General features: G+C 38.0%; 2 protein-coding genes and 2 pseudogenes across 2 annotated transcripts in view; 1 reads left to right on the top strand and 3 right to left on the bottom strand.

Moving 5' to 3' along the window:
- Positions 1-30,403: 30,403 nt before the first annotated feature.
- On the bottom strand, positions 30,404-37,742 carry LOC140843882 (olfactory receptor 6C74-like; annotated as a pseudogene).
- Positions 37,743-43,792: 6,050 nt separating this feature from the next.
- Positions 43,793-44,740, bottom strand: LOC140843785 (olfactory receptor 6C74-like; annotated as a pseudogene).
- Positions 44,741-48,866: 4,126 nt separating this feature from the next.
- Positions 48,867-49,733, bottom strand: LOC140843784 (olfactory receptor 6C1-like). The gene has a single exon (XM_073214209.1). The coding sequence runs from the start codon at positions 49,731-49,733 to the stop codon at positions 48,867-48,869; it is 867 nt and encodes a 288-aa protein (XP_073070310.1).
- Positions 49,734-71,273: 21,540 nt separating this feature from the next.
- Positions 71,274-72,089, top strand: part of LOC140843783 (olfactory receptor 6C2-like) — a 939-nt gene continuing 123 nt past the window's right edge. Inside the window, exon 1 of the mRNA XM_073214208.1 lies at positions 71,274-72,089. This exon is cut by the window's right edge and continues 123 nt beyond it. Coding sequence (XP_073070309.1) covers positions 71,274-72,089 — 816 coding nt within the window.

Genomic DNA, 72,089 nt, shown 5'->3' with positions numbered 1-72,089 from the left:
CGTAGTCTATGCTATAATTCATCATCAATCTAGGTGATATATATACTACAGTTAACATTTAACCTTTGCTCTTTCCGCCTTAGCTTACCTATACCACTGCATATTGGTGTAGAGTTCACCTTCTGAATACTAAGTACTCAGTGAGACCAATGGATATAACTGTTGCCACACTGCTGATTTCTGGTTTCTTTAACCAAAGCTGAAAAATAATTTTCTATTCAAGCCTGATTTGTCCTCTGGGCTCACAGCTTGGTCACATATGTATACGGTATCCATGATATTAGTTTTCTAAACCATAACCTTGCTGCTCATTGCTAGTATGCAGTCACACATTACCTCAGTGTGAGATCTGAACAAATGAGAAATAGGCACAGGATTCAGATGATTACAATAGTTGCTTCATTCATGTAAATGTAGATTGAAGAATATGGCTAAGATGAGGGAGGTTGCTTAAACTGGTTTGACTTTCCTGCCGTGTTAGAAGCCAAGCAATTCTGCTATCATTAGGCAATAACACTGTCCCCGAGAGCTGACTCAGTGGTGGGTAGAGGTAAGAGGGCCGTGTGCTTGCCTTACACATAGCCAGTTACGAGTAGTGATTTATTCTAATCTCATCAAACAGGTAAATTTTGTAGAAAATTATTCAGAAACCTAGGTTTTGCAAATGTTCTTGGGTGGGGATTTTTAAACATTCATAAAAGGAGACAAGATACAATAATTACCAGACATGTACTCACTGTCTGGTTTCCATAGTTATCGATATATTAAAATTACTTTTCTCTATCACTCTCTGATATTTTATTTTTTGGCTGGCATTTCAACTTTTACCATTCACCCATACATTCATTACATTTCACCCACAAGTTTATCTGTAGATATGGCTAACTGATAAGGAAAATGTCTTAATAAGAATAATACCATTATGTCATTATCCCACATGTCAATTATCAATCAATCACAATAATTTCTTATATTCTGTGTATATTCAAATTTTCCTGGCTCACATAAAGATGGTTTTTTTGTTGTTTTGTATTTCTCTCAAGTAAGGTGTTTGGATCAAAATCTAACATATCACATTTGGTAGTTATGTTGCAGCATTAAAAAATTTCCTTATGGTTCTTACAATATTTTATTGCTTTAGTTGAAGGAGAAATGAGGCCATTGTAGTGTATGATATCATTGGTTATTTAACTGATTGCTTCTTTATGGTATACTTTCTATGTACGTATTAGTTAGATTTAACTGTTGATTAAAACCCAATTTCTACATACATGTTAGTTAGATTTAACTGTCAATTAAATTTAAATTCATATTTTTAGCAAGATGTTCAATAGGTGAGGCTATATGTTTTCTATTGCACCACATCCTGAGCCTTGTAGTATCCATTTGACATGCTTTTACCAATGGTTAGTTCGGTGTGTTCTGGTCTTGGCAGCATGGTATCTCTACTATGAGTACCCCATCAGTAGATCATAAATGGTGTTTAGTACATACTAATGCATTGTCAAGGTTCATTCTTCTGTTAATAGGTTTAAAGCATTGTTTTCTTTTTTATTTCTGTGAATTCATGGCTTTTTTGATATACAATTTGATTCCAAGGAAAAGTGTAAAGGAACATTCCCTCCTTTATCAATATTCTGTGGTGATAATTTGATGCCCTAGTGACTTCCACTGGTTATCAATTTCCTTTGAAAGGCTATATGATGATGGGTTTTTTAATATATTTGGCATGTTTTAATCTATTAATGTCATTATTTTAGTTGCATGCTCAGATTGTCCCCTTTTAAGCCAGCAAGTAGGATCTAAATTGGTTCTTGTGTCCTCATAAGACTCTTTGCTACTTTTTTTTTCTCATGCAATAAGATATTCGAGGCTTAATTTTTATGTTTCCTTTTTTATGTATATTTTTTTGCTTTACCGATATTGGTTTTTTATTGTAATATAGTTGATATACAATGTTTTATTGGTTTCATATAAGTAACATAGTGGTTCAACAGTTACAGATATTATTAAATCCTCACCTCCTTCTAGTGAAGTTATTATCTGTCAACATAGAAAGATGTTTCAGAATCACACCTGTGACCAGTTTATATAATATTAGAACTTTTGTACCCCTTTAGCCCCTCCATCTCCCTCCTCCAAACTCTTCTCCATGGTAACCACTTCTCAGTATCTATGAGTCTATGGCTGTTTTTATTCATTCTGTTTTAGTTTATTTTTATATTCCAAAGTAAGTGAAATTATACGGTATTTGTCTTTCTCCAGCTGCCTTATTTCACTGAGTCCTATGCCCTCTAGATCCATCCCTGTTGTTGCAATTGGAAGTATATCATTTTTTATGGTTAAATGATGTTCTATTGTGCATGTGTACCACATCTTCTTTATCCATTCATCTATTGAGGGACACTTAGGTGCTTCCATGTCAGGGCTATTTTAAGTAATGTGGCAATAAACATATGGGAGCATATATCTTTTTGAATCAGGGATTTTGTTTTCTTTGGGTAAATTCCTAGAAGTGGAATTACTAATATACAATAAGGGAGTCATGAATATATAATTGGGAAAGACAGCCCCTTAAATAAGTGCTTTTTGTCCAGGGAAAACTGGACAGCTACATACAAGACAATGAAGCTGGATTATTGTTTAACTCCATACACCAAAGTAAACTCCAAATGGTTCAAAGACTTGAATATAAGACATGAAATCATAACAGTTAGAAGAAAACATAGGAAAAAAATCTATTGAACACAGATATGAGCATTTTTTTCCTGGACAGATGTCCTCAGGCAAGGGAAACAAAATAAAAAAAGAACAAGAGACTACATCAAACAAAGCTTCTTTTTAGTTTGTACACTTAAGGACAACATCATCAGAACAAAAAGGCAGCTTAGAGTATGGGAGAACATATTCATAAATGATACCCAATAAGGGGTTAACATCCAAAATATATAATGAACTCATACTCCTCAACATAAAAAAAATAGCTAAAAAAAACCCAGGTAGAGTAGCTGAGCAACATTTCTGCAAAGAATTATTACAGATGGAAGACAGGCACATGAAAAGATGCTCCACGTTGCTAATCATCAGGAAAATGCAAATCCAAGCCACAAGATGTCACCTCACACTAGTGAGAATGGCCACTATCCAAAAGACAAGAAATAAAAAGTGTTAGTGAGAATGTGGAAAAAAGGGAACCCTCCTACACTGCTGGTGGAAATGTCAGTTGGTACAACTGCTGTGGAAATCAGCATGGAATTTGAATGTTTCTTAGCCTTAATGTGGAAAGAACTCTTTCTCCATGAAACAGGTTCCTCTCAGTAGGAAATAGTATTTGGAGACTACACCATGTTTCCTGAATTGTTCATACAGGAACATGGGTAATGGGCAGAGCAGCTAGGTATAAATAAACTAAACTTCCGAGTATTGAGTTTGACAAGCATTCTACAACATTTGTAGATTGTATCAACAGAAATATTTTGTATCTTTTCTTTGTTACTGACCAAGATTAATGGTAATACTATAGAACATATTTTCAAACTGATGTTACTGTAGGTACTTTCTTCTTTGTTCTATTAACAGACTCAAATTTGTCAATTTCATACACTAGGTTTCCAGGAGCTTGAACAGAATCAATCTCAGAAATACTGTTTCCTACTCTCAGATACTTCTATATACCTGTCTACCAGGCTTAGCTCATATCATAATTTCAGTGAAATGTATAGAAGTTTATGCTTTGAAAGCAAATAATAGATGTTCAAAAGCGAGTATATTTTATATAAGCTAATTTTCTACTGGATTTTAGAGGAAATTCAATACCTTATATCTTGCAAAGACTCTTGATCTGACCTCTGGCATTCATCTCATTTTTTCCTTCAATAAATTGTAAACATCACTATTTATCTTAGGGAATTTCCATTAATGTATTCACAATTCTTTACATATTTCCTTTATTCAAAGTGTAGCCATAATTTACCTTAAAGGCAACTTGGTTAACAAAAAAGATGATATCCTGCTGACTCCTCTGATCATCCTGAGGTTATCCTGAATTTCTGTCATTATCAGTAACAACATCAAAGGCTCAATTAACTAGAATAAAATATTGCTGGGGAAGAAAAATTTTTCTCTACCCTTCAAGCTTCTTGTGGATGGCCTAAGAATCAAATTGGCATGATACAGATTTACAAGAGATAAGTAAATTTAATTATGCATATATAAAGAATCCACACAGACAAGAGATTTCAAAGACAGTGAGGAAAATGTATATATGTCATCATGAACAAAGGAGAAGGTTGGTAAGGGTCTGGGATTTCAAAGGGGAGAAAAGTAATTCAGTGGAAAATGAGAGCAAGTGTATGGTAAACAAATGTTTTCTGGGTCACAGAGAAACAGTGTGACTTGGAGAGGAATTTTAACAGACTTTGCTGAATTCCTTCCTGTCTACCAGGCTTAGCTCATATCATAATGTGGTTACTATGGTAATAGATCTCTTACTGGAGCAGTTTCTCTATCTAAGTTCTTTTAGGCTTTTAGGAGGAAGGGCAAAGTTTCTTCTTGAGTCTTTTGGGCCTTGCTAATTTTCAACTCAAAATAATCTGCATGTCACAATGGCACATTTTGGGCCAGGCTGCCCTTGGTCTCCACTTTCAAATAGTCATTTTTGTTCTAAACATATGATTCCATTTGCAGTCATTCCATTTATATGTGGGGTAAATGGGAATTTTCACTCAGAAATTCCAGAATCTCCTGCATGGCCTTATTTCATTTACATATCAGTGGATGTTTCAAATCCACCAGTTTATTGGGACAAGGTGTGGAAAGAAAATGGTCTTTTTCTCCACCCCTCTGTTCCTTGTATGTAAATGGTCCTGCACTTGCCAATCACCAAGGATCCGTCCATGGAGTTGCTCTGGAAGGGGTGGGCAGGGGCTGAGAGGACCAGATGGGAACAGCCATGAGAAATCCTTCCCCTTGTCTTTCTTCAGTTTCCTCAGATTCATAGGGAATTTGGGCAACCACTTGCTCTTGGAATTACATTTTGGCTGTCATAGACAGGGTTTGGTAAACTCAGTCTGTCCATGTGGGTGCAATGCTTTGGCAGGGTGCCCCAATAGATGGTGGGGATATATCCTAGGACCCTCATCATAGTGGTGGTTTGGAGATCTCCAGGGACCCCACCAATGGGTGGTGGAGATTCACCCAGAGATTCCCTAGGAGGGATTTATTGTGCGGTAAGGTGCCTCCAAGAGGAGTGGGCTTCTCCCCAGTATTTGGGACATATGGGGACACCAGAAGTAGTGAAGTTGGACTCCTTAGGGAATCTGAGTGCACATGGTGTGGCAGGAAATATGGGGTGGTTGTTTCTTACATCATTGGAGAGGAGAGAGATACAATTTGGCGGCAAATGGCAGAACAGGGAGACACATTGTGGGATTCCCTGAAAAAGGAACGAAAGCTACTGAGAACTGAGATCACTCAGCTGAGAGACATAATACTGGTGTGGGAGGGGACGGCAGAAAAACGGGAGCTGCAAGAGGCTGTGTGTTCGGTGAAGGAAGGGGTGGGTCCAGCAGCCCAGGGTGTGGTCGAGGAGACGTCAGGGAGAAGCTGGGGAGGAGCGGGTGGGGCTGAGGGAGGAGATGCTGCTGGAGCCTGACGCATTGACACTCCTGTACTGAAAGACCACCCATTTGTAGTTAAGGAAAAAAGGACACAGCCAATGTCAGGTCCTCAGGGAGAGGAGCAGCCCCCTCCCCAGGTTGTGGAGCTCACCATGGCCCACCCCTGTATCCAGGCTGAACTGGTAGATTTGAGTGCCCAGTTTCAGCAGAAATCCTTGAAACCTCTGCCTTTTATGGCTTTTGCATCTTTGGGATTTAGGAGCAGAGGGCATTTTTGTGTCTGAGTCAGAAATGGGTGACCTGGTTTACCTGATGACTCATACCTCTCTACACCAGAGGTTACAAAATACCCATTACATGACAAGGAATCATGCACTTTTGGACTGGCTGACAGCAGCCCTAAGGGCAATTGGGCCTATTCATGGTGATTTAACTTACTTACCCACTAGCTGGCAAACATATGCAGAGATCCAGCAGGTCTTTTGGAAGTTAGACATGAAAAATATTATTTATAATATGGACCCTCAGGACACCAAGGAGGAGTTGATCACCATGGGGATGAGAAATCTAATGCTCCGTACAGTTACGCCATCCTTCTTTGGGTTGCTAGTGACTGTTTTTGTCCCCAGCCCCGTGCAGGAAAAACATAAGTGATGTTACTTGTGTGATAGCAGATCTGGAGGAGTTTGAATCAATAAGAGCACAGAAGGAAATACAGTCTACTACTGAAAGAAGAGGCTCAAAGGGCCCCATGAGGGTATTGAGGACCCAGATGTAGATTGATTTGGTAAAGGTGGGGGAAGTGAAAGAAAAATGTGATGGACTGCCCAATAGATTCTTGCTAAAGTTGTGGCATCAATTAAAGCTGGAGCAGCAGTTCCAGCCACTGAAGTCCAAGATGCAGAAGCTGGAGGCAAAGTCCTATGTCAAGCCTGTGTGTCTGCAGGACTTTCTGTGGAGAGTACTCAGACCCCATCTGGGTTCCTACTCCAATAGGAAGGTATTTGGCATTGCACTTTGATTGAGTGGGGTTCAAGGCCCCCACCTTGGGGGATATGGTGGGGACTGGAGGCAATATGTAGAATTAAGACATTCATTGGTTCCCAATGAATGCACATGTTCTGGCACTGGTGGACACAGGAGATGAATGCTGTCTGACTATGGCAACCCTGGGTGGTTTCCTAGGACCACATCTGTGAGAGATGGCTGTGGGGTTAAGGAAATTAGAGTGAAGAACAACAAAATCCCATTGAGAATAGGGTATTTACCCCAAAAAGGGTATGCTGTGTATGTTTTTGCATCCCTGATTATATTTCGGGGGTGGGTATCCTAGACTGCTGCAACATCTACAGAAGAAAGGATGGGCTGTGAACAGCACCAAGGTTCAGGGACCTGGTTTGTCAGTAAAGTTCTTAGGGGTTGTCTGGTCAGGTAAAACTAAAGTTATCCTGGAAACAGTCATAGATAAACTCCAAGATTTCCCTCTGCATACAACTGTGGCTGATTTGTAATAGTTTTTGGGTTTGGGGCTACTGGAGAGTGTTTATCCCACACTTGGCACAAATTCTGAGGTGCTAATACCAGTTGGTATGAAAGGGCATCAGGTGGGACTTAGATGAAACATGTGCATCTGCCTTTACCACTGATAAGAAATCAGTCAAGGCTGTACAGGCCTTGAGTGTAATGGACCCATCAAGGCTAGATGTTCATGTAACCAAAGGTGATTATGGATGGGGCCTGTGGCAGCAGCTTGAATGGACCTGACAATATATTAGATTCTGGCTGCAACTCTGGAAAGGCACTGAGGTCTGGTGCTCACTGATATAGAAGCAACTGGCTTCTGTGTATCACGCCTTGCTGGCTATGGAGCCCATCACTGGAACAGCTTCACCCAAAGTAATAACCATCTATCTCACTGCACTTTGGGTGTGAACCTGAACCCAAAATCTATGGAGTGGCGTGGCACAGACACCCATATTGGCTAAATAGGGCACATATTTACATCAATGTAACACCCCCTCTACTAGCCCCTTATGTGGAAAACTCCAGCACTTATTGGTGCCAGTGACATACACCAGTGAAAAGCAGTAAGAACTTGCTTTGGATCCATTGGTAACAAAGAGCCCCTGTCAGTATGAAAGGGACCCTATAATTGAAGATGCTTGGTATACTTCTGCTCCAAGCATAGGCAGCCCCCAAAGTGGAGGTCTGTGTCTTTCCATCCTAAGACTGAGACAATAACAATATGGATGGAGGATGGGGAAAAGGGCAGCCAATGGGCTGAATTGTGCTCAGTATGGCTCATGATCACCCAGGAGCCCTCCCCAATAGTTGTCTGCACTGACAGCTGGGCAGTCTGTTGGGGCTTGACTCTGTGACTACCAACATGGTATGATGTCAACTGGATGGTTGGTCCCCGGCCCCCTTGGGGCCAAGAGTGATGGCAAGATTTAAACAGTTACCATAAATCATGTGACTGGATATTTGCCTTTGGCACCCCCAGGGAATGAGGAAGCAGACACATTGGCCCAGGTGTGTTGGCCAGAAGGAAAGCCTGCCTCTGATGCAGCCCAGTGGTTACGTCAGCATATGTTCCACACAGGACAAAAGACAGTGTGGGCTGGAGCCCATCGGTGGGGCTTGCCGTTGACCTTTGAAGAAGTCAGCAGAGCCCAGAGGAGTGCCTTGTGTCTCTAAGAGGGACTTACATTGACTCCCAAAGCAACATGGGACAATAGTAAAGTGGCCAATGCCCCTTGTCAGGTGGCAGATAGACTATCTTGGGCCTCTGCACATATCAGAAGGATAGCAGTATGCAATGACTTGTGTGGACACAGCTACTCAACTATTGGTTGCTCTCCTGGAGATCAGCAAACCACCAACAGGAGCCTAGACAATCTCTTTGCAGTCTATGGCCAGCCACAGGTGATTGAGAGCAATCAAGGCACCCACTTTACTGGACATGTGTTACAAGAATGGGTGCAGTAATTAGGAATAAAGTGGAAGTTTCATGTACCATATAACCCTACCTGGGCAGGCATGATAGAGAGGTACAATGGTTTGTTGAAATCTGTTCTGAAGTTGAACACCAAAAGCCTGTGGGGCTGGTGAGATCATTTATGGACAGTGCTATGGTGTTTGAATGAGAAGGCCTGCAAAGGAGCCTTGAGCCCCGTGGACATGCTAACACACATTGCTGCCTCTCCTATACAAGTGTATGTGGAAACCAAAGAGGAGTTATTGAACCCAGGATATGGCTAACAGAGCAATATTCTGCTACCAACCCCAACTGCATTAAACACTGGAGACTTTGTTACATGGATGTGGCCCTGGATATTTTGACACATGTATCAGCGATTGCTGGCCCTCTGGCACCTTGAGGAAAAGGCCTGGAAGCTGGCCTCCTGTGTATTCCTGGAATGAAGCAGAGTGGCCGCCAACGATCACAGGAGTATATCTAAAATATCCAGGAGGTAAGAGCATCTTACAGGGATGTTTTGTTTGTATTTATGGTCAGTGCATGTACGTCCTGTAGCTCTATATATTGCCCCATCTGTAAATCGCATGGAGGGGGTGAAAGTCTGGTATACTAGACCAGTTGCATTGCTTATTAAAGACACAAGCTCAAAAACAAAAAATAGAAATAGTAAACTATCCATTTATTCACGATTCAGAGGCCAACAGTAGCAGTACTAACAGGCATCCCTAAGACTAACATCAGAAAATCTATGGAGTCAAAAATAATTTTTATTAATTATCATTGCCTGTATTGATACTTCAGATTAGTTCACAAAGGTTTCTACAATTTGTCCCTGGTTTATCACCATGTACAAACTATTTCCAAAATAACACTACATTTTGTGTCACTTTCAACATTCTAAAGATATCCTTCCCACTCTGGCTTTAAAAATGTCCTCAATTTTGGAATTATTAGCCATAGCAACTCTGTTAATGCATTTCTCAAAATTGTGTAAACATACAATCATCTCTATCAAGTTTCTGTAGATATCATCAATTAAGAGACACTTTTCTTCCTCATTTGTTATTGAGGGTTTTTTTGTGTCTTTCAAATATTGATACCTATCTGTCACTTACTTTTTCTATTTATGAGTATGTCATCAGTTATAACAAACTCGAAACTTGAACAACTGGGAATATTCTCTTTTAATTTAAATTCTGAAACATATTCACAACTATACTAATACACATTTAAATGATAATAATAATTACTATTTATTGATAGCTCATTATGTTATGTTCTGAAATGACTTTGTTCCCACTTTCTAGAAATTTAAGATGTCTTGTAGGTTTTATAAATGAGGAATTATTCACTCAGAGGACACAGAAACCTCAGATTTTCAACCATTTTTCTTCTTTAGCACCCAAATTTTAAATCTGTAAGGAGGAAATGAAGTTTCCTGTCTTCCATCTAACATTTTGAATTCATTTCAATTTTCTGATACTTCTTTCTCAATAAATGTTGTGCCAAGTCTCCCAGTTGGAGATATTGCAGGAGGATCAGTAAGAATTTGGCCCTACTAATCAAATTAATTTATTTCCTATTACTGCAAATTATAGTTGATGAAATTTAGGATATTTTTTAGTATCATAAATCCTTGCTTCAACTTTTGACTTCATGAGACAATACACAAACACATATACTGCCAAAACATTTAGATATTTCATGTGCTAGATGGACTGGATAAAACAGAAATTTTCACCAAAAAATTCATAGTTCCATATATTTTGGAAAATTTTTGCTTTGTAGTGAACTACTTATTTTCTATGAAGCTTAACCTGAAATGATTTTGTTCAGGTATAAAATAATTGCTATTTTCAAAGTAGTCTAAACCTTCAGAATTTGATAGACAGAAAATAGTTTATTTTCTGCCCAATTACAGAAAAAGAATTTATCTGAAATGTCTAACATACACCTACCTCTTCACTATTCTATGATAACATTTATGTATGTATACATACAGGTATATATTCATTCATGTACGCATATATGCTATCTATTTGTCTACATATATGTCGTCTATCAGCTATCTTGATGAGTTGATTACACTCAAGGCCTGTACAGCCTTGACTGCTCACTTAGCACCAGTAAAAGCAGCGGCACATGCATCATCCCAGTCCCACCTGATGCCCTTTCATACATAGTGATACAAGGGCTTCAGAATTTGTGCCAAGTGTGGGATAAACACTCTCCAGTAGCCCAAAAGGCCCCAAATCTCTTGTAAAACTGCCACAGTGGTAGGAGTAGGGAAAGCCAGGATCTGGTCTATGACTGCTTTTGGGAAAACTTTACTTTGCCAGGTTGGGCAGAAACCCACCAAGAATTTACTGACAAACCAGGTGCTTGAACCTTGGTGATGCTCGCAGTCCATCCTTTCTCATCTAGATGATGCAGCAGTCTAGGTACCGGCAATTCGAAATCTGCAAAAAAATCAGACATGAGCATGATATCATCACTGTACTGATATAGCTGCACCATTTGCAGTTTCTTCCATGTGGCCAAGTCCTGGGCTACAAGTCAGTGACAACTGATGAGACTGTGGAGTTATCCCTGTGGAAGGACAGTGAATGTGCACTGCCAGCCTTCCCCCATGAAGGCAACCTGTTCCTGACTTTCCTGTGCTATGTCAATAGAGAAGAAAGCATTAGCAAGGTCCACAACATAATGGTATGTCCCTAGATCATGACTGAGGGTGTCCATAAGGGCTGCTACAGAGGGACAGCACTGTGCAAGGGGGATGTGACTTTTTCAGTTCCCTGTATTCCATGGTCATATGCCAAGAATCATCAGGCTTTTGCACTGGCCACACTGGGGAATTAAAAAGACTATGAGTGGGCTTTTTGATGCCCACCTTTTCCAACCTATAGAGTTTCTCCAATTTCCTTGTTTCACCAGGCAATTTATAATGCTCAGTATTTGTCACCTGGTAAGGTACAGTCAGAGCTACAGGTGGGTGTTGAGCATGTCCCCTCAGAACTGCCTTTACCACATGTTTTTCAGTCTGAACTCACCTGTAATGGTTTGTAACCGCAGGCCCTGCAGGATATCTACCCTCAAAATATATTCAGGGATGGGAGAAATGTACACAGTGTATTCCTTGTGGATTTTACACTATTCCCAATGGGATTTGGGCTTTCTTCACTCTAACTGCCTTACCCCTATAGCCATCTATCACAGCAAGGGTCTCAGGAAAATGCTCAGGGTTGTCATAAATCAGAGAATATTCAGCTCCTGTGTCCACCAGTGCCAGGACACATTATACATTCACAGTGGACCAATGAATTGCTAATTCTCCAGGTGGCCTCCAGTCCCCACCATGTCCCCAAAGTGGGGGCCTTGACCCACCCTCAGTAAAACTGTGATGCCCGATCATCCTCCTGTGGATGTTAGATCCCAGGCAGAGCCTGAGTACTATCCCCCAGGAAGTCTTGCAGGGACACAGGTCGGACATGGGGTTTTGCTCTCTGGTTCTGTGTCCTGGACCTCAGTGGCTCGAACTGCTGCTCTGGCTTTAATTGATGCCACAGTTCAAACAAGATCCTATTGGGCTGCTCATCAAGTGTTTCTTTTACTACCACAGTCTTTATCAAATCAACCCACATCTGGGTCCTCAAGACCTTCATGGGGCCCTTTGCACCTCTCTTTTCAGTTGTAGCCTGTACTTCCTTCCAAGCTCTTATTGTTTCAAACTCCCCAGATCTGCTAAACTACAAGTAGCCTCACCTATGGGTTGCCCTATGTGAGGGACAAGAATAGTCACTAGGGGCCCAAAGATAGATGAGGGAGATGTATGGAGCACCAGAAATCTCATTTCTTCAGTGAACAACTCCTCACTGGGGCATTCTGGTCCATATTATAGATGATATTCTTTATGCCCAACTCTCAAAACACCTGCTGGAGCTCGGCATACATTTTTCAACTAGCGGATACGTATAGTAAATCACCCTGATTAGGCCAAACAGCCCTGATGGGCTGTCAGCCAATGCAGAAGAGCTTGATTCCCTGAAGTGTGATGGGCACTTTGCAACCACTGCCACAGGGAAGAGTGAGTCATAAGGGAAACCAGTCTACCCATTTCAGAACACAACATAACAATCTTTTCCATCCCCATATCCCAAAGATACAAAAGCCACGTAGGCAGACGTTCTAAAGACTTCTGCAAACCTGGATGCCTATGGACACCAGCTTCCCCTGGTTATAGGGGTGGAGCATGGAGTGCTCTTCCGCCGAAGGAGCCCATGGTCTTTGCATTTTTATTTTCTTAATTACAACAGGGCAGGCCTTTAACATGGGAGAGGCTGGTTCCTTGGGTGGTGGCCTTAGCAACATATTCACCCTCAGCCCTATATCCTCATCCTCTCCCGACATCTCCTCCACCATCTCCAGGATTGAAGGCACCGCTCTTTCCTCGCCCTCCCCTAGGCCTCTTGCTGGCTCCTCCCTTGCTGCTAATGTATCTCCCAAGATCATGACCTCTCTTCTCTATAACTGTCTGTCTTTCTTAAGGCCATCCCATAGGTCATCTCCCAGCTCCTCCAAGTGACACTAAGTGTGTCTCTTCTTGATAACTCCTTCCACTATCTCGATTAACAGACATCCCACAATCCTGGTTGCTATGCAGTCACTCAGTACCTCTAAGCAACCTTCTATCTCCCAAGGGGCTAATTCCACAGCTTCTGCTCTACCCCTCTAGGAGGTGCTTTACACTAGACCAATTCCCCTCTAGGGGCTCCCAAGTTGGAAGCCCCACAGAAAGGGAGCTCCCTGGTGACCCTGCACCCTCCACCACTGCAGCCACCAGGGCCACCCCACCATCCACAGTGGGTTTTCCAGGTATCTCCCCACCCTTTCTAGGGTCAGCCCACCCAAGGGTTGCTTGCACCCATGAAGACAGATTTGAGGTTCAGAGGTCCCACCGACTATCACCAGATGTAACTCCAGGGAAAAATATTTTCCCAGCCAGGAGCAGAATACCTTTGAAACCAAAATCAGTTAAAGGGAGAAATAAAGTGGGAGACATCTGTTTATTGTATACAAGCACTTGTCCACTTCAGCTCAACTGTGTCTCTAAACCCAGCTGCAAAAAGGGGACCCACCCAATCTCTCTGGTCCATATATGCCTTTGTTCCCTCATGTAATCAATCACCTTTTGGTATGGAAATGGACTACTTCTCTCCACCCCTTGAAAACACCTATTGATATGGAAATGAATTAAGGGTAGGTAAGAGATTCTGGAAATTTTGCAGTATTACCCACAATAGATTTCCTGGATTTGGACATTCATATTGGCCAGAAAATCCAATAGTATCCTATTGAATGGGAAGAAATTGAACAAGAATTCATAAAACATATCTCCTCTTGAAATGTGGGATTCACATACAAATCAAGTATAAAAATCAAACGAATATTCATATTTGACCTGATTGTTTATAGTTCATAATGCGTGATCAAAACCAAAAGTTTCTGTGATGACTACCCTTGTACTGTTCATCATGTAAGAACTTATTCACTATGTAAGAATTTGTACACCATCTAAGAATTTGTTCGTTGTGCTTCAGAAGATCTTAGATTGATGAGAATTAGGCTTGGGGTGGATTAATGATTGTGCATTGAGTCCCCTGTACAGAATTTTATTGTTGTTAACTGTTAATAACCATTTGATCAATAAATATGAGAGATGCCCTCTCAAAAAAAAAAAAAGAAAAAAAGCAAAGAGTTGATGACGAGGAAACTGTCTTTAAACTATTAAATTCTTTGAGTTTTCATAAGTAAAAAATAAAACAAAACATATCTCCTCTTGCCTATCCTGCCTTCAACAATGGTAACATTTTTTGGGCAAAGCCACTGAGAGAGCCAGTAATTTGCAACTCCTGAGACTATGACTTTGGTTATAATCAAAGAATCTGCTTTAAATTGTCTGTTACCAATTCGGCATCACATATGACATTTTCTTTTTTCTCTTAAGTGCACAGGAAAAACTGGGATCCCGTTTCCCAGAGTGCCCTCTTCCTCACATGGTTTTAATTTACAATTTGCTGGTAAGATGACCTTGTTCAAAATTTGGAAATCAGAATAGAATCAGAGGCTAATATTCTCCAGAGGTGTGTTTAGTCAGATTTGTGAACACGGTAAGATCCACAGTGGCCTCTCAATAAATGAGACTCACCAGCTTTACTGCCAAGGCAACTGGAAGAACTGTTCTTAGGAACTACAGAGGGTCACTGCCATTTAGCAGTAAAAGCGTTCCTGTGTTTCACAGTGAAATCTCAATGTAAGTCTCTTCAGCGTTCTGTCCCGTATTCACACTTCTCCTCAACTTCCATCATAACCTTCTACCCAAACTTCGGATTCTGCTGTCCTGAACATCTACTACCCCAGCTCTTGCAACATTCTTAGAAGCTGTAGTAGTGTAGAGCAGAGAACTATTCCCTTCTTCCCTTTTAGGGGCTGGTCCAGTAATTAAATTAACATAAGACAGATTACCAGGAAAAAATTAATTTATTTCCTACAGATGGAGCCACATAAAAATGTGAGATTCAAAGAGCTAAACAAAAAACCCAGCTTTTATACCTTTAGACAAAGAAACAATGGATTTGTGAAGAATTGACATACATGAATGAAATTTAGAATGAGGAAAATCATAGCTAAACACATCTAAGTTAATAAAATCACAGCACAGCAGGCAAAGAATGACAAAATTTGCATTAAATATTAATATAGTTTTCTAATACACTTTCCTTTCAATTTTTTACTGTATTGTTTCATGATATCTCAATAGTTTTCCCTTTTTAATTAGCTTTTTTTATACTGTGTAGTTCAATGCCATGTAGTACATGGACCACATTTGCCACTAACACCTATATTTTTCCAAAACATATAATCACTTCAAAAAAAAAAAAAACCCATGCCCATTAAACAGTAATTCCCTATCTCCCCTTAGCTTCTAGGAAACACGAGTCTGCTTTCTGTTTCCATGGAGTTACCAATTTTGGGTTCCCTATGTAAGTGGAATCACACAGCATGTGAGATTTTGTGTCTGACTTATTCACACACAAATGATGTTATTGAAGTTTGTACATGATGCATGTATCAGTAATCCAATTTTTCTCTGGATAAATAATATCCCATTGTATGTAACTGTCACAATTTTTTCATCCATTAATTCACTGATGGACGTTTGGATTGTTTCCACATTTTGGCTATTGTGAATAAGGTGACTAATAACAATAGTGTACAAATATTTGAGTATCTTTTTTCAGTTATTTGGATAAAAACTGAGGAATGGAGTTACTGGGCATATGGGAATTTTATGTTCATTTTCCTTAAAATCACTGTCAAACTGTTTTCCATAGTGACTCCACAATTTTTTATATTCCTACCAAGAATATATGAGGGTTCCAATCACTCTAAATCCACATTTTTAAAATAAGTATAGCCATCTTAGTGGGTTTGAAGTGGTTTTGATTTGCATTTCCATAATGGCTAGTGAAGCATGTGTTTGTTGGCCATTTCAAGAAATGTTGCACATTTTTAATTGGATTATTTGTTTATGTTTTTGTTATTGCTGATGTGTAATAGTTTTGGATTTTCTCTTTCAAGTCAGTAGTAATTGGTGGGATTCTACAAATTTGGGCTTTTGACTATGCCATCTGCTTTGTTGGTACAAAATTCTTCATAGCATACATTTATATTCCTTTCTATTTCTATAAGGTCATTTAGTAGTAAATTGAGTTTCATTTCTGATCTAAGTAATGTTGAGCCTTCTGTCTTCAGTTCTTGGTCATTGCAGCTAAAGTTAAATTTGCCGATCTTTTCAAAGCTACATCGTTTGGCCTTTTAATTAAACACATACAGGCTTCTGCGGTTTATTCTTACGTGAATATTGACAAAATATGTCTCTCAAGGATTGTCCATTTCATCTAGGTTATCAAATTTGTGGTTATAGACTCATTCATGGTGTTAGTTAATTTTTCTTTAATCCATATTCTTTAATCCATATTCTATGTTGGAAATTTAGATTATCAATTATTAAGCTTTCTTCTTTTCCAATGGATGCATTCAATACTATGAATTTCCCTGTAGGCACTACTTTCACTGCATCCCATAAATTTTAATAGGTCATTTAATCTTCATTCATTTCAAAAATGTTCAATTTCTCTTGAGATTTCTTTGATACATGTGTTTTTTAAATATCCACATAATTTAAGGTTTTTCAGTGTTTTCTTTTCATTTATTTCTAGTTTAATACCATTGTTGTCTGAGAGCAGATATTGCATGATTTATATGCTTCAAAAATTTTTTAATGTGTTTTATGGCCCAGAATGTGTTATATCTTGGTGAGTTTGAGAAGAATGTGTTTATAGCTATTGCTGGTTGACATATTCTACAGATGTCTCAATTATATCCATTGATGTTGTTATTTAATTCAAAGAACTGTCCTCATTGATTTTGTTTTGGCCAGATCTGTTTTGGACAGAGTTGTTGAACTTTCAACTATGACAGTAGGTTCATCTATTTCTCTTTGAAATTGTATTATTTTTTCCTCAAATTGTTTGTTACTCTATTGGTAGGTATGTGAATGTTACGAATTCAAACAATGTGCTTTCTAATGGTACCTGTGCAAGGAATTTTTTGAAATAAATCCCACTTGGTCATGGTATACTATCATTTTTACGTATTATTGGATTGAATGTTTTATATATTCTTTATAATTTCTGTATCTGTTATTCATAAGGAATGTTTTATGAAGTTTGCTTTCTTCTAATGTCTTGCCCTTTTTAGTGTCATAATACTGATGACTTAAAACTGAATTGAGAGGTATTGCCTTCTCTTCTGTTTTTTTTGGAAGGATGTGTAAAATTGGTAGACTTTTAACCATTCTTTTTTTAAAAAACTACAGAGTTAGTAGTTTTTTAAAAAGAATGGGCAAGTTCACAATTAAAGCTATCTAGACCCTGATATTTTTCTGTGGGAAAATTTCTAACTACAAATCATTTACTTTAACAGTTACAGGATATTCAGCTTATACATTTCTTCTGCATGTTTCAGAAGTTTATATTTTACAAGCATTTTGTCTGTTTTATATAAATCACTTATTTTTGGCACAAACTTTTTCATAATATCTCATTATTCTTCTAATATCTCCAGGATCTATAGTGAGATCACTACTCAATCAGTAATGTGTGCCTTGTCATTTTCCACTGATGATTCTAACTAGAGATATCTCAATTGTATTTATCTTCTAAAAACTGCCTTTGGTCTTTCCTGGGTTTTGCTATTTTCCATTTTCTGTCTCATAGAGATCTTCTCTGGTGATCCAGTAGATCTAACATAATATTCAGCCACTACTGCTGAAACATTTTGATATCTAAATACCATTAAATGAACTTTTATCTGTTCCTCAAATGTATTAGAGGATTAGTCTAACTACCCAATTCCCATGAGTTGAGTACAAGTCGGTACAAGATAGTAGCATATTTTACCATGCATCATAGAGGTGATTCAGTGGTTTCTATATTACAACACAGTAGTCATAGGACATAGGAACATAACACGCTCCCAAAAAGATGAAACAAAAGTTAAGTTGTACCAATGCTACAGGAAAATGTTTAGTTTTTAGTCATTGAGGTTATCATGAATTTAGGAATAGGAATATAGACCAGCGTTAATGGGATTTCTAAGAAGGAGAATTTTTAGAGGAAAAAAACCCATGAAAATTTTTAGAAAGGGACTCAGCAGGGTAAGGAGGATAAGTTCTCCATCATGTTCAACATTGCATTTGAGAAACAGACACCAGAAAATGACAATTTGCAGCAAAGATTCACTTTTCAGTCCAAGTCAAATGAACTCTATCTCCACTGATTTACTCTTATTTCCCTTTTATGAATCTTATCAAAACTACATTATAAAATGGTTAAACTATAATAACACATTGAGGTTTTTTTCAGTTTTTAAAAATGTTGAAAACCAAGGAAAGACACCTTTGTAGAATTCTATCCATGAACACATATTTTTTTCTGCATTAGTTGTTATGTGATAGTTAAAATCATGTAACAGATCAAATTAGAATTATCGTATCCTGACAAATATCTCCTCTTTATGGACTTGAATAGTTTCTATTTGGCAAAATGCAATTTACCTGATTGTTTTCAATCTGACTCCTTACTACATGAATGCTTTAAAGAATCAGGGCATTGTAAGTTATTTGAATTACGCTGTCTATTGAAAGCGAAGAAAAATTCTAAATATCGGTGTTAATTATAACCCACGTTCCAAAAGCTTCTCCTCAGTAGTGGCTTTTAAGTCCGCATTATGTCTACCAATACTATACTTTTCACATTTCATTTTCATTCGGTTTCTGAATTTTATTTATAACCTCTGAATATTATTGCATACTTTATTTGTCACAGAAAAACCTCATTTTTTATCATTATCCTAATTTTTGCTGTATTTATCAATTTACTTACTTATCCTTTGATATTATGTCTAAGAAATGGGTTGATGCTTTCGTGCATCTATGTGACATATGGAACAAAACATAAATACAGGAAAGTGAAATAAAAGCAATAAAAAATGCTTTCCTTAACTTCATTTTCCTTAATGATATATGAAGAGATATGTATCATTTCTAATTTAAAATTTCTTGAATCATTTGTTGTACAAACCGTAAGAAGTTGATCTATATAACTGAGTGGTTTTTCCAAACCAGGATTCAGTACTTGGTGCAGTCACCATGCTAGTCCATTCCTCAGGAGGCAATAGTCTTCCGCAGTTTCTTGTGATCCTCACCATATTATTTTTACAAACATCTTCATTACTTTGAACTCTTTCAGTTCTGCGTTTTCTTTACACTCAAATATTTATTTTACCATTTACAAATTGGCTGGGTTTACACAGACAAATGATTTTAGTACATCCTAACAAAATTGTATTGGAAGTTAAAATTGTTGAAAACTGTTGAACTTATCCATTTTATTCTCCATATTATTATGTAACTCTTCCTATTCTACTACAGGTACTTTATACCAAGCATTTCTATGATGTACTTATTCAATTGCTTTATCTAAATACACAGTTTAAGCATCTGTTAGGAAGATCATTAATTTTATTAATTACTGCATTTTTCTTGATCGGTGTTCATGTATTATTTTCCTCCTCTTTTACAAATCATTACTACGAGTAATCTTTCACTAATCATTATATAATTCATTAATCCTTAGTTGGAGTAATGAAAGATAAATCTACCTGAGTTTAAATTTTTATGGTCTATTTTTTTTACTCTTTGGTTTTCAAAATGATTTTGTACTGAGCAATCTTTTGCTCCTATGCATAACGCTAATAGTAATCATTATATCTTATCACATATCCAGAATTACATATAAAATACTCAACAGGCATGCAATCCAGTAGAAATTTTGTTTTTATATCATATTTGTTGTTCAGCTTTTCTCAAGGAAAGAAATGTTGAAAGAATTTTAAAGTGAATATTTTAGCCTTTCTGGTGGAGGTTCCCTTAAGAAACAAGTTGTACCTCTATTTTAAGAGTTGTGTTACTTTTTCAAGACCATATTTTAAAAATACAGCACTATTAAGCTAACTGGGAATTCAGAACTCAGAGGCCAGTGATAGTGGTTCCATTAGACTTAATGAGATGATAATGTCAGAGACTGACTGAAGTAAAGAGAAGCCAGGTGATGCATCTTTAACAGGCCTGCAAGTGGGAAGTGGTGAGAATGGGGAGTCTTAGCTTGGAAGAGCTTGACCCTTACAAGGAGTTGCAGAAATCTCTATGGTAAATAACTAGTAGATGACAGACATTTGAAAGTATATAAACAAAGCATTTCAGAAAAGCTCAATGACAAAAAGGTGGTTTAACTTGGGCAGTTTAAGCAAAGTAATTCTGGATGACACATTGCTACATTTATCAGTCTTCCTACTTATAATCTGATACACAGTCTATGAAATGGGTTGATGCTTTCCTACATCTATATGATGTATGGAATGAAACAAATATCGGAAAGTGAAGTAAAAGCAATAAAAAATGCTTTCCTTAACCTCATCTTCCTTAATGATACATAAAGGGATATGTATGATTTCTAATTTAAAACTTCTTAAATCATTTGTTGTACAAACCGTAAGAAGTTGATAATATAAATCTTGTCATTTTTTCTGAAATGCTTTATTTATATACTTTCAAATACCTGTTATTTACTAGTTATTTACCACAGATAGCAGAATACAAACTAAAGAGAATATTGAAAGACCCTTAACTTTTGGTTTTATTATATTGCCTCATTATATTATATGTATTTTTTTCATTTTCTATGCTCTTAAAATTTCTGAAAGTTAGATAATGCTATGGGATAACTAGATCAATTTTCTTAAAATGGAAAATGCATGCATATAAATGATTAAGGGACAATATAATCAATTGTTTAAATAACCACTATTCCTGAAATTGTATTTATGACTCACATGTCTTTTTAAGATCTAGTTTATTAACAAGTTATACAAAAACATAAAATACTTCCCAGTCCATTACACGTTATATAGATTTTTTTTCCCTGGATGTGTTTTATTGTTTTATTATGCTTTTCTAGATGGTATTTTCAAAATACATTTTCTTCAAATCAAGGTCAAAAGTTAAAAAGGAAATGAAATTGCCTAATTCATAAACTTTTCTGGAAAAGAAATCATGTACCATGATGTGTTTCTGTGAAAACATTCTTTATTATATTTAATATCTTAAAATTCTGGTCATGACAAAGAAGTCGAGTCCCTGAAATTCCAGATTATTACTGGGAATTCAAAAATCCTAAAGAAAAAGTTTAGTTTATTCTGCTATTTTGCTGTCACTGGTAGAAAGTTGCTGGGAGCGAGCCTATGGACTTTTAAGCAATACTAGTTATGTAAGTCTTAAGACAACAGCAATCATTTCTGCAGTAAGGCAGAGCTGCTTTCCTAGCCAAATCAATATAGATCTTGCAGTCAGATTGCTAAGCAATGTTTCCTCCTCTGTTCTTTCCACTGGCCTTCTAACCCTGCCAAACTCCTGCTTCTCAAGAACACCCGCTGCCCCAGGGGAAAGCCCCACCCTTAAACCTCCCTCCCAACGGCCCCCACCCACAAGGTGGCGAACTTCCTGCTTCTCTTCTGGGTCCTCGGTTCCCGCTGGCGACACCTGAAGCCCAATCACCTCTCTACACGTTCCCGCTGGTGCCAACTGAAGACCACAATCACCTCTTTACATATATTTTCACCACAACCTATATAAATTGAGCCTGAGAAAAATAAAATTGGTCAGCTTGATCAGACATCCTGTCTTGCTGTCCATTCTTTGTGTCTCTTGCCCCTTCATTCTCTCCTCCAGGTCATCGACCCCCGTTGATAGTCCTGCGGGTTGGGACAGAAAGTACAGCTATAAATGTATATATGTATATCAGTGACAAATGGAAAGAATAAATACACTGAGATAGCATTGTCCTCCTTATTTATCAGTCATTTATAAGCAGTTTCCAGATAGCTTCAGAAGTATCCCGAGTTTTCAAAGGGAGTTTTTTGAGAATGGAAACACCTAATAAGCATGGTATTTCATTGTTATTTTTTTAAGTACGGTAGTAAGAAAAACCATTTTTCATCTACAATTGAAATACTGCTAAATGTTAACAATGCAGTAATAGAAAACAACCAGATTCTTTAGATGTATTTTAACACAATGATCTTTTGTTTTTAATAGACAAACACTTTCTAAGTTGAGCATCAACACTAATGGTTAACTCGGCCACAATTTTCTTTTTATTCATTCAGTACAGTACACACAAAAATTGGTAGTATTTAAAAAATATAAATGAATATTATTTTATGTAGGTTGCAATTAAGTGTAAGTAAACAATGATAATAACCTTTACATGGCATGCTACACTCAATATATTTTAATTAAATATATTTATATTCTTGACTAACTAGAATTCAAATATAAAAGAGACAGGCTGAAGAACTTGGCTCAGTTTTTCCAGATATCAACAGGAAAAGAAGTAAAGTGAAAATAATCTATACTGAAGACTATAAAGAAAATAAAATTCTTTGAAACCAAGCTTTTTGAAAATACAACTTGAAATGAGGTAAAGATAAATAACAAAGCAAAGAAACCAAAATAAATGAGGAACTATGTGTTGGAAGCTACTATTGGATACACTGGTATTGCCAGGGTCCTTTTGTTTGTTTCTTTACATGTGATGCAATAGGATATTCATTTGTTTGGGAGAGAAATAACCCTGTGTATCATATTAATGAAGGCTTGTTTCACCTGTTGGTTCCATAAGGTTTAGATGAAAGGGTTCAAAAATGGTGCAACAGAGGTATTGGGCACAACAATTCCGTTGGAAAAAGATACTTTTTGTTTCACTGGAGGTTTAACATATATGAAGATGCAGCTGCCATAAGAAAGGGAGATCACAATCATGTGAGAAGAACGTGTTGAAAAAGCTTTTTTCCTCTGGTTAGCGGAAGGGAGTTTTAGAATTGTTAATGCAATGTACGTATATGATATTATCGCCATTTTTTCATTGAAAGCTACTATTGGATGTGGGGGCCCGGCCTACGGCTGTGGCTGAGCCCCACTCTAGCTGGACAATGCCCTAAAGATGGCGCCTGCTTCCTAGACACCACCCTTCCTGGCCCTACAGCTCAGCGCATAAGGAAGTCTCCATGATTGGCTTGTCCCCATTTCCTTGCTCATGCTCATAGCATGCTTTTCACATGTTTCCAATAAGACTGAACCTGGCGCGTGATCAGTCAGCTGATTGGCTGGGATATGCTATATAAGCTGCTGCCCTGGAGGAAGTGGTTGTGGTTGTTGTTTTTTGCTTTTGCCTTTCACTAGATGGATGCTCGGATGCCCATAATAAAGATTCCTAAGGAACCAGGCCTTCGGTGATCATTCTCCTGCCATCGTCCTAGGTGGCGGGACATGATAGCTGGTGCCGAAACCCGGGACCAAAACCTGGCGTCCAAGGACGGAGTGGAACTTCTCACCCTGCGGCGATTGGAGTGGACACCCTTTGGAAGAGTTACACGAGTGACTGACATTTTAGAGAGTGGTGAGTATGGTCAGGGACAAAGTGAAAGCAACATCAGGTCATGCGAATGCAAGCAATTATGGTGTGTGTGTTTTGCCTTTGTGTTCCTTGTCTTTTTCTGTCAGTCTGTATATGTTTCTGCGTTTCCTTACGAAAGAATAAGAGCGCTGTGGAAAGTTCGCAGGTAAAGCGACATAGACTAAAGTTCGCGGGAAGCGATGAAAACCAGTTAGCGAGGACTCTCAAGCTGTAAGGAGACTCAATTCAGGGGTATGAGGGCGGGCGCATGTAACCTCAACTTAGAATAGAGTCAACCTCCTTTCCTCCGCACTATGGGTTCAGAGGTGTCTAGGATGCGGGTGGAGGAACCACTCTGGGCACTCCTAAGGGCTAATGGAACTCCATTAAAGGCTAAAACCGCGAGGGCTTTCTTACATACTGTTGAGAAGCATGTGCAGTGGTTTTTGGATGAGGGAAGGATCACTGCCCCCTTGTGGGAAAGACTAGGGAACGACCTGCGCAAAGCAGATCAAGTGGAACCGCTCCCGGTAGGGATGATTCCTATATGGAGTCTAGTCAGGGGGTGCCTTAAGGAGGATAAGCCAAGCTGCAGAGAGGCTATAAGAGAGGGGGACGAAGTCTTGGAAGATGTCCGGGAGGAAAGATCCTCCGCTAGGACCTCAGAGAGGGGGTCCGAGTGAGGAGGATCTACAGATGAGGAATGGGAGCTATCGGAGGAGGAATTAGAAAAGCATATAAGGAGACTTAGAATCGCCCAGAGGAAGGAACACCCTATCCCCTGCAGTTATCCCTCCCTAACGCAGCTGAGGCAACAGAAAGAGGAAGAGGAATCAGAGGACACCCCCCTCTCAACAACCCTGAAACCGTCCTTGAAAATGGTGCCCGTCAGCGCCCCCCCTTCCTCTGGTTTCATTTGCAGAACCACCCCCATATCACGTACAGCCCTGTCGTCGTACCTGTGATTGCAATCAAGGACTAGAAAGAGGGGGGTGGAGGGAGTGGCTGAGAGAACAAGGAAGTGTCGCTTTCCCTGTATTTGAAGACCCTAATACACAACAGAGGTATCATCAAGCCCTAGATTTCAAGGTCATTAAAAGTCTGAAGGAAGCATCCACAACGTATGGCCCCCAGGCAGCTTTCACTGTTTCTTTAGTGGAGTCAGTAGCTTCTCTTAACCTGATGCCAGATGATTGGGCCAATGTAGCAAGAGCAGCCCTCTCTGGAGGTCAGTACCTGACATTTAAGACAGCCTGGCAAGAATTTTCACAGGACACGGCTCGGCGTAATGCCTCAGCAGGTAATCATCAATGGAACTTAGACATGTTGATGGGCACGGGTCCATATTTGGGTCAACAGAATCAGGTAGGATTCCCCCCAGCGGTATATATGCAAATAGCCGTGGCAGCAGTGAGGGCCTGGAAGACGCTGCAAGGCACAGGTGACCTACAGGGTCAGCTGTCAAAGGTGTTGCAAGGATCTAATGAGCCATATGCAGACTTTCTAGCCAGACTGATGCAAACAGCTGGTTGCATATTTGGTGATGTTGATACTGCTATGCCCCTTGTGAAGCAACTGGCCTATGAGCAGGCCAACAAATGGTGTAGGGAGGCCATAAGACCCTGGAAGAACAAAGATATGAGTACTTATATTAAGGTTTGTAGGGACATTAATGACAGTGTGGTGCAAGGACAGGTTATGGCCGCAGCCATAACTCAGGGATTGAGAGATGCTCGTGGCAGGTCAACCCCTCCTGGGGCCTGTTTCTACTGCAAACAAATGGGTCATTTGAAAAGAGATTGTCCCAAGTTGAAGGAAGCCAATGAACCTGCTAGCAGGCCAAACCAAGATTAAGCCCAAGATGTAGAAAAGGAAATCACTGGGCCAGTGAGTGTAGGTCAGTGGTGGATGTGGAAGGCGGACCGCTGCCCCCTCAAGAGCCAAAAAACGGGAGGAGGGGCCCTCCACCTCAGGTCCCGCAAATGTATGGGGTGGTTCAACATATACCCAGAACTCACCACCCTCTGGCAGATCAGGGAGTTCACCCAGCACCGAGGGATCACGGAGAGCAACAGCAGGAAGCGCAGGAGTGGACATCTGTGCCACCACCAGACTCGTATTGACCCCCGAGATGGGAGTTCAAGTTGTAGAGTCAGATTTTAAGGGACCTTTGGCAAAAGGATTAGTGGGTCTCTTATTGGAATAGTTAAAATTATGGTCTCCTCCCCACGAGGAATCATGGCTATTAGCCCAGGAGATCGCATTGCTCAAATTCTTATGCTTCCTAGCAAACATGATTTGTATGCTCATAAAAATGCGTTCGAGGACAGCAAGGGTTTGGGTCTTCTGGGGCTCCGCTGGCTTGTCTTACATTGGATTTGGGAACCAGGCCCATGCACACCTTAGAGATCAGAGGTAGGCATTTCTCAGGATTGCTGGACACAGGAGCAGACCGTAGTATCATAAAGGAAGATGAATGGCCGAAGGAATGGCCTTTAAATCAAGCTACACAAACCTTAAGAGGACTCGGGATAGCCCAAGTGCCCCTATGAAGTGCTGCTTCACTGTCTTGGATGACCAAGAAGGGCACAAGGGGATAATTCAACCCTTCATGCTAAACATACCCGTGTCCCTCTGGGAAAGAGATGTACTAGATGAAAAGACAGGGCTACCCCAGGACAGGTGGACTTGGGAAGAACTTGTCGGGTCAAGAAAAGCCCATTCCTTTGTCTAACATTACGCCCAGTCGATTTGGAGGGCCCGGGCTGGGTTTTTCCTTGGGGCCACTGAAGGAGAACAGCAAATAAAGATTCAGTGGCGATCTGAGAATCCTGTGTGGGTTCCTCAGTGGCCCCTTACTAAAGAGAAGAGGGAAGCAGCCCACACTTTAGTACAGGAGCAGCTTGCTGCCAAGCATATTCAGGCCTCTACCTCCCCCTGGAACACACCTATTTTTGTGATAAGAAAGAAAACAGGGAAGTGGAGGCTTTTACATGACCTTAGAGCTGTAAATAAGCAGATGGTGCTTATGGGCTCAATACAACTGGGTTTGCCACTGCCCATGGCCCTGCCTAAGGATTGGGAAATGATAGTTGTGGATATCAAAGACTGTTTCTTTTCTATCCCCCTTCACCCTGAAGATTGTGCCAAATTTGCCTTTACCATACCTGCCATTAACCATGACCGCCCAGATGAGCGCTATGAATGGAGAGTATTACCGCAGGGAATGGCCAATAGCCCCACTATGTGTCAACTATATGTGAGTAAGGCTTTGTCAGTTGTCAGAGGAAAGTTTCCTAACATGATCATCTATCATTATATGGATGACATCCTTTTGTGTCATGAGAGCAGCAGGGAGCTAGAGCAAGGTCTCTGTTTCTTGCAGTCGCACTTCCAAAAATGGGGCCTGGCTATAGCCCCAGAAAAAATCCAGAAGACTAGTGCCAAGAGTTATTTAGGAATGAGATTAGAAAGCACCCTGGCCAGACCCTTGAAAATAGTTATAAGGACAGATCACCTAAAAAATCTTAATGATTTCCAGAAACTGCTTGGTGATATAAATTGGGTGTGACCCTACCTAAAGCTTACTGATGAAGAGCTCCGACCTCTCTATGCTATACTGAGAGGTGACCCAGATCTAACATCACCCCGCTAACTCACTGATCAGGCAATAAGGGCATTGGAACTCATCCAATCCCGTTTAGAACTTGCTCAAGTGGATAGAATAAATTATCAGAAACCTCTTTCCTTTATTACGCTTCCCAGCAATCATAGCCCCACAGGCATGCTCTGGCAAGAGGGACCCCTTCTGTGGGTGTATTTAGCTCATTCACCAGGAAAGACGTTGATTTGTTACCCACAGTCTATAGCGGACTTAATCCTCAAGGGAATCAAGGCGGCAGTCAAAACCTTTGGAATAGCGCCCTCTATTATCATAACTCCATACTCAGTGACACAGTTAGAGTGCCTTGCCTCTTGTTGTGACACATGGGCCATTGTACACACCGTCTCTCAAGCCTCCTTTGCCCGAGAAACACCAGACATAAACCCATACCTAAAGTAAGAGTACTGTTCACTGATGGTTCTAAAACTGGCATTGTGGCCATAGTCACTGATGGTGGCTCGTGGACCTTCAAGTTCGCGACTACCTTTGCCCAACAGACAGAACTATTAGCAGTGATGCAAGCATTTGAGCTCTTTCCAAAGGAACCCTTTAACCTTCTATCAGACAGCCAGTATGTAGTGAATGCCATCTCTGCAATAGAGTGCGCAGGTCACATTAACCCCTCCTCATCCATCTTAAATATTCTTAGATGCCTACAGCAGATAATTTGGGACTGTTCAGACCCCTTCTTCATTGGACATATAAGAGCTCATACCTCCCTTCCGGGGCCCCTCGCCGAGGGAAACCATCGCGCAGATTCCCTGACTAGGGAATCTACTATGTTTGTGGTAACAGACCCTGTGGAACAGGCCAATCTATTTCACAAGAAATTTCACGCTAATGCCACCACCCTCTGCCTGAAGTTCCAGATCACTAGAGAACAGGCGAGAGCCATAGTGGTCAGCAGCAAAGTGGTGTGTATCGCTTCTTCCCCCTACCCCCATAGGGGTTAACCCAAAAGGATTGCTTCCCAACCACATTTGGCAAATGGATGTCACTCACATCCCCAAATTTGGCAGGATGAAATATGTTCATGTGTCTGTGGACACCTGCTCAGGTGTTATCTTTGCATCCTGCCACACGGGAGAGAAATCTTGGGATGTCATTTCCCATTGTTTGCAAGCATTTTCGGCCTGGGGAAAGCCCAAGCATCTGAAAACGGACAATGGGCCAGCGTATTCATCCAAACCATTCCTTACCTTTGTCAAAACTCTAGACATCAAACATACTACTGGCATTCCCTAATCCTCAGGGTCAGGGTATGGTGGAACGCACCCACCTCACCCTCAAGAATGCCTTATATAAACAAAAAGGGGGAGTAGGAGAAGACTTTAGATCCCCCAGAGACAAATTAAACATCATATTATTCATTTTAAACTTTTTAACACTGGACAAAAATGGCCGCAGTGCAGCAGAACGGCACGGCCAACAATCCAATCCAAAACACATGCCTAAAGTTTTGTGGAAGGATGTGTTGGAAGGAACATGGAAAGGCCCGGACCCAGTGATAATCTGGACCCGAGGCTTGGTTTGTGTTTTTCCACAGGACCAGCAGAACCCCGTTTGGGTGCCTGAACGTCTGATACGCAGAGTGGAAAACCCCGGAGCGGAGGTACAAGATGATCGCACTGCTTCTGCTCCTGCCGTGGATCCTACAGCAGGCAACGGTGGAGCCGAGAATGCTGTGGGGAGTGGTGAAGGCGTGGCCTCTGCCACTCCCGGTACAAGAGAGACTTTGGCATCTCTGCAGCCATTGCCTTGGCCATTGCCACCTCGGTGGCCGCTGCAGCTGCAGCCACCGCCGCGCTATCACCATTCCTACGGCAGAGATGCTGAATGGTCTGTCCCAGGCCACTGCCTCTGCAATGACAACGCAGAATGTCATCAATGGCCATTTTAAGAATGGGATGGCCTTGGTCAACCAATGCATGAACCTTCTTCAAGAACAATTGGACCTCTTGGGGGAGGTTTTGTCTGTGGGCTGCATCCATTCTTATACGGGGGTGTATTACTGGTATTCCTTTTCATAATTATTCTAAAGCTGCCAACTTGTCCAGACACTTAGGCAAGATGTTAACCACAAATTGGTCCAGTGAGCTTGATGAGCTCACCACTCAGCTACGGTTAGAAATTTTGAATGTTAGCTCCAAGAAGGTAGAGATGCTCTCCGTAGCTCAAATAGCTGAAGCTGTGTTAAATGCCACCAAAGCCTGGTCAGGTGTAGGTGTCATAGGAATATTGGCAATTGTGGGCCTCCTCCTGCTTGGGAGGAAAGTCTGTTCCATACAAAAACAGCAACGGGGAGAACGGAAGGTCCTGTTGCAGGCCATGCCAGCGCTAGAGGAAGGCATCTCCCCTAGAGTATGGCTTAATATGCTGGATCAGTAGTCAAGGACGGGTAAGATCGGGAGCTGCGCATATCAACCTAAGACAGGACGCAGACCTAAGTTGTCTGTTGCCTGAGGATGGGTAAGAATGCCGCAGACTCCAGACGACCTAAGACAGGCATGATCCCGACAGCCCTTTGGTTATAAAACAATAAATGGGGAGATGTGGAGGCCCGGCCTACGGCCGAGGCTGAGCCCCACTCTAGCAGGACAACGCCCTAAAGATGGTGCCTGCTTCCTAGACACCACCCTTCCTGGCCCTACAGCTCAGTGCATAAGGAAGTCTCCATGACTGGCTTGTCCCCATTTCCATGCTTGTGCTCATAGCATGCTTTTCACATGTTTCCAATAAGACTGAACCTGGCGTGTGATCAGTCAGCTGATTGGCTGGGATATGCTATATAAGCTGCTGCCCTGGAGGAGGTGGTTGTGGTTGTTGTTTTTGCTTTTGCCTTTCGCTAGATGGATGCTCGGACGCCCATAATAAAGGTTCCTAATGAACCAGGCCTTCGGTGATCGTTCTCCTGCTATCGCCCTAGGTGGCGGGACGCGATAATTGGATACACTGGTATTGCCAGGGTCCCTTTGTTTGTTTCTTTACATGTGATGCAATAGGATATTCATTTGTTTGGGAGAGAAACAACCCTGTGTATCATATTAATGAAGGCGTGTTTCACCTTTTGGTTCCATAAGGTGTAGATAAAAGGGTTCAAAAATGGTGCAACAGAGGTATTGAGAACTGCAATTCCCTTGGAAAAAGATACTTTTTGTTTCACTGGAGGTTTAACATATATGAAGATGCAGTTGCCATAAGAAAGGGAGATCAAAATCATGTGAGAAGAACATGTTGAAAAAGCTTTTTTCCTCTGGTTAGCGGAAGGGAGTTTTAGAATTGTTAATACAATATACGTATATGATATTATCACCATTACCAGGGTGAACAGGAGTGCCATCACAGCAGAAATGAAACCCATTGTCTCGGTGAGCTTTGTGTCTGAGCAGGAGATCTGCAGGAGGGAAGTTGAGTCACAGTAGACATGATCAACAATGTTGGAGTCACAGAAATCAAGGTTTAGGCCCAAGAGGAGAGGTATAAAGATGGTAAAGAACCCAGCAAGCCAACAACAGGAGACAAGCTGTGTGCAGATTTTGGTGCTCATGATGGCTGTGTAACGCAGGGGCTTACAGATGGCAACATAGCGGTCATAGGACATGGCTGCCAGCAGGTAAAATTCACATGCTGCAAGAAGGAAGGCAAAAAACACTTGAGCTGCACAACTGTTATAGGAAATGGTTTTGTCCCGGTTGCCATCATCACCAGCAATTTAGGGATGCATGTAGTTGTGAAGGAAATTTCTAGGAAGGAAAAATTCCAAAGGAAGAAGTACATGGGGGTCTTGAGGTGAGGATCCAGCAGGGTGAGTGTGATGATGATCAGATTGCCGGTGATGCTGAGCAGGTAGGTGAGCAGCAGGAAGGTAAACAACACCGCCTCCAGCTGTGGATCATCAGTCAGCCCTGCTAGGATGAGCACTGTCACTCTCGTGTGGTTCCCCGTTACTGTCCTCTACTTGTCCAGGTCTAAATGAAAAAGAAAAAAAAGAATAAGAAAATGACGATCCCAAAGGGAAAGTTACATGATAATAGTGGTTACGGTGATGTTTCAGCTAGAGCAACACAAGTCTCATTCATGTTCTAGAGATGGTCATGGCAGGAAGAACAGTAGTTTGCCTTTTGAGGGTATCTGGACAGAGTTCAATCTTTAGTTTGCAACAGAGAATAACCAATATGATGGCAGTAAAATTTCTCCATTTTTATTTGAATAAATTATAGGGAAATTAAAGGGACTTCTAAAACATAGAATGAAATTTTCTTCTCTCTTGCATTTATGCAAGAGTTTGGGATGGAGCTATTTCTGTTTAATATAAGAAGTTTGCATATTAGGAGACAATCTATACCTGTTATTACAAGTATTTTAGCCCATGTTTGCATTTACCTCATCCACTTCACCTACCCACACACATACACACACATTTCACTTATCTCTGTTATGATCACTACCCTACCTACCTTGTACCCTGAGAATATCAGTAACCACAGTGGTAATTTCAGTTTTCTAATGCATGTTGTGGAGATGAGAATATACCAGTTAAAATGAAGTGAAAAATGAGAGGAAGGATATAGAAGCAGATAGAAATATAAAACTATGTGTTCAGGACATTGTATGAGGTGTGAGAGGAAAAGAAAAATAAGATAAAAACAAAACTTGTGGAAACCTAGAGAAGTAAGAAGGGTTTCTTAGAGATAGGAGAGTGAGTCTGATGAAAAATTCAAAATAATATTAAAAATATGTTAATGAGTGAGTAAAATTTTGAAAAATTTAAAAAATGTAAATTAGTAAGTAAATCTGTAACTTAGTAAGTTAAAATTTTGTAAGTAAATATTTATAAGAAGAAAATATTTACCAATGATATTTCCCTCCACCTATTTCTTTTCTTTGTGTTTATTTTATTTTGTTCTTTGTATTAAGCATGGCCTAAAAGAGATGAAGAATGAGTGTTTGGTAACTATTGAACACATAATATCAGAATAGTGGTGACACAACTTTTTGGGGTGACACAAACTTTTCCCTATGATAGGATATTCAAATGTTTGGCTAACACATACTTAAAATGTTCATTATAGAATACTGTTCTCAATGCCAGGTACATATTGAGACAGTTGTATTGTTTGGTTTGCACAGCTAGTGAATTGAAGTTCAGGATTAATTCGAAAGAGTGTGTTTTCCAAGTGTCCTTTCAAGAGTACATTTTCTGTAAATAATTGTAGGACAGATTTTAGTGTGTTTCTTTAAAAAAAGGATTAATAATATCTCTAAAGAAAATTGTATTCCTTGGTATCTAAATCATCAAACACAGAAAAAGGTTAAAGTTTAGTGATGGACCCTAGATAACATAATGTTTTCTGTCTTGACAATATCAAGGTCATTGTTTCCAACCTATAAGCATGCATTAATTTAGAAAAGGCCATACATAAAATAAACATACAAGGTAAAATAAAAGTTTTTTCCTGTATCATCTAGAGGAGTTCATAGGAGGATACTAAGATACAAAAAATGAGAACTTCTCTCAAAGTTATGTTAATCGTGTACACAGTTTGGATGAGAAGGGATGAGGGTCATTTTTCCCTTTACATTCACACTCCTTGTACATTCACGTAACTGTGAAGCAATTACTACACATCTTCCCTCATTTACACAAATCACACCTATGGCAATATTGCAGGAATGCATATATCTAAAACACTTAATTAGAATTGTTCTATGTCAATTATAGAAACTACTACTAAAACACACTGTAAAAATTAACAAAGGTCACATAAGCAAAGCATTAGGAGGCAGGCCTGTGAATACGATACATTTAGTTGTGTTGCATATTGTGACTATCAGATAAATTAAAAGGAACAGTTTTTCAATACTAAATTATCACTGTATTCCATTTGTCTTCTTTCACCATTTTCCCTAAATCAAAATTTTAAAGGTTAGAAAAAATAACATTAATGAGGTAAAGATAAAATGAGACAAAAATTGGTTAAAATATATCTGACAGGAAATATGGATTTCAAATTTTAAACATACCGATTCTTTTCATCTTCTTGAGTCCTAAAGCGGTCTGCCAAAAACACTTAGAAGATGAAACACCATTTTTAAAAAGATGTAATATGCACAGATGTCTTTTTTCAAACGAAATTTAACTTCTGCTTCCATATTTAGCTATTTCATCATCCTGCCCTACAGAGCACACCGGCATTCCACTCCTCTCTGGTGGATCTCACGCTAACCACCCTCTGTGTCTGTTTTTCTTGTTATAAGTGGCAGCTTTATACAGGTTTTGTTGTTGTTTTCTACAGATTTCAGACTAGTGTATTAAATTTCCCCATTACTTCCATTTACTTAGTCATGTTTTAAGTACTTTTCTAAGTATTATTCACAGTGCCATATAAATTAACCAGCACTAATCCCATGGAGTAATTGTGCTGTCTGTACCCTGAAGGAAAACAACCAAAGATTATGAAGAATTCTCAGCGGGATATGAGATGCAAGTATACCAATCCCATAGGATCAAAAATTTATATGTGTACCAGGGCTTTCCCCACGCATTAAATATTTTTTAAAATAACCACTGACAAAGAAAACACTTATTTAAACTGTTGCCAGAGAATTCAATAGAGATTTCCTTAATATATGCTTACCTTCCCACACACTGATGTTTTGTGATTCTATGTTTAGAAATAAGGATTTGGAAGCAAAATGAAAATATTTTAATCCATAATAAAGAGTAACAATATAAATTGGAAAATTTATCCTGTCACTGAAAAAATTGTACCTCAGGCTAAATGCACCATGATTAATTCTCCAGATACACCTTGCATCTCCGGTCCTGTATGCCATTCCATTCCTATTCTGAAAGCTGTCTTTCCTCCAAATAGTGGTTTGTGATATTATGTAGTGGATCTTAAAGATTTCATAATTTCAAAGCATTCTCCACTTCTGTATTAATAGGCTATTTACATATGGCTATAGTTAGCCTTCCTTGCAACTTATTGTAGCCATGTTACTAAATTCTGTTAAAAAATGTAAACAGAGATAACATGCAGTTTCCTGGGATTATTACTTGATTGGTCGGGCTTGCTCTCCTTTCCTTCTTTACCCTCTCATTCTTGCAATGAAGACAGGTGAGAAGCCCCTGGGAGCCATGAGTATGAGCAATCACCCTACGGATGGGGAATCAATAAGAAAAAACACACCCAGGTTCTGGACACCATTGCAGGCCACACCAGATCAGAAACACAACGACTTCATGGAAGAGTTTCAACATACCAGACTGACCATTTAAATAAGATAAAAATATTTTTGTTGTTGTTAAACCTTTGGGGTATTTGTTTTACTCATATCCTACCAAATCTTTGTTATTATCAAAACCTGTTTCCTAGGACTTATATTTCATATTTGTTTAATTTCTTTACTGTGTCCCATAGTAAAGAACATATGTTCATATATTTTTTGTAAGAATAATTCTGAATATTTCTAACTAATTTTCCAGTACAAGAACTCCTGTTCTCTGCTTCCAAATATTGGGTAGAGTTTCTTGAGAACATCAGTACTAATCATTTAAAATAATTTATCCTGACACACAGGTAGAAGCAGACAACCTCGACCAAACCATGTGAAATGATGTGAGATGATGAATTAATTGTGCATATTGTTAGGGTATAAGATGTCAGTGGCTCTACTAAAGGCCTAGGTACTTACCCAGGCTCTTCCACTTTGGCAAATCATAGCTTCAAGCTTTTGTCTACAGAGACTAGAAGATTGCAGGAGTTTCCTTTTAGATTCTAGGATTCTTCCTCAGTGTGGAGAAAATCGCAATTATTTCCAGAATCCCTTGCCTGGCTTTAGCACATCTCCATATCAGCAGGCATTTCCAAGGGGTGGAGAGCAGTTCATCTCCCTATCAATGGTTAATTACCTGGGTGAGGAAGGACTTGTCTGGACTTGAGAGATTGAGGGGAGTATTCGCTCACTTTTGCCACAGGAGGAGAGAGAGAGAGACACCGGATGGCTGTTTGTAAGCAATAACTGGGTTTTAAACTTTAGTTCTCCCGTTGACTGATTTCGGTTTCAGCTAGGTATTTTGCCACGGGATTTCCCCTCCCCAGACAGAGGCTAGGAGACTGCAGGAGTTTCCTCTTAGATTCTCAGCTTCTCCATCAGTCAGATGTTACTCTGTACTGGTGGCCTCAGTCTTCCATTGCTTGCCACTAAGGATTCATCAAATGAGTTTAGGGAAGTAACATTGCAAAATGCCAGGCTCTTGAGTCATTAATTCCCTTTTATAGGGTTTTTATTGTCTCTAAGAAAGGTCTTGTTTGCACTGACAGATGCATTCACAGAATTCCGTTGGTTTCTCCCCAGCCCCATGTGAGAGGGGAAAGCAGGGGCCCACCATTTCCTGCTGGGACATGTTCTACATACTGCATACAAAAGAGCGAGAGGCTCTAAGAGAAAGTTACAGAATAGGGGGCATCCACTTAGTCAGTGCCCTGCACTCCTAGGCCCTGGCCTCTCAAGTCCTCACTGATTTTTTTGCACTAATGACACAGCAGTTTGGGTTGATGTTTTAGAGGGCAGCTTGTTTTTCAACTGTTTTATTTGGGAAAAATCTACCCAGTTCCTGTGAATGTACATATATTGTATTATCAGTATACTATTGTCAAAATAAAAGACATACTGAAAAAGAAGCATTGGTACATTACTATTAACTAGAGACCTAAATTTATTTCTATTTCAATAGTGTTCTCACTAATTTCCTTTTTTTATTATAGCATCTAGTCCAGGATACTACACAGCACTTACTCATGTAGTGTCCTTATTGTCATCTGGACTTTGATTGCTTTTCAGTCTTTTCTTGTTCATTTACTTGTCAGTTTGGAGGAAACTTGTTGTAACTCTGGTGGGAAAATATTTTACAAGCCTGGGGCACATTACCTTTGAAACTGAAAGCAGTCAGGGAGAAATAAGATGGGATACACCCATTAATTGCTTATAGTCAGTCATCCACTTCTGCTCACCCGTGTCTCTCATGACCCGGCTACAAAAAAGGGATGCTGATGTTACCATCCAGCTACATCAGAGGCAGGCTTTCCTTCAAGCCAATGTTCCTGGGCCAGTGTGTCTGCTTCATCAGTCCCTGGGGATGCCAAAGGCAAATGGCCAGTCACATGATATACAGTAACAGTTTTAGTCTGACCAGAGGCCCATAGGTCTTGGCACAACTCGTGCCCCCAAGGGGGCCAGTGACCAACCATCCAGTTGACATGGTACCATGTTGGTAACCACAGGGTCAAGCCCTGATAGACGGCCCAGCCGTCGGTGCAGACAACTATAGGGGAGGGCTCCTGTGTGATCATGAGCCATACTGACCACAGCTCAGCCCCTTGACTGCTCTTCCTTCTTCATCTTTCGTCCATATTGTCTCAGTCTTAGGATGGAAAGACACAGCTCTCCACTTTGGGGGCTGCCCATGACTGGAGGCATCTGTGTACCAAGCATCTTCAGGTATGTGGCATTCCCTCCTAATAAGGACTCTTGGCTACCAATGACTCAAAAGCAAGTTCCTCCTGTTTTCCACTAGTATACATCACTGGCCCAATAAGTGTTGGAGTTGTCCACTTAAGGTGCCATTGGAGAGGGCACCACACTACTTTAAGTATGCACCCCATTTGGCCAGTGCAGGTATCTGTGCCATGCCACTCCATGCCTTTGGGTCCAGTCTCACACCCACCCCACAGTGGAACAGGTGGTTACTACCTTGGTCAGAGCCTTTTGTGTGGAGAGGCTGGTGCCCCTGGAGGTGGCCTTGACAGCAATTCTGCCCTCAGCTCCGCCCCCTCATCTTCCTCTGACATCTCCTCGACCACATGGAGGGCTCAGGGCCCTGCTCCTACCCCCCCCACCCACAGCCTCCTGTAACACAAATCATCTTGCCCCCTCCTTCCTCACTCTAACACATCTTCCAGGAGCAGGACCTGTTCTCAGTAACTGTCTTTCTTTCTTAAGGGCATCCCATAGGTAATCACCCAGCATCCCCAGGTGAAGCCAAAGTGTGTCTCTCTCCTCAGTAAGCCTTTCTGCTATCTCAAGAAACAAATATCCCACAATCCCAGCTTCTACACGGCCACTCAGGGCCTCTAAGCAGTCTTCTATGTCACGGAGGGTTAATTCCATAGCTTCCAGTGTTTCCACCCTTTGCCAATTCTGGGGAAGAGAGCACCCACCTAGGATGTGCTTTACCATAGACCAATTTCCCACTGGGGTTTCCCCAGGAGGAAGCCCCATGAATAGAGTGTTCCCGGGTTAAGCTGTACCCTCCAACGCTGCCAGAGGTAAGGGTGAGTCATCACCCCTACTGCAGAAGCCACTGAGGCCTCACCACCATCCACTTGGGCATTTCTGCTATCTCCTTACCTTTTCTAGGGGCAGTCCACCTAAGCATCTCACATATGAAGACAAATTTTGGGTTCAGAGGTCTTGCTGACTATCACCAGGTGTAACTCTTGGGGGGAAATATTTTCCCAGCTGGGAGCAAATTACCTCTGAAACCAAAATCAGTCAAATGGAGAAATAAAGTGGGAGAACCCCATTTACTGCTTACAAGCAATTGTCCACTTCTGCTTGCCCATATCTGTCACAACCCAGCTACAAAAAGGGACCCCACCCAACCTCTTGGGTCCAGATATGTCCTCACTTCCCATTGCAATCACCTATCTATGTCTGGATGGACTACTTCTCTCCACCCCTTGGAAACACCTCTTGATATGTAGATGCACTAAGGCCAAAAGAGATTCTGGAAATATCACAATTTTACCCACAATTATCAAGCAATTTTAAAAGTGCTCCTCAATTTGGAGTTCTCTCTTTTTTTACTAAGTAATAGATTAGTGTTCTGTATTTAGGTAAAGAACATAAGAATGACCAAAAATGCTTATCATCCCATCATATCAGAGGGCAAATGACATCACCATGACTTATCACTGTTAATATTTTCCTTGACAACTTGTTTAAGGTATAGTTTTCCAGTTAAAAAAAATGTTATTTTTCTCCTATCTATAATATTTTCTTGGCAACTAATTACTAAATAGCCCACATCAAAGGAGTGGAGAAGGATTAATAAGCTTCACTTCCTGGAAGGGGTAACTGTCTGTCTGTCTATTTACCTACCTACCTGTATTTGGATTCTTCCATAAGGAAGATCAGTTCCTTCTCCCACACTTATTTGTGTTACTGCTCACTCATGTCAAATTTCTGCAATTTTCCTTTAGACTTTCTCCTTAATAGATTATTTAAAAGTATATTTTCTAACTTAAAAATACTTGAGTACTTTTAAAACCTTTTGTCATTTTCCCACTGGTTTAGAACATACATTTCAAAATGGTCTACCTCAATTTATACCACTTCCCTTGAAGTGTAAGCAAGTTATGATCACATGTTCTTAAAACATCTCTCTCATCTCTGTTGTATTTTTGCCATTAACTTCATTTCACTAAGTAGCCAAAGCATTATTACCATCAGTGTTTTGCCCACTTAAATTGTAGAGCAATCAAAATGAGAAAATACATCATATTGTATCCTCCTTTGCTCCATTTTTGAAACTCGCTATTCTTTGAAGAAATTCAGTTTTTTGACATATCATTTTGATTTTCCTGGAAGGAAATCCTTTAACATCTCTTGTAAGGTAGGTTTGCTCGCAATATATTCCTGCTGTTTTGGTTTATCTAAGAAAATTTTAATTTCACTTTCATTTATTTATGTACAATTGTAGGTCATCACTCGTCTTTCTGCTCTCAGTGCTTCTGAACAGAAGTCAGGGCTAATTGTTATTCCTGTTATTATGTAGGGAATGTGTATTTTCCCTTGTTAGCCTTCAAGAGTTTCTTTTTGTCTTGGGTTTTCATCAGTTTGTAGATTCATATTCCTAATTATATATTTTTTATTTTCTGTTTGTATTCTCTGAGCTTCCTCAATCTACTCTTTCAAATTTGTCAACAATTGTGAAATGTTTTTAGCCACTTTACATAAACACACATACACACACAGACACGAACACACACACACATAATTTGGAATCAGAAGAGCTCTATCATTAAGGTGAGTGACTTGACAATAAGGACTATAAAGAAGGGCTTCAGATGTAGTCTTAGAATTTTAGGGATTATAATATCAAGGAATGAGTCACAAGAGAAGCCAGCAAAACAAATGAGAAATTATAGCCAAAATAGTCAGAAAAACCAACATAATAAGGTGTCATCTAACCAGGGCAAATAAACTATATGAATAAAAGGTAGTGGTCAACTACACTAAATATTACTTAAATTCCTGCCAATGACAATAAGAGTACTAATGAATTTGGAAAGGTGGAGTTTGAAAGAGCAGAGTAAATGAATTGGTAGATTATAGACCAAACAAAAGAGGGTTCAGGAGAAAATGTGAGATGAAAAAGTAGAGAGGTAATAATAGCTAAATGTAGACAAGCTGATGCTTTTTAAATTCAAATTACAAATAAAGCAAGGAGACATTTATTAGAAATAGAATATTTCAAGTATTTTGGTCGCAGTAGGAAATCTAATTCAGCTTTCAGTAAATAATATCATAATGAGATATCAAAATAAAGTAAAAAAATTTTTTAAATTCATTTGTAGGATAAGGAATTTTATATTATTGTTTAATTGACCCAAATTGGAGCTATGTTTGTTGAGACAAAGGAAGGATGATTGCCTAGATTTCTTTTGAATAATAAATTAGGGTTTTCCAGTCATAGGTTTTTATTTAGGAAGACTTTATCTTTATTTTATCATAGGAAGAGATTCATTTGATGAAAGAGCAAAAGAAAGTCTCTGTCCATATTCAGACACAGAAGTACATATCTGTCAGAATTTATTTTGGAAAAATTAATTCAAAACAGTTAATCTTATGAGCAAATCAATTGGCAGGCTAGAATTACTTATGTGGGACAGTTGCCAATGGTTTACTTGCAAAAGTTGTATTAAGGGTGAAGTTACTCAGAATCGAGTGACTAACTCTTCCTTGAAAAGATAGACAATGTTCTTAAGTATGGTGATACTGGAATTGGGGACTTAGGGGACCCAGGACAGCTTATCTATTTTGAGACAGGAAGGTATTTGAAAGCACAGAGTGTGGGAGTTCAAGGTAAAGATGACTGCAAGCAAGGCAAAGTGATACTATTAATGCACTTGCCTTCATTCAGAGCTCTGGACATGTAAAGAAGATCAATGTCCCCTACTAGACAACTCAGGAATGTGTGAAGAGATCTAATGTAAATGTTTAAAAAACTTTAAGATCTTCAATTGAAAAGATGAAAACTAAGTCTTCCTGACTAAGTTTTCACTAATCATTAGAGCTTTGTTTCTCACAAAATGACCTTATCTTTACTGAGCTATCTTTTGTTCTTATATATAATGCTAATAATGATTATGATATACAATGTTATTTTCTGAATTATATGATTTATATAAAATGCATAGCAGTGCCTCTATTTAGTAGGTGGTCAACAAAGTATCTCCTATCTTAGTATCCCATTTGTTGTGTCGTCTGCCTCACTAGAGCAGAAAAGCTGAAAGCATTTCAGGGAAGCATTTCAGTATTTCTGTGGAAGTTCTCTTAAGTAATATGTTGTTCCTGTATCTAAAAATTTATTAAAGGTCCAATACTTGTTTAAATATCTTTTAAATAAGATTCAACTTAAAAAGAAAAAACAAAAACAAAGAACAGCAGTAGTAAATTATCTGTGGATTCAGGATTCAGACCAACAGTAGCTGTTCTAATAGAAACAGTATCAGGTGATTCGTCACAGACAAACTGAAATAAAGATAAGACAGATTATGTAACTTTAATCTGCCAGCCAGCGGGAAGCAGCAGCAATAGGGATACCTTAATTTAGAAATACTAGACCCTTATTAAGAGTTACAGAACATCCTCTATGATAAATAACTAATAGGTAATAAACATTTAATAGTATATAGATAAGTGTTTTTGGAAGAGCTAATGGTAAATTAATGGCTTAATTTAAGTAGTATGTTTTAACCAATCTTACCCTAATTGGAACATGAACAAAATCAAAGTAGTAGGAATACTGAGAGAGGCTTATACAATTTAATAATATACTATAATAAGAAATATATATATTATATATACATATAATTTGTTCATTTTCATTCTGTGTTCTTAACATTTCTAAAAGTTAGACAATACTCAGGATCACTAGATCTACTTTCTGAAAACAAATTAGACCAGAATTATCAAGGATAAAAGTAATAATCAATTGTTTAGATACCCATATTCCTGAAATCATGTTTGTGACCCAAATATCCTTTTTTTTTGTAGACAATTATTTTTTATTGAAGGGTAGTTGACACACAGTATTACATTAGTTTCAGGTGAGGTGTACAACACAGTGATTCAACATTTATGTACATGATAATTCTAGCTACCAGCTATCACCATACAAAATTGTTACAATATTCTGACTATATTCCTTATGCTATACATTATATCCCGGTTACTTATTTATTTTACAATTGGGAGTCTGTACTTTTTTTTTTTGAGAGGGCATCTCTCATATTTATTGATCAAATGGTCGTTAACAACAATAAAATTCTGTATAGGGGACTCAATGCACAATCATTAATCCACCCCAAGCCTAATTTTCATCAGTCTCCAATCTTCTGAAGCATAACGAACAAGTTCTTACATGGAGAACAAATTCTTACATAGTGAATAAGTTACATGGTGAAGAGTACAAGGGCAGTCATCACAGAAACTTTCGGTTTTGCTCATGCATTATGAACTATAAATTATCAGTTCAAATATGAATATTCGTTTGATTTTTATACTTGATTTATATGTGGATACCACATTTCTCTCTTTATTATTATTATTTTTAATAAAATGCTGCAGTGGTAGGTAGATGCAAGATAAAGGTAGAAAACATAGTTTAGTGTTTTAAGAGAGCAAATGTAGATTGATCAGGTGTGTGCCTGTAGACTAAGTGTTAATCCAAGCTAGACAAGGGCAACAAAACATCCACGGATGCAGCAGATTTCTCTCAGAACAGGGAGGGTGAGGTTCTAAGGCTCACCTCTGTTGATCCCCAATTTCTCACCTGATGGCCCCCCTGCGACTGTGCCTGTCTTAGGTTGTTCCTCCCTTGAGGAATCTTACCCGTCTCTGGCTAACTAGTCATCTTCCGGGGCCATACAGGGAATGTAAAGTTGGTAAGTGAGAGAGAAGCCATATTGTTTGAAAAGGTTAGCTTTTTACTTCTTTGCAGATTTATGCCCTGTGGCTTCTATGCCCAACATTTTTCTTGAGGTATCTTTACCACTTGGAAGAATTATGATACTCGGTAAATTCGATATAAGGCACGAATTCTATTTAAGGGTTGTAATTAGGAAGGAAGAAGAAAAGCTATAGAAGTAGCAAGCGGAAGAAAACATGGGAAGATTGATTATTTCTTTGACATATCTTCTTGTAGAGTAACCCCAAATATCTTTTAAGATCCAGGTCATCCTACAAATTGTATAGAAACATGTAAAATTATTCAGCCAATTATATTTTATGTGTGGTTTTCTTCCTTTTCATGTTTTATGCTGTTCTTTGAGACAGTATTTTTCAAACATATTTTCTTCTAAAGAGTTTCTATGGAATATACTAGACAGAACAATCAAATTTTTAACAGACAAATATCTTCAAACATTAGCAATTACATAGATGGCTAATCTTTGTTTACATTTTCTTTCAATTACTTAATAATTAATTATTAATTATATTATTAATTATATATATTATATAATTATATATAAAAATATAATTATATATAATATATATATAATTATACATATAGTATATATAAATATATATACTATATATTAATAATTAATTATAATTAATAATTAATTATTAAGCAATTTAAAATTGATTTAAAATGAAATTAAATTGTAATTAATTGATTAAAAGAAATTAAAATAAAAATTACTTAATAATTTGATGACCTTTGAATTGTGTGCTACATAAAATATAGTTAAAATTAATGTTTTATAGTTTTGAATAAGTAGAAATCAAAGACAAAAGAGATTGAAAACTTTAGCTCAATTTCTTTCAGATATACACAGGAAAAGGAACTACTATGACAAGAAAAATCTAAAGAAATATACAGAGAAATTTCATTTTTGTGGAACAGAGATTTTTCTGAGTAAAGAAATTATGATGAATATTATAGAAATCAAAGGGAAAAAGGGAGGAAACTATGTATTGGAAGGTACTATCGGATACACTGGTATTACTAGAGATTATTTATAGTACTTACATTATTGTATTTACTTTTACTATTTGGGATCCTTTGTTCGTTTCCTTTACATATAATGCAATACTACACTCATTTTTTTGAGAGAGAAACAACCCAGTGAGTCATATTCACGGAGGCTTGTTTCACCTTTGTTTCACCAGTTGGTTCCGTAAGGGGTAGATGAAAGGGTTCAGAAGTGGTTCAACGGAGGTACTGAGCACCGCAATCCACTTAGAAAAAGATACTCTTTGTTTCACTGATGGCTTAACATAGATGAAGATGCAGCTGCCATAAGAAAGGGGGATCACAATCATGTGAGAAGAACATGTTGAAAAAGCTTTTTCCTGTGATTAGCTGAAGGGATTTTTACAATTATTAATACAATATACGTATATGATATTATCACCAATACTAATGTGACCACAAGGGTCACCAAAGCTGAAATGAATCCCATTGTCTTGAACAGCTGTGTGTCTGAGCAGGAGATCTGCAGGAGGGGAGTTGTGTCACAGTAGAAATGATCAACAGTGTGGGAGTCACAGAAATCAAGGTTTGGCCTAAGAGGAGAGGTGGAAAGATGACAAAAAAACCTGCAAGCCAACAATAGGAGACAAGCTGGGTGCAGATTTTGGTGCTCATAATGGCTGTGTAACACAGGAGCTTACAGATGGCAACATAGCAGTCATAGGACATGGCTGCCAGCAGGTAAAATTCAGATGCTCCGAGAAGGAAGACAAAAAACACTTGAGCTGCACAACTGTTATAGGAAATGGTTTTGTCCCCGGTTGCCATCATCACCAACAATTTAGGGATGCATGTAGTTGTGAAGGAAATTTCTAAAAAGGAAAAATTCCGAAGGAAGAAGTACATGGGGGTCTTGAGGTGAGGATCCAGCAGGGTGAGTGTGATGATGATCAGATTGCCGGTGATGCTGAGCAGGTAGGTGAGCAGCAGGAAGGTAAATAACACCGCCTCCAGCTGTGGATCATCAGTCAGACCCGCTAGGATGAGCACTGTCACTCTCGTGTGGTTCCCCATTACTGTCCTCTACTTGTCCAGGTCTAAATGGAAAAAAAAGAAGTAAAAGAAAGTGAGGATCCAAATGGGAAAGTAACAGTGATAACTAGTGGTGAAGATCATGTTTCAGCTGGAGCGACACAAGGCTCATTCACGTTCTAAAGATGGTCACTGCAGGAAGAACAGTAGTTCGCCTTCCAGGGTATCTGGACAGAGAGTTCAATCTTTAGTTTGCAGTTCTACCAGAGGATAACCTATATGATGAGAATAATTGTTCAGTGTTTTAATATGAATAAATTGGTGGGACTTTTAAAACATAGAATAAAACATTTTTCGTCTCTTGGTTTTATACAAGAGTTTGGGATAGATGCCATTTTCTGTTCAATATAAGAAGTTTGCATACCTGATGCAAAATGGTATGTGCAATTCCAAGTGCATCAGCATATGTTTTGTATTTAACACACACACACGAGCACACACACACACACACACACACACACACACACACACACACACACACACACTGTACCCATCATCATTAATTCAATTAGTACACCTGTACGGGTTTACTTATCTAATCAAACTCAAATGCCTGAATCTTGCTGTTATTTATTTTTATGACTAAGGAGATACAATTTCAAATAAGTTAAGGCACTGGGATGTATTTATTTGCTGTGTTTACTAGTATTTACATCACATGTATCTGTATTATCATCCCCACCCTATCTGTATTGTACTCCAAAACAAACTCGGTAGGAGCATTCTTTTAATTTCAGTTTTATTATGCCTTTTATGATTCTCAGAACAAACCAAGAAAAATAAAGTGAAAAATGAGAAAAAAGGATATAGAAGCCGATAGAAATATAAAAATATGTGTCTAGGAGATTGATGTGTGTGAGAGGGAAAACAAAAAGAATGATTACAATAAAGCTTATGGAAACATGGAGTGTTAAGAAGGCATTTTAGAGATAAAGTGAGTTTGATGGAAGAATGAAAAGAAGTTTAAAAATATGTTAATATAAGTAAAATTGAAAAATTGATTATGTACATTAGTAAGTAAAATATGTATCTTAGTTAAAATGTATTGAAAAATGAGAAAATATTTAACAATGAAATTTCTTCTCCATCTGCTTCTATTCTTTCACTTACCTTTTTATTCTCCATCTAAAACACACACTGAAATGAACAATTTTAGGATCAGGATGGCCTAAAATAGGTGAGGAATGAATATTTGGTAATTATTAAACACATAATGAATCTCAGAACATTAGTGACATGAATTCTAGGGGGCATACTTTCCCTATGATAAGATTTTCAAATGTTTGGCTAACACATAATGAAGAAAAATGGTTGTTATAGGCTACTGTTCTCACCACCATGTACATATATATTGCTTAGATTTGTGCAACTAGTAAATTGAAATTCAGGACTATCTTGAAAGAATGTTTTTTCTAAGTTGTCCTTTCGAAAGTATATTTTGTGTAAGTAATTACAGTACAGATTTTAGTGTATTTCTTCAAAGAAATTAATATCTCTAAAGAAAATTGCCTTCATTGGTATATTTTCATCATCAAACAGAAAAAGGTTAAAGTATATTGATGGACACAAGATAACACAATGTTTTGTCTTGACAATATCAAGATAATTGTTTCCAACCTCTAAAACGTCCATTATTTTTGAAAAGGCATATATAAATTAAAATAAACATATAAGGTAAAATGAAAGTTATTTCTAGTAATATCTAGAGGAGTTTATTGGTGGATACAAGATAAGAAAATGAGATCTGCTGTCAAAATCATGGTAATAATGTATACCCTTTGGGTTAAAAAAATGACTTTTATTTCCTGTACATTCCTTTACATTCACATATTTGTGAAGCAATTCATTGTACATTTTCCTTCATTTATACAAATCACTTACATGACAATGTTGTAGGAATGCATATATCTAAAACCCTTAAATCAGAATTCTACTATGTCAGATTATTTCTTTTCCCAGTTTCAACAATTGCATACACCAACTATCCCCAAACATCTGTGGTTGATGATGAAGATACCAAGGAAGGCAATTTAGTAAAAAATTAACACAGGTCACATTAGCAAACCATCAGAAGGTAGGCCTCAGAAAGCAATGAGGTTTATTTGTGTTACACACTGTGACTATCGATAAAAGTTAAGAAAGAACATCTTTTTCAATACTAAATTGTCATTGTATTCCATTTGCCTTTTTTCACCATTTTCCCTAAATCAAAACTTGAAAGGTTAGAAACAGTAACATAAATACAGTAATGATAAAATTACAAAAAATAGGTTAAAATATATCTGACAGAAAATGTGGTAAATTCATACAAATGGATATTTTTAGGTTTAACAGAAAGGAAATCCTGGCATGTGTGACAACATGGATGAACCTTGAGGACATTATGCTACACAAAATAAGCAGTTGTAGAGAGCTGCTACATAATGTTGTGCCCACAGTTAACTACTCTATTGTGCTTTTAAAAATATAAGTGGGTAGATCACACACTGTGTTCTAACTACCAATAAAAACATAATCTGTACATATTCACAAGTATAGCAGTTAGACATAGAGAACAAGATTAATAATAATTTATTGATAGCTAATTATGCTATATGCTGTACAGAATTATTTTCATCCCTATACTAAGTTATATATACTTGATTAACCTGACATTTCTACTGACTTACTGATGGGGAAATACATACTTAGAGGTTATAAAACCTCAAGTTTATTAACTCTTTGCTGTATTTAACATGCAAATTGTACTTTAGATAGGATGGAATAAATTTGAGAAGCCATTAATAACTTTCCTCTAACCTTTTGAATCCCTTCAATTTTCTATCACTTTTTTTTTCTTTTTCCACAAACTTTTTAATTTTTTTCTGTATCTTCCAACTGACTCTATCACATAATGATCATTAGGAATACTACACCACAATTAGGATTATAGTATTTTTCTATTACTAAAAAGTGTTTATTTAATTTACAATACTTTTTAGTATTCATACTTATTTCAGCTTTACACACACACACACACACACACCTTTCTAAAATACTTCAGAAACTTAATGCTTTAAATAGAATAGAAGTGTATTTTAGCAGATTAAATTCTAGTTTTTACATAAAATGGAAAATTTTACTTTGTTATAAAGCTTTTGTTTTCTACACATGATTTTGCTTAGGTATAAAATAATTTGGATACATGCTCTGTTTCAATGTAATACAAAACTTGAGAAATGCTATGTGTGTGTGAGTGTATATATATATTTCAGCAGAGGTAGAAAGTGGAACTTGCCTTCTATGGAATTAGAGAAAGTGATTTTATTCTACGTTTCTAAAATAGCATTTCTTCACTATTTTCTACAGTGTGTGTGTGTGTGTGTGTGTGTGTGTGTGTGTGTGTGTGTATACATCTAGTTATTTATTTGTACCTATGAATTATTATGGGATTTGGAAATGTGAACATCTATTTAGCACTATACCTATAAAAGTACATATTGTTAAAGATCTATGGTTTTTTCATTAATAGATAAATTATGTGGTCATACACTATTAAATTGAGCAACGAATAATGTTGCTTGGTTTTTAAGTAGAAGCATTCACATGGTCAATAAGTGATAGATGTTTAAATAATTCTTTTCCTAAAGAAATTACAAGATCATAAAGGCAATTCCTGTCAAATACAAATGAAAATCACAAAATTGTATTTTCTGCATAAAGTAGGTACAATATATCAATATTTACAGTGTCTCCTCCATTCTTGGTGATGATTTTCCTAAACAATACTCAAAATACAATTTTACTTCTTAAAATAATTTTTAAGAATTTGCAACTAACAAAGTGTTCGCAAGAACAGGAACTGGATGACACACAAAAGTTATTTAAACTGAATGAGAAAGCTATAAAATAATGTGCTTGGAAACTGCTGGAAGAAAAGAAAGAGAATGAAAAGGATAACAGGGAGGCCATTGTGATTTGAAGAAACTATGGAAATTTCATGATTGTATTTTTTAAATTGCCCTGCAATGTGTCCCTAATTCATACACCACAGCTTTTCAGTTGTGTGTGAAAAACAGTCTTCCTTGCCATGTCCACAAAGGCTCGCTTGACTTGCTGATTCCTCAGGCTATAAATGAAGGGGGTTCAGCATGGGGGCTACCGAGGTGTTTAGCACAGCAACTCCCTTGCTCAGAGACATTCTGTCTTTTGCTGAGAATTTAATATACATAAATATGCAGCTGCCGTAAGAGATGGAAATGACAATCATATGGGATGAACATGTGGAAAAGGCCTTTGTCCTCTGACTACTAGAAGGAATCCTCAAAATTGTTCGGATGATATACATGTAGGACACAACTATTAATGCCAAAGTGAACATGAGAGTAAACACAGCACAGGAAAACCCCATTATCTCTAGGAATTTTGTGTCTGAACAAGAAAGTTGCAGCAAGGGAAAATAATCACAGGTAAAATGGTCACTAATATTAGATCTACAGTAATCAAGGTTCAAGAGCAACAAGAGGGCAGGGAATATGATTAGGAATGAAAGTAGCCATGAAGAAAAGACAAGGAGAGTGCAGACTCTGCGATTCATGATGGTCCTGTAATGCAGGGGTTTCCAGATGGCAATATAACAGTCATAGGACATGGCAGCTAGAAGGTAAAATTCAGTGACTCCCAAGAGAATAAAAAAAAATAATTGAGCAATGCAATCATTAAAGGGAATGGTTTTATCTCCTGTAATGATGGTGCCAAGGAACTTGGGTATACTGACTGTTGTGAATGAAACCTCTAACAAGGAGAAATTTCTGAGGAAAAAGTACATGGGGGTGTGGAGGTGGGAGTCCAGAAGGGTGAGGGTGATAATGGTCAGGTTCCCCGTGATGCTGAGCATGTAGGTGATTAACAAGAAGACAAAGATCACCACTTGAAGGTTGGGGTCATCTGAAAGTCCCAGGAGGATAAACTCTCTTATTTTTGTGGAGTTTCTCATTCTTCAGATGTTTTTTCAGTTTTCTCCCACCAGACATGTAGAACAAATCACAAAGAACTATTCTGAAGAGTGGATTAACAAATATGCAAGTTTAGAGCTGGAATTTGGCTGAAATAGCATGTCATCTCACCTTCAGGGGAAATTTAAAGCAAACTAACATTTGATACTAACAACCTTAGTTGATACTAAAGAATGATCATTGATACTAACAACAGTCCTTTAATTTCCTTTTTGTTACAGGTGAAATCTCTAGTTAAAAGAAATTAAAACTCAGTACCACAAAGCTTGAAGTAGTAGGGCAGCGATTTGTTCTCAGACTTTCGTGACTCTTAATCCTACCTGCTATCTTTCAGAGACATGCCCATGAGTTTTCCTCCCAATGAGAATCACTTTTGGGCTATTTCTTATTTCTCCAGTCCCTCTCCATGTTATCCATTCTGTGTAATTAAAACATTGAGAATTCTCAAACCCTGGAAAGATACTTTTTAAAAAAATAAAAAGTGACTGTTTTGTCCTCAGCCATCTATCAATTTTTTGCTAACACTCAGCTTTTTCCAACTCCTGTTATTTCCTCACTGGGAGCCTTAAATATTAAAGTCGTTGCCACCAGCAACCTTTTATGGTAGGGACAGAGAGAAGAAAGGGAAAGTAATTTAAGCTGGAAGTGCTTAAAACTAAGGTTGATTACATTTGGATCCCTGAGAACATTTTATGATGTGTCCTTTTTATGACCTTTATTCCTGTACAACCGATTTCCCTTTGTATTTCTATTAACTATTCATATCATTATTATATTGAAGAATGTCCCTCAGAAGTAATAGTAAAGACACCCAAAATCATATCCTTCCTTATTCTCACAACACTAGGTTCCATGCCCGTTGTATGAGTTCCATCGGGATCCTAATACACATTCTTCCCACCCACCCAATATACTGTGCTAAACTCTCTCATGATCTCCTCTACTACTTGTGCATATCGGCAAGTTAGGACAGTCTTACTTTAAAATCTATTGCAACATAATCCAGTGCTAGTATCACCACAATAGGTTTAAAACATTTGCCTCAATAATTAATATATTGATGTTGAGTTTTTTGTGAAATCGCTTGTTACCATCAGGCATGGTTCTCTGTTTTACACCAAATTCTAGGCTGTCTGTTACATAGGTTATGTCTTTGTTTTATAAATTCCTACTTTACCTACTTGTCAAGATGTATTTACCCACTTGACTTAAATTCCCTGCTGAGTAAATTTATAAAAGAAGACATGTAAAGGAACCCAATTTTTGGGTATGTAATTTGAAATAAACTACATAAACCTTAGTTCAAAACTGCTTTCCTTAAATTTCTTTACAATTCATCCTTTTAATTAACTTTCCTCCTGCTCAGTGACATCACTGTTCCTTCATTGGACTTTGTCACTGAAAACACTAGTTTTGCATAACAGCATGAAATAAAAAAAACTGCATTCGTATGAAACAGTATTTCCTTTCAATTTCAAGATTGAAATTACTGTAATAACTTACTGGCATTGAAAACTAAGGTTTAAAAAACATTGTATCTTTCCTCTTCCATCGTGAATAGAATAATGTCTCATTGCACTCACTATATTTTCAACCTTCAACTTTTTTGCATGTTTGTTTTCTCTCTTATGTTTCCTATTAATTTTAATACTTTTCTGAAGAATAATCACATGACTTACACTTTTTGGCTACTGATTAAACCTGTGAAGGAACGTAGGAGGAGCTGTGAAGAAAGGTACTAACAGGTATTGGAAGGGTTCGGGGCATCACTGAGTATGAAGTTTAAACAGCCAGTCTTTAGGGCCACAGGAAACAGGCTTATGGGGACTAGCAGCACACGATACAGTATTACAGAATTGTGGGTGATATGCTTTACTTTTTACATAAAAATGTTGATGCAAGTTCAATTCAATGGACTATATTCACCTACCAACATTAAATAATCCTGATGAGAATGATCAGGATTCATTCATTTTTCAGCCTTTTGAGAGAAGTAATATTCAATGTTTAACAAGGTGCGTTTGATTCCTGGAGTCCTCAGTCATCTCGCGGGTCTTCATGCAGAGTGCGAAGGCTAGCTCTAAGCCTTTACCTCATCCTTTCAGCTTTTTATTTCTGAAAGCTGATCTATATGTCCCCCTGGAGAAACAGGGTTAAGATTATTAAGCTTTATACTCCTTCCACCCATTTAATCAAGTTCACTTCCTGCCTGAGAACCCTGCAACAGACTCTTTGAGCTGTTCAAAATGAAAATTAGCGATAATGCTTCATATTTATTAAATAAGGTGACTACAACGCGTCTTTGAAACATCTTTCTGAAAACATTTCTCTATCCTGTGTTTCAGAATCCTCACCATCAAGTTAATATGAACAATGATTCTTTAGATATAGATAAACCAGATATTGATGAATATGGCTTGCGATTACCCAGGAGCCCTACACTAAAGTTGTCTGCACTGACAGCTAGGCCATCTATCAGGGATTGCCCCTGTGGCTACTAACATGGTACCATGCCATCTGGATGGTTGGTCACCAGCCCCACTGGGAGCAAGAGTTCTGGCAAGACCTATGGGCCTCTGGTCAGACTAGGACAGTTACTGTACAGCACATGATTGGCCATTTGCCTTTTGTATCCCCAGGGAATGATGAAGCAGACTTATTATAACAGGTCTGCTGGCTTGAAGGAAAGCCTACCTCGGAGGTAGTTCACTGGTTATATCAGAATCTGTTGCACACAGGGCAGAATACAATGTTAGTGTAGTCTGTCTTTGGGGTGTGCTGCTGACCTTTTAGGAAGTCAGCAGAGCCCACAAGAAATGACTTGTGTGTTCTAAGAGGGACTTACACTGAGTCCTGCAGCAACATGGGACAGCACTAAAGGGGCTGATACCCCTTGTCAGGTGACAGTAGATTATATTGGGACCCTGCCAATATCAGAAGGATATTGGTATACCGTGACTTGTGTTGACACAGCTACTGGACTATTCTTTTCTTTTCCTGCACATCTTGCAGATAAGAAGTGACCAAAACGTACCTAGAATGTCTCTTTGCAGCCTGTGTCCGACTGCAGGTGATTGAGAGTGATCAAGGCATCCACTGTACTGGACGTGCAGTACAAGAATGGGTTCAGCAATTCGGAATAAAATAAAAGTTTCATGTACCATATAACCCTATTGGGGAAGGCATGATAGAGAGGTCCAATGGTTTGTAGAAATGTGGTCTGAATTCAGACACCAATAGTCTTTCAACAGGGCTTGTCATCTTGCTTATGGACAGAAGGTGCTACAGCATTTGGATGAGAACCCCTGAAAGAGAGCCTTGAGTCCTGTGGACATACTAACACACATTGTTGTCCGTGCTATACAATTGTATATGAGAACCAAAAAGGAGTTATTGCAGCCAGGATATGGCCAGAGGGGCAAAATCCTCCTGCCAGGCCCATCTGCTTTTAACCCTGGAGGCTCTGTCGAGTGGGCACGATCCTGGAGAGTTTGACTCGTGGACCAGTGATGGCTGGCCCTTCTGCTACCTTTGGAAAAAGGTCTGGAAGCTGTACTTCTCTGTGTTCGTGTAGTAAAAGCAGAGTGGTCCCCAATGATCACAGTAGTGTTCCCAGAACGACTGGGAGGTAAGAGCATCTTATGGGGAAGTTTCCTTTTTATGTAAATGGCCAGTACATGTAGATCCTGCAGCAATATATACTGACCCACCTGTAACTCCCACAGTGATGGGGTAGAAGTTCTGGTAAACCAGACCGGGATGAGATCCCATTCCTCCCACTGTCCCATCACAGGACCACTCTCTTGCATGCATAATACCTAATGGATAAGATTTGCATATTCTGGTGTTATTGAAACATGTATTTTATTGCCCTTAATGTTATTTTCTTCTATAATCTCTGTGGCTTTGACCCTCCCCATTTCTCCAGACGCCACCTTATGTCAGCTCTGAACTCCCTAACTACTGGCTTCCCATGGAATGGGCAAGCTAAGGACTTAATCTGCATAGGACTTTGAACCTTGGTAAATTCTCTGGATTGAGGATCATCATGATTTTTTTGCTGTTGTTGTTGTATGTTTTTAGTCTTGTTACAGTGCTCCTGTTTTCTTGAACAGAACCCATCGCAGAAGATGGGTAGTGAGTAGATTGTGAGGTGACGTTTCTGAAGGGTGGTATGTGGATAAAAGTGCAGTACTTTCAGAATCTCCCTCCAGTCCTTAGTGTGCCTCCATGTCAACAGGCAATTACAAGGAGCTGTTGGTGGCTAGAGCCTATCTGGACTGGAAAGGTTTGGTTGGGTCCTTTTACAGTGGGGTTGGGATAGATAGAAGAGAGCAGGGGTAGACAAATGCTTGAAAGCAATAAATGGGTTTCTCCCACTTTATTTCTCCCTTTGATTGATTTTGGCTTCAAAGGTTATTTGCCCTGGTCTGGGAGCATATTTTTCTCCCCAGAGTTACCAGGGGACACAGAGATAGACAGGCTTGGAGAAACAGAGTCAGGGGCACATTCACATGGGTTTGTTTCCATGCTTCCTGTCTTATCCTTTGGTCTATTTTTCATACTACAGCCAAAAAATTTTGTTCTTTTTTAGGAGTGTTTTTCTAGACTTAGTCTTCTGCATTGCCAAACAAATTTTAGAATCAGACTTTTACTTTACAGAAAAATAGTTTGCTAGTATTTTGATAGACTTTTTGAAATGGATGGATTGATTGACCAAATCAATGCAACAATTGGTCAGTGTACAATTTACATTTGTAAAGTATAGAGCCTTCCAATCTATTAACATGGTATCCCTGTTCACTCATTTAGTTATTCTTTAACTTCTTTCAATATCTTATAGTTTTGCTTTTGAGTGCATATTTGTCTGTGCACTTAGAATTATTGCAATGACAAATTAAATTTATTCATAAGAATTCATTGGTTTTTAATGATATTATAAAGGAAATGATTGCAAATACTTATCTTCTAATATCTCACCTTTAGTACATAGGTGCAAAATTGATTATTGTGTATTGACTTGTCCATGAAGTTTAAGTTGCCTAATAAATTTTAAAACTTTTTCTTGGATTATTTTGGATTTTCAACATAGACATTAATTCTTTTCTAAATTAACAACTTTATGCATTTAAAAAAAAATTCTTATATTTATTATCCTTTTCTGTTAATTGTTCTATCTAGAGTCTCCAATATAATGTTGAGCAAAAATGATGTATCAAATATCATTTTCTTATTACAGACTCAGAAGTATGCTACAACATTCAACATTGAGCATGATGTTTGCTAAGCATGTGTGGGTATATAAACAGTTTATCAGATTAGAGAAGTTCCCTTTTTTGATGGGTTATCAAAAATAGATATGGAATTTTATACATTTTAAAATCAACTGAGAGACTCATAGGTTTTTATTCATATTCTATGAATGTGATAAAACTGTATTAATTATTTTCAAATATCAAACCAGCCTATGATCTCAGGAAGTAATAGAAGTGTATGTTGGTTTACCATCCTTTCTGTATTGCACTAGACCTATGTTGTCAACATTTGTTTGGGACATTTGTATGTTTAATCACAAGAAAGATTATTCTGAAATATTCCTTTCCTGTAATGTGTGACAGGGTATTATTGAAAAACAGCATCATTGAGATATAATTCATACACCATACATTTATCCAGTTAAAGTGTATGATTTAAAGGTTTTTAGTATATTCATATATATATGCCACCATTACCATAGTCCATTTTAGGATATTTCCATCACTTCCAAAGAGGCCCCCATTTTAGCTTTTATGCCCAACCCATGTCCCCTTCTCATCCTTAAGCAATCACTAATCTGATTTCTGTCTTTATATATTTCCCTATTCTGAGGTTTCATATGAATGAAATCATATGATATTTGGTCTTTGTGACAGGCTGCTATCACTCAGCACAATGTTTCCCAAATTCATCCAAGTCATAGCTTATATTAGTTCTTCATTTTCATGGCCTATATCATTCATCAGAGTATTAAATATAACCAGTCATGCAGAGATTGCCATATTGACTATAGTACAGGCACAGGCATATGCTGGAATAGGACCCCTTTGAAATATAAATGTATATGAATATAGCACATTTAATTTATTCATTCATCCACTGATAGTCATTTGGTTCTTTTCTATATTTTCGTTTTTGTGGATAATGCTTCCATAAACATTTGTATATGGGTTTTTGTGTGGATATATGTTTTCATTTCTCTTGGGTATATGTTTAAGTATGGAATTGTGGTGAATAGAGTCATATTATACTCTACATTTAATCTTTTGTGTAAATACAAGACTTTTCCAGCATGGCTGCACCATTCTACATTCCCATCAGCACTGTATGAGCATTTGTATTTCCCCACAACTCTGTCAGTACTTGTTAATAACTGACTTTTTTATTCTATTCATCCTATTGGCTGTGAAGAGGTATCTCGTTCCACTGATTTATATTTCCATGATGATTAGTAATATTCAACACTTTTTTTGTGTTTACTGGTCATTTGGATATCTTTTTTGGATGAAGGATAACATTAATAGCTATAATGTACATTAAACCACATATAAATATATATACAAGTATATATATCATGTATACAGATCAATGTATGCTTCGTGAATTTTCACAAAGTGAATGCATCCTTGTAACCATAGTCAGAATAAAGATAAATTATTATCAAAGAATCCCCTTCCATACCAAAGAATACTTATCTATTCAAAGGTGACAAGAGTCTTGACCTTAACAGTTGCAATAATTATTTTTAACTTTTCTTGAGTTTATATAAGTCAAATCACAAGGTTTATGTTTTTTTGCATCCAAAATTATATTTGTGAGCTTATACATATTGTTTTATTAAGTCATTTACCATTTTCATTGCATAAATATATAACAATTCAATCTTTAACTACTCAAGATCAGTAGGGTGATTCCAGTTTGGTGGCATTTATAAGGAATGTTGCTATGCACATTTTTCATACTTCATTTGTTGGTGGTATTTATTAACAATGTTGCTATGCACACAATGTTGCTATGAACATTTTTATTCTTCATTTGAGGGACATTTAATATTTCTTTTGCTTCAATATTATATACTTAAGAGTGTTATTATTGTATCAAGGGTGTATTTTGTGATAATAGGTTCCAGAAACAGATCTCCAACATCATGGTACTAAGTAGTGCTCTCACACTAGTAGTACATGAAAATTCTAGCACCAAATCCACAGCAGCGTGTGATATTTTATTTTAATTTCAGATATTGTAGTGATTTTGGAACAATGAAAAATAGGAAACAAGCAAAAAGATGATAAATGTAAATCTAAATGTGCAGAGATTGTAATATTAGATGAAGTACAGAGCCAAACTATATGCTATACTAGGCATCCTTTGGAAATACAAATATACAGATATTTTAAAAGCGGGAGGTTGGAAAATAAACAAATACATAATTACACAGAATATTTCCAAACCCTTTTTTCAAGCATTGATAGAGCATGTCCAGAGAAATGGATAAGATATAGAAGTCTGCAATAATACTAACAATTGCCTTGTCCAAAATGACCTTTAGGGATAACACCCCCAAAGTGAAGGTGAACACACATTCCTCTTAAGTGCTTATGGGCAATTTACCAACATAATCAATATTCTGGAGCATAACAATATCTTAACAAATCTGGAGATTTGAAATGCAAGAATATTCATTCTCCAAAAAGGAATTCAGTAAGACCTAGAAATAATTAATGTTTGCTATGCTTCCATATTATGTATACTTTTGGTTTATTTATTTTTAACTCTATAAAAAAGCTTTTAGTGGCTAACCTATTGCTTAGAATATTGGTTGTTCAGGAGCATTCTGTTTAATTTCCACATATTTTGGATTTTCCAATTTTTTTCTTGTATTAATTTCTAGTTTCATGCTCTTGTCGGGCAGAAAAGATACTTGATATGGTTTCAGTCTTCTTAAATTTAAGACTTATAGCCTAACATGTGATCTATGTTGGAGAAATGAGCTGCAGATGCATGAGAGGATTGTGTACATGGCTGCCATTTGGTAGGATGTTCTGTGTATGCCTTTTAGATCCATTTGTCCATAGTATTTTTCAAGTCGTTTTTCAAGTCGTGTTTCCTTATTGGATTTCTGCCTGGATGTTTTATCACTGATGAAATTGGTGTACTGATGTCTCCTAATGTGTTGGTATTTCTGTTTTTCCTTTTAGGTCTGTTAATTATTGTTTTATGTATTTAGGTGCTGTGATGTTGAGTGCATATATATTTATAATGGTTATATCTTTGTGGTGAATTTTTTACCAAGATGTAATTTATACCGAACATTGTGTAAATTTCAGGTCTACAATGTGTTAATAGGTACATTGTATATGGCAATATGACTGCCAAATAGCTTTAACATCTCTATCACATCACATAATTATCACTTCTTTTGTGGTGAGAACTTTTCAGAATACTCTCTCAGCAGTTTTGAAGTATATAATACAATATTGTTGATTTTAACCACTATGCTGTGCATTAGAGCTCCAGAACTTATTCATCTTCTAATTGCAAGGTTATACCCTTTAACGACATCTCTCCATTCCCCACCCCCCATCTCCTGGTAACCACCATTTTTCTCTCAGTTTCTATGAAAACAGATTGTCATAGAAACTTTTTGATTGCACACATCAGTTATATCAGTCAATATTTGTCTTTCATTCCCTGAGTTATCTCCCTTAGCATATTGGCCTCAAGGCATATCCATGTTCCCACAAATGGCAGAATTTCCTTCTTTCCTGAGGATGAATAGTACTCCATTGTATATGTGTACCACCTCTTCGTCTTTCCTTCATCTGTTCACAGAGAATTAGGTTGATTCCTTTCCTGGCTATTATGAATAATGCTGCAGTAAACATGGGTGTACGTGTGTCGCTTCAGCACCTGTTTTCATTCCCTTTGTCTATGTCCCCAAAGTGGATTGATGGATCAGAAGGCACTCTGTTTTTAGTTTTCTGAGGACAATCCACACTGTTTTCCAAAAGGGTTGACCAATTTACTTTCCACACACAATGTAGGAGGGTTCCTATTATTTGGCATCCTCACCAACAGTTATTACCTACTGTTTTCTTGATGATAGGCATTCTAACAGGTGGTAACTGATAGTTCATTGTGGTTTTGATTTGCATTTTTCTGGTTATTTATGATGATCATATTTTCATATACCTGTTCTCCACATGGATGGCTTCTTTTAAAAATGCCAGTTTAGTTCAACTGTCTATTTTTTAAATCAGGTTTTCATTTTGTTGTTGCTATTAAGCTGTACGTGTCTCCTAAATGTTTTGGATTTTTTGAGGGCCCTAAATACAGTTTATCTGGTATGGTTTGCAAAAATTTTCTCCTCTTTGGGAGTTTGCCTTATCAGTTTGTTGATGGTGTCCTTCTGAGCAAAATTTTCTTAGTTTGATGTTGTCCTACTTATTGATTTTTGCTTTTGTCACTTGTAGTTTTGTGTCATATCCAAAATATTATGCCCAAGACTAATGTAAAGGAGATTCTTCCCTATACTGTCTTCTAGGAGCTTTATAATTTCAAATCTTATGTTCACATCTTTATTTCATTTCCAGTTAATTTTCATGAGCTATGTAAGAGTGGAGTCCAATTCCATTTTCCTGTATGTGGTCATTGAGTTTTCCCAACACCATTATTGTAAATATTCCTTTCTCCACTAAGTGTTCTTGGCTTGCTTGTCAAATAATATATGTGGAGGTTTATTTCTGGGCCATCTTTTCTCCTGCATTGGTATATGTGCCTGGTTTTATGCCAGAACCATAGTGTTTCAACTGTAGCTTTGTAGTATAGCTTGAAATCAAGAAGTGTGATACCTTCAGATTTGTTCTTTTATCTAGTTATTACTCTGGTTCATAGAAAGGTATGAAAATCAACATTAAAATATTTAACTTTTTATTCAATATTAATATATATTAAACAAAAATTGTATAAATATTAAGTATTTATTAAATAAATATTTATTTGGTATTAATAAATTTAATAAATATTAAACAAAAATAATTTCAAATATAATTAACAGGACTCATTTAAAAAGTATGAAGTGGGGTGGAGTCGAGATGACGTGAGTGGAGCAGTGAAAATCTCCTCCCAAAACCACATATATTTATGAAAATATAACTAAGACAACTCTTCCTAGAATAGAGACGAGAGGACACAGGATAACATCCAGACCACATCCACACCTGCAAGAACCCAGTGCCTCACGAAGGGGGTAAGATACAAGCCCCAGCTCCACGGGAACCGAGCGCCCCTCCCCCCAGGTCCCAGTGGAAGGAGAGGAGTCTCAGCGGGGAAGGAGAGCGGGCCCAGGACTGCTGAACACCCAGCCCCAGCCAGCTGGACCAGAGCACAGACACAGTGCATGCGTGGGGTCCTGGATACTAGGGAAACAGGGCAGCAAGACCGGTGAGCGGATCTCTGAGGCCGGCGCTGGACAACAATGAAAAGCGAGCATCTTTTTTTTTTTTTTTTTGGCGAGTGCTTTTTGGAATTCTTAAAGGGACAGGGCGGGACACTTAGTAAAGAGGCAGGGTATCTGGGGATCTCTGGGCACTCTAACCCCCTGAGCAGCAAGGAGCACAAAGGCCCCTCACAGAGATAAATAGCCTCCAGGCTGCTCCCCCTAAAAACGCGGCTCCACCATTTTGGAGAAGCAACCGGAGCCAAGCCATGTCCACAGCAACAGCAGAAATAAACTCCATAGCAGCCAGGCAGGAATCAGAAGGCCTGTCTGCACTCAGCTGCCCAGCACAAGCCACTAGAGGCCGCTGTTCTCCCAGGAGAGGAAAGCCACAAACCAACAAGAAGGGAAGTTCTTCCAGTCTTCACTTGTCCCAGCTCTGCAAACTATTTCTATCACCATGAAAAGGCAAAATTACAGGCAAACCAAGATCACAGAGACAACACCGGAGGAGACAGAAGTAATAAGTCTTCCTGAAAAAGAACTCAAAATAAAAATCATAAACATGTTGCAGGAGATGTAGAGGAATATGCAAGTGCAAAGGGATAAAGTCTGGAGGGAAACCACAGATGCCAGGAAGGAGATTACATAAGTGAAACAAACTCTGGAAGGATTAATAAGCAGAATGGATAAAATGCAAGAGGCCATTGATGGAATAGAAACCAGAGAACAGAAATGCATAGAAGCTGACATAGAGAGAGATAAAAGGATCTCCAGGAATGAAACAATATTAAAAGAACTGTGTGACCAATCCAAAAGGAAAAATATCCATATTATAGGGGTACCAGAAGAAGAAGAAAGAGAAAAAGGGATAGAAAGTCTCTTTGAAGAAATAATTGCTGAAAACTTCCCCAAACTGGGGGAGGAAATAATCGAACAGACCACGGAAATACACAGAACTCCCAACAAAAAGGATCCAAGGAACACAACACCAAGACACATAATAATTAAAATGGCAAAGGTCAAGGACAAGGAAAGAATTTTAAAGGCAGCTAGAGAGAAAAAGTTCACCTATAAAGGAAAACCCATCAGGCTATCATCAGACTTCTCGATAGAAACCTTACAGGCCAGAAGAGAATGGCATGATATATTTAATGCAATGAAACAGAAGGGCCTTGAACCAAGGATACTGTACTCAGCATGATTATCATTTAAATATGATGGAGGGATTAAACAATTCCCAGACAAACAAAAGCTGAGGGAATTTGCCTCACACAAACCACCTCTACAGGGCATCTTACAGGGACTGCTGTATGGGAGCACTCCTAAAAAGAGCACAGAACAAAACACACAACATATGAAGAATGGAAGAGGAGGAATAAGAAGGGAGAGGAGAAAAGAATCTCCAGACAGTGTATATAACAGCTCAATAAGTGAGCTAAGTTAGGTAGTAAGATACTAAAGAGGCTAACCTTGAACCTTTGGTAACCACGAATCTAAAGCCTGCAATGGCAATAAGTACATATCTCTCAATAGTCACCCTAAATGTAAATGGACTGAATGCACCAATCAAAAGACACAGAGTAATAGAATGGATAAAAAAGCAAGACCCGTCCATATGCTGCTTACAAGAAACTCACCTCAAACTCAAAGACATGCACACACTAAAAGTCAAGGGATGAAAAAACATATTTCAGGCAAACAACAGTGAGAAGAAAGCAGGGGTTGCAGTACTAATATTGGACCAAATAGACTTCAAAACAAAGGAAGTAACAAGAGATAAAGAAGGACACTACATAATGATAAACGGCTCAGTCCACCAAGAGGATATAACCATTCTAAAGATATATGCACCCAACACACATGCACCAGCATATGTGAAACAAATACTAACAGACCTAAAGAGGGAAATAGACTGCAATGCACTCATTTTAGGAGACTTCAACACACCACTCACCCCAAAGGACAGATGCAACTGGCAGAAAATAAGTAAGGACACAAAGGCACTGAACAACACACTAGAACAGATGGACCTAATAGACATCTATAGAACTCTACATCCAAAAGCAACCTGATATACATTCTTCTCAAGTGCACATGGAACATTCTCCAGATTGGGTCACATATTAGCCCACAAAAAGAGCCTCAGTAAATTCCAAAATATTGAAATTCTACCAACCAATTTTTCATACCACAAATGGATAAAACTAGAAAGAAAGCAAAAAGGCTCACAAACACATGGAGGCTTAACAACATGCTCCTAAATAATCAATGGATAAACAAACAAATTAAAATAGAGATCAAGGAATATAAGGAAACAAATGACAACAACAACACAAAGCCCCAACTTCTGTGGGACGCAGCGAAAGCAGTCTTAAGAGGAAAGTATATAGCAATCAAGGCATATTTAAAGAAGGAAGAAAAAACACAAATGAAGAGTCTAACGTCACAATTATGAAAATTGGAAAAAGAAGAAGAAATGAGGCCTAAGGTCAGCAGAAGGAGGGACATAATAAAGATCAGAGAAGAAATAAATAAAATTGAGAAGAATAAAACAATAGCAAAAATCAATGAAACCAAGAGGTGGCTCTTCGAGAAAATAAACGAAATAGATAAGCCTCTAGTCAGACTTATTAAGAGGAAAAGAGAGTCAACACACAGCAGCAGAATCAGAAATGAGAAAGGAAGAATCACGACGGACCCCACAGAAATACAAAGAATAATTAGAGACTACTATGAAAACCTATGTGCTAAGAAGCTGGTAAACCTAGAAGAAATGGACAACTTCCTAGAAAAATACAACCTTCCAAGACTGACCCAGAAAGAAACAGAAAATCTAAACAGACCAATTACCAGCAATGAAATTGAAGCGGTAATCAAAAAACTAACCAAGAACAAAACCCCCGGGCCAGATGGATTTACCTCGGAATTTTATCAGACATACAGAGAAGACATAATACCTATTCTCCTTAGAGTTTTCCAAAACATAGAAGAGGAGGGAATACTCCCAAACTCATTCTATGAAGCCAACATCACGCTAAAACCAAAACTAGGCAAAGACCCCACCAAAAAAGAAAACTACAGACCAATATCCCTGATGAATGTAGATGCAAAAATACTCAATAAAATATTAGCAAACAGAATTCAACAGTATATCAAAAGGATCATACACCACGACCAAGTGGGGTTCATCCCAGGGATGCAAGGCTGGTACAACATTCGAAAATCCATCAACATCATCCACCACATCAACAAAAAGAAAGACAAAAACCACATGATCATCTCCATAGATGCTGAAAAAGCATTTGACAAAATTCAACATCCATTCATGATAAAAACTCTCAGCAAAATGGGAATAGAGGGCAAGTACCTCAACATAATAAAGGCCATATATGATAAATCCACAGCCAGCATTATACTGAACAGCGAGAAGCTGAAAGCATTTCCTCTGAGATCGGGAACCAGACAGGGATGCCCACTCTCCCCACTGTTATTTAACATAGTACTGGAGGTCCTAGCCACGGCAATCAGACAAAGCAAAGAAATACAAGGAATCCAGATTGGTAAAGAAGAAGTTAAACTGTCACTATTTGCAGATGATATGATACTGTACATAAAAAACCCTAAAGACTCCACCCCAAAACTGCTAGAACTGATACCGGAATACAGCAAAGTTGCAGGATACAAAATTAACACTCAGAAATCTGTAGCTTTCCTATACACGAACAATGAATCAATAGAAAGAGAAATCAGAAAAACAATTCCATTCACCATTGCATCAAAAAGAATAAAATACCTAGGAATAAACCTAACCAAAGAAGTGAAAGACTTATACTCTGAAAACTACAAGTCACTCTTAAGAGCAATTAAAGGGGACACTAATAAATGGAAACTCATCCCATGCTCATAGCTAGGAAGAATTAATATCGTCAAAATGGCCATCCTGCCCAAAGCAATATACAGATTTGATGCAATCCCTCTCAAATTACCAGCAACATTCTTCAATGAGTTGGAACAAATAATTCAAAAATTCATATGGAAACACCAAAGACCCCGAATAGCCAAAGCAATCCTGAGAAAGAAGAATAAAGTAGGGGGGATCTCACTCCCCAACTTCAAGCTCTACTACAAAGCCATAGTAATCAAGACAATTTGGTACTGGCACAAGAACAGAGCCACAGACCAGTGGAACAGATTAGAGACTCCAGAAATTAACCCAAACAAATATGGTCAATTAATATTTGATAAAGGAGCCAAGGACATACAATGGCAAAATGACAGTCTCTTCAACAGATGGTGCTGGCAAAACTGGACAGCTACATGTAGGAGAATGAAACTGGACCATTGTCTAACCCCATATACAAAGGTAAACTCAAAATGGATCAAAGATCTGAATGTAAGTCATGAAACCACTAAACTCTTGGAAAAAAACATAGGCAAAAACCTCTTAGACATAAACATGAGTGACCTCTTCTTGAACATATCTCCCCGGGCAAGGAAAACAACAGCAAAAATGAACAAATGGGACTATATCAAGCTGAAAAGCTTCTGTACAGCAAAGGACACCATCAATAGAACAAAAAGGAACCCTACAGTATGGGAGAATATATTTGAAAATGACACATCCGATAAAGACTTGACGTCCAGAATATATTAAAAGCTCACATGCCTCAACAAACAAAAAACAAATAACCCAATTAAAAAATGGGCAGAGGTACTGAATAGACAGTTCTCTAAAAAAGAAATACAGATGGCCAACAGACACATGAAAAGCTGCTCCACATCGCTAATTATCAGAGAAATGCAAATTAAAACTACCATGAGGTATCACCTCACACCAGTAAGGATAGCTGCCATCCAAAAGACAAACAACAACAAATGTTGGCGAGGCTGTGGAGAAAGGGGAACCCTCCTACACTGCTGGTGGGAATGTAAATTAGTTCAACCATTGTGGAAAGCAGTATGGAGGTTCATCAAAATGCTCAAAACAGACCTACCATTTGACCCAGGAATTCCACTCCTAGGAATTTACCCTAAGAACACTGCAATCAAGTTTGAGAAAGACAGATGCACCCCTATGTTTATCGCAGCACTATTTACAATAGCCAAGAATTGGAAGCAACCTAAATGTCCATCGGTAGATGAATGGATAGAGAAGATGTAGTATATATACACAATGGAATACTACTCGGCCATAAGAAGTGGAAAAATCCAACCATTTGCAGCAACATGGATGGAGCTGGAGAGTATTATGCTCAGTGAAATAAGCCTAGCGGAGAAAGAGAAATACCAAATGATTTCACTCATTTGAGGAATATAGGAACAAAGGAAAAACTGAAGGAACAAAACAGCAGTGGAATTACAGAACCCAAAAATGGACTAACAGGTACAAAAGGGAAAGGAACTGGGGAGGATGGGTGGGCAGGGAGGGATAAGGGGGTGAAGAAGAAAGGGGGTATTAAGATTAGCATGCATGGGGGGGATGGAGAAAGGGGAGTGTGGGCTGCACAACAGAGAGGACAAGTAGTGACTCTACAACATTTTGCTAAGCTGATGGACAGTAACCGTAATCTGGTTGTTAGGGGGGACCTGATATAGGGGAGAGCATAGTAAACATAGTATTCTTCATGTAAGTGTAGATTAAAAATTAAAAAAAAAAAGAAAGCAAGAAAGCAAGAAAAGGGGGATTACTCGTTGATAGGATAAAACTATTGGTAAATCAAAGATCAACGCATGCTTTAAATATCCTTAATGTTGATCACTTAAAGGGTGTCAGATGATCAGCTATGGAGGTACTCTTTTTTGATAATATTCCTTTCTCTTAATAAAAAAAAAAAAAAGCAGTTACTGTGTGCTGACCTCCAGTGAGTTCTGCACAGTGGTATAGAGGGCATGTCAAAGTGTGGGCAAAGGGTCTGTTTGTTTCTATGCAGAAGATCAAGGCCTAGCTTGGATACCTAGAAAATGAACTAAGATTCGATATGAGGAGGAGCTTCCAGCATCAGCACTCTCTGGAGGACTTGTGCCGGGGGATGATCATCAAAAAGCCTCCACAGGGATCCAGACGATGCTGCAGGTGTGGCTGCATCCAGCCCACCGTCTCCTGGACTTGCCATAGGAATGAGGAGGGAGATGTCTAGGCTGGCATGTGTATACAGTGAGACAACGAATTTGACCGGATCTGTACTGTTGGAAGTCAACTAGGAGTTGGGAGGGGTGCAAGTTGTAGCGCTCCAAAATCTCATGACTATAGATTATCTACGGTTAAAAGAACATATGGGATGTGAACAGATCCCAGAAATGGGCTGCTTTAATTTGTCTGATTTTTCTCAGACTGTTCAAGTACAATTGGACAATATCCATCATATCATAGAGAAATTTTTACAAATGCCTAGGGTGCCTAAATGGTTTTCTTGGCTTCACTGGAGATGGATGGTAATTATAGATTTGCTTTGTTTATGTCACCGTATTCCTATTATGTTAATATGTGTGTGCAAATTAGTTAGTAGTTTAAAACCTATACAAACTTAAGTTACTCTACAAGAAGATATGTCAAAGAAATAATCAATCCTCCCATGTTTCCTTCCATATGCTACATCTATAGCTTTTCTTTTTCCTTCCTAATTACAACCCTTAAATAGAATTCGTGCCTCATATCGAATTTACCGAGTATCATAATTCCTCCAGGTGGTAAAGATACCTCGAGACAAGTGCTGGGCACAGAAGCCACAGGGCATAAATCTGCAAAGAAGTAAAAAGCTAACCTTTGCAAACAATATGGCTTCTCTCTCACTTACCAACTTTACATTTCCCTGTATGGCCCCGGAAGATGACTGGTTAGCCAGAGACGGGTAAGATTCCTCAAGGGAGGAACAACCTAAGACAGGCACAGTCGCAGGGGGGCCATCAGGTGAGAATTTGGGGATCAACAGAGGTGAGGCTCAGAACCTCACCCCCCCTGTTTTGAGAGAAATCTTCTGCTTCCGTGGATGTCTTGCTGCCCTTGTCTAGCGTGGATTAATACTTAGTCCATAGGCACACACCCGGTCATCTGATCATCTACATTTGCCCTCTTACAGCACTAAACTATGTTTTCTACCTTTATCTTGCATCTACCTACCACTTCAGCATTTTATTAAAAATAAAAATAATAATAATAATAGAGGGAGAAATGTGGGATCAACATATAAATCAAGTACAAAAATCAAACGAATATTCATATTTGACCTGATTGTTTATAGGTCATAATGCATGATCAAAACCGAAAGTTTCTGTGATGAATGCCCTTGTACTGTTCACCATGTAAGAATGTATTCACTATGTAAGAATTCGTTCACCATGTAAGAACTTGTTCGTTATGCTTCAGAAGATTGGAGACTGACGAGAATTAGGCTTGAGATGGATTAATGATTGTACATTGAGCATTGACCCCCCTCTACTGAATTTTATTGTTGTTAACAACCATTTGATCAATAAATATGAGAGATGCCCTCTCAAAAAAAAAATACAGGTGATTGTGAAAAAATAATAAAATAAAATAAAAAGTATGAAGCATGAAGGATATGAAAAATGTATGAGGCCTATTCAGAAAAAAATATTTTTTTTCTGAAAGGTAACATGAAATCTATGTATATAAAATAGCATAAATAAAGACCAACTTAAAAGTGGTCATGTATTTGCAACATATATCACAAATTGTTAATAAAGAATAAGTAATAACAATGCTCAGTTCTAGGAAATATTATGAAAAGGAAAAGACATTTATAGTAAAATGACTGCAACACACCTGAATGTTGATATATAAAAAAACATGTTTATAATAAAAATAATAGAATCATATAATAAGCTCCAGGTAGTCATTCTTTATAATAGTGAATTTTTTCTTTAAGAAGTCACAAAGTTTCAGCTGTTAGTATTGATTTCAAATCAAAATGGAATGAAGCAAAAAGAAATATTATTTGTTCTCCAAATGATGACACAAATTAAAACCATTGAGTAAAAAAAAAAGTTTGTTTTTAATTATCAAAGTGGTTTGAAAACCACCAGTAATCTCCTAAATTAGTGTTAAGATACGGCAAAAGCAAGAGTTGTCAGAGTAGTTTTAAGATTGAGTCCACATAATAAATATTATAACTTATCTAGGTCTGGGGATAAATATTACCTTGAATTAACTCTATATCTTAGTCTCCTACAGCTCTGAGGTTATTGCACTAAACAAGATGAAAATGCTGTTTCCAAAAAATTTTTTACATCCGCTATTAAGCATAAATTCACAAACATTTCATATTTGTGAATATGCCAATTAATAAGAAAATATACATGGAATTTTATGGAAGCATGTAATAGGGACATTAAGTGTCATTATTACTTTTAAGCTTAATTTTTCCATTTTTGTTATGTTAATGTTTTAATAATACATAGCAATTACACAAGGTGAAAATATGTTGCCAAAGTGCGAAAGTAATTGTATTCTGTCATGGTAATTAGCAGTTAAAGATGTTATTGAATAAAAGGATATAAAGGTAGGCTTGCTCTTTCTCATTTGATTTTTATTTTCTGTGAAGTCCTCTGTTGCATATCACTGTGGAATCTTCAATTCTCTGAGGACATTGTCCCCACTGCTGCCTGTTTCAGGGTCTTTGCCAAAAGATTACACAAAAGATTCATAAATAAGTCTGGATCCTAATTCATCTGGGACTTGGGTCCACATACGAGCCATGCAAACCGTTCCTCATCCTTCTAACCCTCCGGATGTTCAGGGATAAACAAGCAACTGAAACCGTATGTCTGTGGCCTTTGAGAGACTAAGAAAATTATTTTCTTTAAGAAACAGTTTGATATATTTTACCAAGATCAATGGATAGTTAATAGAATTGTGCTAAAAAAAAACAAGAGTTTATAATTTTGAGTTAATTGAAGATTTTGATAGGGCTGGATCTGTATGTCAACAAATGTTAGGTCACTTAAAAATAGGTGAAACAAAGGACTTCTGGAAGCAACCTTGAATTGGAAATCATCAGCTGACATAACTTAGATTCCTGCAGTTTTTTAAAAGACAAAATAAGGAAACTTATATTAGTGAAACAATAGTGTCTAATTTTTTCAAGATATTTAGGAGCAAGGACATGGCTCAAATTTACAGACTTGTGTAAAGCACAGTGTTGTTAAGACTGAAGAACAGAGAGGTAGGTGGGTGTAATGTTTCTTTTTCTATGTCTCAAGTCTCTTATTCTACTTAATTATTTTAATTGCTTAATCTATTGCAACTATTCATTTAATTTATTGTTAGTTGTGTGATATTCATACTCAGGGGAGTGCCCAGCTCATCCTAAAATATCAATCCAGGGTCATCCCTGCATCTCTTTACCAAAACCTGAAAACTCTTAGGTATTTACTATGGGAAATGGGCAGATGGTGAGTACAGAGTATCTCCTACTTCTGAAGGAAAGGATATTTTAAACTTATTAAGTGAAACCTTTACATAACCAGTTAATTAGAATTTGCATAATGATTGATGTGATTTTCATTAAATTATTTATGGCCTTTAAGAAGTGTTGGAGATTGAAGTCATTTTAGAAGGAATTAGTGCAGTTATTTGTTGTTAACTAAGGATCAACCACAGAGCAGGCGATGGTCCGAAAGCGGAATGTAAAAGTTTTATTCTGTGGTGTTAATATATTTCTGGCAAGAGTATTGAGTAAATATGGATAGAATCCAAAAAAGGAAAGCTATTTCTCTGCCAAACACAGTGGTAAGTTAGGTAACAATTTTTGCCTCAATGTAGGTATTATATATATGCTGAGTACGTAGTCAGGTCATGGTGTGACTTAGGAGCCACCCAGAACATATCCTACACCAAACATAAAAGCCACCAGTAATCTCCTAAATTAGAGTTAAGATATGGCAAAAGTAAGAGTTGTCAGAGTAGTTTTAAGATTGAGTCCACATAATAAATATTATAACTTATCTAGGTCTGGTGATAAATATTACCTTGAATTAACTCTATATCTTAGTCTCCTACAGCTCTGAGGTTATTGCACTAAACAAGATGAAAACGCTGTTTCCAACAAATTTTTTACATCCGCTATTAAGCATAAAGTGTGACAAAAACACAGAGAAAGTTCTTAATGTGGCTTGGTAGATTTGGAAGGACTTCTCTGAAGAGTTAAATAGAAACAGAGGAATGAATCACAAAGACCCAGGTATAGGTCAGAATCCACATACTGGATGTAGTAAGGGGGAGGGAAAAAACATAAATGATTACACAAAATTTTTTCCAGACAGGTAGTACATATAAGATGACTTGTGCAGTGAAACAGTCTTTGACAGCATTGGTAGAGGAAACTAGGAATATCTTGTGTCACACACACTTGTTGTGTTTTTAGTTCATTCAGGAAAAAAATGCTGCAAGCAGAAAGTGACAATGAGGAAAACCTTGGTTATTGATAAGGGAAATATTCTTAAGGGAAATAGTATACCATGAGCTAATCTATTCCAAAGTGCAAATTAAAATAATAGTGCACATTTTAAAAATTCTCATGGAAGATTCTATTTTCCTTGGACTACATTATTCAAAAATTTCCATAAAAACATTACTTTTTTTCCTGAAACACAGTCATGACCATTTAATAGGATATAAAATCAACTTGATGATACATGTATTTATTTCTAATGAGATATATTAGAACATAAACATCAGAGAGTAGAGAACCTACGGGTTAGTTTTTTGTTTCCAATATATGTGTTTAAGTATTTGTGTAGGTGTGAGCAGGTACACTGGACTGCAATATAAAATATCTACCTTACCATGTGTTGTAGTAAAAAACATTTGAAAGCCAGGTTTATGATCCACCTAATGATATGCTATCAACAGAGCAAGAACATGAATTATTTTTAAAACTCATTATCAAGAAAAACAAAATAGACATAAAATACATTGCTTAGCTTTTTTGAACAAAACCCATTGTAAGACAATTTTTCCACTCTCTACTCAGATCTTACTTCCATTGCTTTTACATGCAGACTGGGAAAAAGACAGGACCCAGGAATGAGAAACCACACATCTCTAACCAGTTTCATCCTCCTGGGATTGACAGATGACCCTCAGCTACAGATTCTGATTTTTATATTTCTACTGATCACCTACATGTTGAGTGTAACTGGAAACCTGAGCATCATCATCCTCACGTTAGCGGATTCTCACCTTAAATCTGCGATGTACTTTTTTCTCCAAAATTTTTCTTTGTTAGAAATCTCATTCACTTCTGCCTGCATTCCTAGATTCTTGTACGGTATATCAACAGGTGACAGGACTGTTACATATAATGCTTGTGTATGCCAACTATTTTTTACATATGTTTTTGGAGTAACGGAATTTTTTCTCCTGGCTACCATTTCCTTTGATCGATATGTAGCCATCTGCAAACCCCTGCATTACATGACTATTATGAACTACAGGGTCTGCAAATGGCTTGTCTTCTGCTGTTGGGTGACTACTCTACTGATCATATTGCCACCACTTAGCTTGGGACTGGATCTGGAATTCTGTGCCTCTAATGCCATTGACCACTTTGTCTGTGATGCTAACCCAATATTGAACATCTCATGCTCAGATACATGGTTCATAGAGCAGATGGTGATTATCTGCTCGGTGATGATTTTTATTGTGACTCTGGTGTGTGTGGTTCTGTCCTACATGTACATCATCAGAACAATTCTAAGACTCCCCTCTGCCCAGCAGAGGACAAAAGCCTTTTCCACCTGTTCTTCCCACATTATTGTGGTTTCTATCACCTATGGCAGCTGCATCTTTGTTTATATCAAACCTTCAGCAAAAGATGAAATGGCCATTAATAAGGGAGTA

This window comes from Manis javanica, chromosome 10 (assembly GCF_040802235.1).
Source record: "Manis javanica isolate MJ-LG chromosome 10, MJ_LKY, whole genome shotgun sequence".
Taxonomy (NCBI): domain Eukaryota; kingdom Metazoa; phylum Chordata; class Mammalia; order Pholidota; family Manidae; genus Manis; species Manis javanica.
The sequence above is the reverse complement of the archived record's forward strand: the minus strand, read 5'-3'. Positions and strand labels throughout refer to the sequence as shown.

Excerpts from the sequence above, each read along its gene's own strand:
- LOC140843784 (XM_073214209.1), bottom strand. The coding sequence starts at position 49,733 with ATGAGAAACTCCACAAAAATAAGAGAGTTTATCCTCCTGGGACTTTCA.